Below are 72,089 nucleotides of genomic sequence, written 5' to 3' on the forward strand. Positions count from 1 at the left end.
ACCCCTCAGTTGTTAGGGTGTTACAAATAAATTTTATCATTCTGTGCCCCCTTCCAATAAAATATGAGTAAATAAAACATAATAGATTTGTTTATTCAAAATTTAAATGTTCTTCATTGGTGATTACTCTCAAGAATAGCTGAGGCTCAAATAGGTCTGTCCTGTTGTGTTTGTGACCACCTGTTTCACTCAGAACTAACCCTTTCAGTCATATTCAAAAAAGTTACCATTCTAGTTCTGTAGCTATTGTCTACCCTTTAAAGGAAACACACAAAACATTAGCATTTCCTAACTGTAAGTCTCTCTAGATGGCCTCAGGAAGGTAGAACAGAGTCATCCATCAGTGAAGATCCATCTGTCAATTTGTAGTTCTAGGGTGGTTTTGACAGTTTTGTGATTAACCAAACTCTTAACACATGAAAAGGACATTGCTTCCCCATTCTTCTTGCCACCAAATGTTGTGATGACAACAGAGTGAGAAAAACAAACAAGCATAAGCACAGTCTATAATAGGATCACAATTAAACAGGATATAGTAGTAGTTCTCTGGAGGAGGCAATGGCACCCACTCCAGTTCTCTTGCCTGGAAAATCCCACGGGCGGAGGAGCCTGGTGGGCTGCAGTCCATGGGGTCGCTAAGAGTCAGACACAACTGGGCGACTTCAGTTTCACTTTTCACTTTCCACTTTCATGCATTGGAGAAGGAAATGGCAACCCACTCCAGTGTTCTTGCCTGGAGAATCCCAGGGACGGGGGAGCCTGGTGGGCTGCCGTCTATAGGGTTGCACAGGGTCGGACACAACTGAAGCGACTTAGCAGCAGCAGCAGCAGTAGCATTTCTCCCAGAAATATCTCTAACTTCACTATAAAGTGTGTTTTGTTTCCTTCAGATAAATAACCAGAAGTGGTACTGCTGGACAGTACCACAGTTCTATACAAGTTCTATTTTTAATTTCTTGAGGAACCTCCAAACTGATTTCCATAATGACATTATCAGTTTGCAGGCCCACCAATGGTGTACAAGTATTCCTTTTAATCCACATCCTCACCAACACTTGCTATTTATTGTCTCTTTGATAATTGCCATCATAACAGGTATATGGTGATAGCTCATTGTGGTTTTGTTTTGCATTTCCCTGAGGATTAGTGATGTTGAGCATCTTTTCATGTACCTATTGGCTCTATATATCCTTTTTGGAAAAAATGTCTATTCAGTCTCTTTTTGCATTTATTAATTGTTTTGTTTTCCGTTACCAAGCTGTATGAGTTCTTTGTATATTTTGGATATTAACTCATTGTAGGATGTGCAATGCAATGTGCTCAGTCACTCAGTCATATCCACCTCTTTGTGGCCCTGTGGACTATAGCTCACCAGGCTCCTCTGTCCATGTTCCAGGCAAGAATACTGGAGTAGGTTGCAATGTCCGACTTCAGGGGATCTTCTCGACCCAGGGATCAAACCCATGTCTCTTGCATCTCCTTCAACTGGCAGATGGATTCTTTACCACTAGTGCCACCTATGTGGTTTGCCAATATTTTCTTCCATTTCACAGGTTGTCTTTTCATTTTGTTGAGACTTCCTCTGTTGAGCAGAAGCTCTTTAGTTTGATGAGCCATTATCTCAAAGAAATATCTGTATGGAATTCTCCAGGCAAGAATACTGTAGTGGATCTCCATTCCCTTCCCCAGGGGTTATTCCCTATTCAGGGATCGAACCCAGGTCTCCTGCATTGTAGGCAAATTCATTACTATCTGAGCCACCAGGGAAGCCCATGTGTATGTATACATTCAACCTTAAAAAAGAAGGAAATTCTGTCATTTGTTACAAGGTGGATGAACTTGGAAGGCATTACGCTAATTAAAATAAGCCAGGAAGAGAAAGGTAAATACTTCATGATATCATTTATATATGAAATCCAAAATAAAGAATGTATAAAACAGAGAGTAGAAAAGTGGTTGCTAAGGACTGGGGTTTGGGGGAAATAGAGGAAGTTTGGTAAAAGGTAAAGGATACAAACTTTCATCTATAAGATAATAATGGCCTGAGGATCTAAAGAAAACATGACAATAATTGATAGCACCATCATATAATTGAAATTTGCTAACAGAGTAGAACTTAATATTCTCACCAAAAAAAGGTAAATGGGTAAATATCTGAGGTGATTGATGTGTTTATAAACTCACCATGGGTTTATTTATTTCACCATATATACCTATATAAAAGCATCATATTTCATGCTTTAAATATATTACAATTTTACTTGTCAATTATATCTCAATAAAGCTGAGAAAAAGAAAACTGCTTTCAATTTGTCAAGCTTTAAAATAGAATGTTGAATGCTTTGGGCTCCATCCTTCCTTCCACCCTTCCTTCTTTTCTCTCTCCATCCTTCCCTCCCTCTCTACCTACCTTCCCTCATCCTTTCTTCTTGTCTTTCTTCTTCTTAGCTGAAGGGTCACCAAACGCTTTCACATATGTCAGTTTACTTTATCTTCACAGATATCCTAAGAGATACAACCACTGGAATGATATTTGGGTATTACAAATAAGATTAGCGATTTTTTTTCAAGATGAACCATTTTATAGTTGACACATCTGACGTTCGAACCCAAATTTCCTAACAACAAATGCGAGATCTTTTTTTCAGCATTTCTGACCACTCAATTGCTAGGTCTTTCCATGTGGCTCGGCCTTCCTTTGTGGCTCAGGTGATAAAGAATCCACCTGCAATACGGGAGACATGGGTTCAACCTCTGGGTTGGGAACATCCCCTGGAGAAGGGAATGGCTACCCACTCCAGTATTCTGGTCTGGAGAATTCCATTGTCTATATCATCCATGGGGTTGAAAAGAGTTGGACACAAATGAATCACTTTCATACATGTGTCCCTGTGGCTCAGATAGTAAAGAATCTGCCTGCAATGCGAGAGACTAGGGTTCAATCCCTGGGTCAGGAAAATACCCTGGAGAAGGGAATGGAAACCCATTCCAGTATTCTTGCCTGGAGAATTTCATGGACAGATAAGCCTGGGGGGCTACAGTCCATAAATCCCAATTGCTATTTAATTTAGATATTAAATGTCTGTCTATTAGTCGATCCAACCCTTATGGATGCATTGGGTAGAATCAGTTTAAGTGTGAAAATCTAAGCAAGCAAAAAAGGATATTGAAAACAGTTTCAAAATTCTGGGAGAACTACTAAAAATATCAACAAGAATAAGCATTTTCTAGCTTAATCTTTCATATAAATAGATGCTACTGCTGACAGTGTTTCTTCCAGAGCTGGACTTCCCACTGTCAGCAAGATGCATGCTGAGATATTTACAGTGATCATGTTTTACATCACACCATCTACATCCTCCCTGGCTTTCTCAGCATTTTCTGAGCAGGATGGGATAAAAAGCTGGTATCATGTAGCTATGACCTCAAAAGCCCCAGGCTGGGCATTGTCAATATGGCATGTTTTCCAGCATTTGGTTCTTTGAATCCGTGCCTTGACAACTATACTATGCACTGGTTTGTGTAATTTAGCACCTCTCCATATTAAACTTATAGACAAGGACAGAGGACACACGTAAAAACTGAGTTTCCAACCGTCCTCACTCTGCACAGTCAGTATTGATTATCTCCTTGCCTGTAATAAACCAAGAAGGACCACCACTATGGCTGGCCTGAATGCCCCAGTGATTTAGATTCACTGCAACACCACCAAGTTGTGAGTGTGTGCCCATCACTGCTTTCAAGTATTGGGGGAGGTTATCAATACTTGCAAAAATCTGAACTTCAAGTATATAAAAAACATTTCTTAGGAAGGAGAAACAGCGAAAAGGAAAGAGAAACAAAAGGGGCTATCAGAATGAGCAGAGATGGTTAGGTTTGCACAGAAGTTAAAAAATTAGAAAATGAGTCTTACAAAGTCTGATATCCCTCTTGGACCATTCATTTCCATTCTCCTCTCTGCCTTTGCTTCACTTAAAGTTCTTCTTCAAAGGCTCTCACCTGTTCAGTCTCTCAAAAACCTCTGCTTAGCAATAAGTTAAGTTAAGTCGCGTCCGACTCTTTGTGACCCCATGGACTGTAGCCCACCAGGCTCCTCCGTCCATGGGATTCTCCAGGTAAGAATACTGGAGTGGGTTGCCATTTCCTTCTCCAGGGGATCTTCCCAACCCAGGGATCAAACCCAGGTATCCTGTATTAGAGGCAGACGCTTTAACCTCTGAGCCACCACGGAAGCTGTACTGAAATTCACCATCAATAGTGAGTTAGCCAGGAGCCACAGGCTGCCTTTCTTATCTCCAGACTGATCACGAAGCAAATTTATCTTTGTGCTTTGCATTGAATGCAACCTCCACTCTGCAAACCTTGATGATTCTTTCTCTGCCTCCAATGCCTTGTTTGTGTTCCTTTCATAGCATTCATTTGCTCTGGATATGTTATGCAAGCTGTTGCTTACATTTCTGTCTGCCCCCCACTCTTAGTTCATAACGTTCCTAAGGCAATGACTGTGACCTTTTAGAAAATTGAGCTTGGTATATTTGGACATTAATGTAGACATAATGTATCTCTATTGCAAAGAAATAGAGGAAAACAACAGAATGGGAAAGACTAGAGATTTCTTCAAGGAAATTGGAGATATCAAGGGACTATTTCATGCAAAGATGGGCTCGATAAAGGACAGAAATGGTATGGACCTAAAAGAAGCAGAAGATATTAAGAAGAGGTGGCAAGAATACACAAAATGACTGTACAAAAAAGATTCTGAAGACCAAGAAAATCACAACGGTGTGATCATTCACCTAGAGCCAGACATCCTGGAATGTGAAGCCAAGTGGACCTTAGGAAGCATCACTATGAACAAAGCTAGTGGAGGTGATGGAATTCCAGTTGAGCTATTTCACATCCTGAAAGATGATGCTGTGGAAGTGCTGCACTCAATATGCCAGGAAATTTGGAAAACTCAGCAGTGGTCACAGGACTGGAAAAGGTCCATTTTCATTCCAATCCCAAAGAAAGGCAACGCAAAAGAATACTCAAACTACCGCACAATTGCACTCATCTCACACGCTAGTAAAGTAATACTCAAAATTCTCCAAGCCAGGCTTCAGCAATATGTGAACCATGAACTTCCAAATGTTCGAGCTGGTTTTAGAAAAGGCAGAGGAACCAGAGATCAAATTGCCAACATCCGCTGGATCATGGAAAAAGCAAGAGCATTCCAGAAAAAACATCTATTTCTGCTTTATTGACTATGCCAAAGACTTGGACTGTGTGGATCACAATAAACTGTGGAAAATTCTGAAAGAGATGGGAATACCAGACCACCTGACCTTCCTCTTGAGAAACCTATATGCAGGTCAGGAAGCAACAGTTAGAACTGGACATGGATCAACAGACTGGTTCCAGATAGGAAAAGGAGTATGTCAAGGCTGTATATTGTCACTGTGCTTATTTAACTTATATGCAGAGTACATCACGAGAAACACTGGACTGGAAGAAGCACAAGCTGGAATCAAGATTGCCGAGAGAAATATCAGTAACCTCAGATATGCAGATGACACCACCCTTATGGCAGAAAGTGAAGAGGAACTAAAGAGCCTCCTGATGAGAGTGAAAGAGGAGAGTGAAAAAGTTGGCTTAAAGCTCAAAATTCAGAAAACGAAGATCATGGCATCTGGTCCCATCACTTCATGGGAAATAGATGGGGAAACAGTGTCAGACTTTATTTTTGGGGGCTCCAAAATCACTGCAGATGGTGACTATAGCCATGAAATTAAAAGACGCTTACTCCTTGGAAGGAAAGTTATGACCTACCTAGATAGCATATTCAAAAGCAGAGACATTACTTTGCCAACAAAGGTCCGTCTAGGCAAGGCTATGGTTTTTCCAGTGGTCAGGTATGGATGTGAGAGTTAGACTGTGAAGAAAGCTGAGCACTGAGGAATTGCTGCTTTTGAAGTGTGGTGTTGGAGAAGACTCTTGAGAGTCCCTTGGACTGCAAGGAGATCCAACCAGTCCATTCTGAAGGAGATCAGCCCTGGGATTTCTTTGGAAGGAATGATGCTAAAGCTGAAACTCCAGTACTTTGGCCACCTCATGCGAAGAGTTGACTCACTGGAAAAGACTCTGATGCTGGGAGGGATTGGGGGCAGGAGGAAAAGGGGACGAGAGAGGATGAGATGGCTGGATGGCATCACCGACTCGATGGATGTGAGTTTGAGTGAACTCGGGGAGATTGTGATGGACAGGGAGGCCTGCCGTGCTGCTATTCATGGGGTTGCAAAGAGTCAGACACGGCTGAGTGAGTGAACTAAACTGAACTGAATATATCTCTGAAATCTCAAACAGGGGTTCTTAACAGGACAATTCAGTCCTCTGAGCTGCAGATAAAGATGGGGGCATTAGCCATATCTGGAAACATTTTTGGTTACCACAACTTTCAGGGGAGGAATCCTAGTAGCAACTAGATAGTAGAGGGCAGGGCTACTGTCAAATGTGCTACAATGCACCGGATAGCTCCCCACTAGAAAAAAGTATCAGGCTTGAAATATCAATAGTGCTGAGGTTGAAAACCCTCACTAACCAAGCAAACTATCATCCCCAAATAAATCTATATATGTGCCTCCAAATGGGTTGTTTTTCTTAGGTAGACCTGACCAATATATCTGTCACAAGCAGCATCTTCACCCATCCTGTAACATTTCCATCATACAATATCTTCTTTCCCCCATCTTAGTTCATTTAATCTTTATAATCAGTTGTAAAGTTTACTAGGTGGATTTTATTCTTCTGATTTTAAGGAACTTGAGACTAGTAACAGGTAATCTGTAAAGGTTTTGAATAGTGGTGTTACAGAAGATGAAGGCAATAGCACCCCACTCCAGTACTCTTGCCTGGAAAATCCCATGGACGGAGACTAGTAGGCTGCAATCCATGGCATCGCGAAGAGTCAGACACGACTGAGTGACTTCACTTTCACTTTTCACTTTCATGCATTAGAGAAGGAAATAGCAACCCACTCCAGTGTTCTTACCTGGAGAATCCCCGGGACGGGGGAGCCTGGTGGGCTGCCGTCTATGGGGTCTCACAGAGTCGGACATGACTGAAGTGACTTAGCGGTGGCAGCAGCAACAGCAGCAGATGTTCCAGAGTCCTTTGTACTGCAAGATCAAACCAGTCAATCCTAAAGGAAATCAACTGGTGAATATTCATCGGAAGGACTGATGCTGAACCTGAAGCTCCAATACTTTGGTCACCTGATGCGAAAAGCCAAGTCATTGGAAAAGACCCTGATGCTGGGAAAGTTTGAAGGCAAAAGAAAAAGGTGGGTAGCAGAGGATGAGATGGTTAGACAGCATCACCAACTCAATGAAAGTGAATTTGAGCAAACTTCAGGAGATAGTGGATGACAGAGAAACCTGGAATGCTGCTATCCATGGGGTCACAAAGAGTCAGATACGACTTAGGCACTGAGCAACAATGAAGGTTTCATAGCTAGGAAGCTGGCAGCAGAACTTGAATCTAGGACTTCTGACTCTGTAGTCATGAGAAAAAGAGTAAAGACACAAAGGCATAAAAATTCAGGGCATGTTGGGAGATCAGCCAGCAGCAAATGCTGCTAAATCCTAGGGTACAAGAAGGTGAAATCGCCCCTTAAGCTAAAGCTGAACTGGTTTGAGGTCAGATGGTTGAGGCTCCTGAATTATTCTTAGTCATTTTGAATTTAACAGAAGTGGAGGGTTGGGAATAGATAGCAGAGTTGTTGGTTAGAAATCCTCCTTGGAAGGATCTGTCTGGCAATTGATGGGCTGCTTGGAGAAGGAATTATTTAGAAGGTACAGCAGTTTTTCCAGTCCCATTTGTGACCACAATGGGTGAATGACAAGCAGCCATATACATCAACTCTTAAAAGTTGCTAGAAACTATCACAATCCACTCCAGAGAATGTCTCTATGGTTAGAGGGCAAATAACCATCTTCTGGAAGTTTTTGTACACACTGTGTCTGTGCTCCCACACACTGAACCAAAGACCCAAATCCTTGGACTTCACATTTAAGACCAATAACCTAGACATATATAACCTATAGACTTACATGTGCCAAATGGAATTAAACTGTTTTCAGAATTTGAAAGCAACCTGGAGAGACTTATTTCCACTTAAACTCCTTGAGCCTTTCTGAACAAAGTGACCCACTGCTGCCTCTGAGAGGATGAGGATTTAGAAAACATATTATAGGTGAAGGTTATCAGGGGGTTTGTTCTCAATAAATCTGAGCTTGGTTTTGAGTTTTGAGATGAAAAATATTCTAAGCAGCTAGAATTTCAGGGGGGCGTATACATGTTCTCAAAAGAATAATATACAAACATGGCTCAGGAGCCTCCCACCAGTAATACCTGGAGTGAAGTGTATTCTTCTTGAATGCATTTCTTCCTAACCTCTCACAGATGAAACAAAAGCCAGTGTCACCGGTGATCTATTTCTCATATAACTAGTGGTGACAGCTTGTTTTGCATTTTTTTTTTGCCTTCTTTTTAAACATCAGACTAATCCATCATGAACAGCAACTCCTTTCATTGTATAGGCCTTTGAATTTCAGAATGCCTAATTTGTTTATTTAAATGAAAAAAGTTTCCGAAAGAAAGCAGAAAAGCTAAGAAAAGGTTCAGCTTCTCCCTGGCAGCCAAATATTCATTTTGCCTCTGGGATCTCCATTTTGAGAGCTGTCAAGGCAGAATTATTTTGTAAAAACCTCATTTAGAGGAAGGGTCTCTATTGAATGGCCAGAGGACTTTTCTGCCGGTCACAGCCATTCTGACCTTCCAGTTCGTTGGGCATTTTTACAGCACAGCATTTCTTCCCAAATCTCTTAATATTTGAGCAAATATTTACTTCATACATCATTGCTTTGGTTTTGGCATCTAGGATAGAACTGGAAATGATTTAGACAAAAGAGATGATACTCATCAATGAGTATGTGTCTCTCTTTTGAGTTACGAAAGACCTCAATTCTTTTTTCAAGTTTATTTTTAATTGGAGGATAATTGATTTACAATGTTGTCTTGGTTACTGCTCTACAAAAGTGTGAATCAGCCATAAGTATACATATATCTCCTCCTTTGTGAACCTCCCTCCCACCCAGAGTACCAGAGGACTTGGAAGAAACTTAGATGTCCATCTACAAATGAATGGATAAAGAAGCTGTGGTATATATATACAATGGAATATTTTTCAGCCATTGAAAAAAATGAATTTGAGTCAGTTCAGTTCTAGTGAGGGTGATGAACCTAGAGTCTGTTATACAGAATGAAGTAAGTCAGAAAGAGAAAAAAAAAATGGTCCTGATAAACCTATTCGCGGGGCAGGAATAGAGACACGGATATATAGAGAACAGCCTGCAGACACAACAGGGGAAGGAGAGGGTGAGACAGACTGACAGAGGAGCACTGAGACATACACATCACCATATGCAAAACACAAGGACTCTCAATTCTTTTATACAGTATTGGCCTGGAAGGGAGAAAATTCCTGAGGTAAGACTTGTCTTTTTGGACATGTCGCAAGAATGTTCCAGAACACTGTACAGTGGAATTCCTGTCTGTGAGTACTTCCCTTTAGGAAAGCATTCTTTCTGTTTCAACACCAAACTTCAGAAAAACTTCTGTCAGGATATATCTGGTATACTGGGGAAAACCAAAACCAAACAGATCTGTGGATTATGTGTCAACAATTAAGACTTTGCTGCTGCTGCTGCTGCTAAGTAGCGTCAGTTGTGTCTGACTCTGTGTGACCCCATAGATAGCAGCCCACCAGGCTCCCCCGTCCCTGGGATTCTCCAGGCAAGAACACTGGAGTGGGTTGCCATTTCCTTCTCCAATGTATGAAAGTGAAAAGTGAAAGTGAAGTCGCTTCATCGTGTCCGACTCTTCACGACCCCATGGACTAGAGCCTACCAGGCTCTTCTGTCCATGGGATTCTCCAGGCAAGAACACTGGAGTGGGTTGCCATTGCCTTCTCTGAATTAAGACTTTACTGAGTTCCTATTAAGAACCATTCTCTGTAAAGATTATACTGAAATGTGACCTGCAGTTATCCCGTCCTTAAGAAGTTGGAGGGCAACATGCAAATTTACTCAAAAAAATTGCAGAGGGATAAACAACAGTGTCTGATTAAGGGAGAGGAGATACTTGATGTGGGGATTAAGTGTGCTTTTGTAACTTAGAGCAGAAGGCAGTAGATGAAGGTTGACAAGCTCAGAGAATACCTCCTTGAAGAGATAACACTTGAACTAGGTTTTAAGTCTTAGCATCTGAGTATATTACAGTGAGGAGATGTAATTTCAAATTTGGAGAGGAACACAAGTAAATAAAACGCTGAGAAGACACAGTAGTATTACACACTAAGAAAGTGGCAGTGTAGACAGGAAGTCTTTCTGACAAAATTCAGTTCAGTTCAGTCACTCAGTTGTGTCTGACTCTTTGAGACCCCATGGACAGCAGCATGCCAGGCTTCCATGTCCATCGCCAACACCCGGAACTTATTCAAACTCATATCCATTGAGTCGGTGGTGCCATCCAACCATCTCATCCTCTGTCGTCCCCTTCTCCTCCTGCCTTCAGTCTTTCCCAGCATCAGGGTCTTTTCAAATGAATCTGTTCTTCGCATCAGGTGGCCAAAGTATTGGAGTTTCAGCTTTAGCATCAGTCCTTCCAATGAATATTCAGGACTGATCTCCTTTAGGATGGACTGGTTGGATCTCCTCTCAGTCCAAGGGATCAAGAGTCTTCCCCAACGCCACAGTTCAAAAGCATCGATTCTTCTGCACTCAGCTTTCTCTACAGTCCAGCTCTCACATCCATCCATAACTATTGGAAAAACCATAGCCTTGACTAGATGGACCTTTGTTGGCAAAGTAATGTCTCTGCTTTTGAATATGCTATCTAGGTTGGTCATAACTTTCCTTCCAAGGAGTAAGCACCTTTTAATTTCATGGCTGCAGTCACCATCTGCAGTGATTTTGGAGCCCCCCAAAATAGTCTGTCACTGTTTCCATTGTGTCCCCATCTATTTGCCATGAAGTGATAGGACCAGATGCCATGATCTTAGTTTTCTGAATGTTGAGCCTTAAGCCAACTTTTTCACTCTCTTCTTTCATTTTCATCAAGAGGCTCTTTAGTTCATCTTCACTTTCTGCCATAGGGTGGTGTCATCTGCATATCTGAGGTTATTGATATTTATCCCGGCAGTCTTAATTCCAGTTTGTGCTTCCTCCAGCCCAGCATTTCTCATGATGTACTCTGCATATAAGTTAAATAAGCAGGGTGACAATATACAGGCTTTGCACACTTCTTTCCCAACTTGGAACCAGTCTGTTGTTCTAGTCAAGTTCTAACTGTTGCTTCCTGACCTGCAAACAGATTTCTCTGGAGGCAGGTCAGCTGTTCCCATCTACTGACGAATTTTCCACAGTTCGTTGTGATCCACACAGTCAAAGGTTTTGGTGTAGTCAATAAAGCAGAAGCAGATATTTTTCTGGAACTCTATTGATTTTTTGATGATCCAGCAGATGTTGGCAACTTGACCTCTGGTTCCTCTGCCTTTTCTAAATCTAGCTTGAACATCTGGAAGTTCACATTTCATGTACTGTTGAAGCCTGGCGGGGAGAATTTTGAGTATTATTTTGCTAGTGTGTGAGATGAGTGCAATTGTGAGGTAATTTGAGCATTCTTTGGCATTGCCTTCTTTGGGATTGGAATGAAAATTGACCTTTTCCAGTCCTGTGGCCACTGCTGAGTTTTCCAAACTAGCTGGCATATTGAGTGCAGCACTTTCACAGCATCATCTTTCAGGATTTGAAATAGCTCAACTGGAATTCTGTCACATCCACTAGCTTCATTTGTAGTGATGTTTCCTAAGGCCCACTTGACTTTGCATTCTAGGATGTCTGGCTCTAGATGACTGATCACACCATCGTGGTTATCTTAGTCATGAAGATCTTTTTTGTATATTTCTTCTATGTATTCTTGCCACCTCTTCTTAATATCTTCTGCTTTTGTTAGGTCTATACCATTTCTGTCGTTTATTATGCCCATCTTTACATGAAATGTTCCCTTGGTGTCTCTAATTTTCTTGAAGAAATCTCTAGTCTTCCCCATTCTATTGTTTTCCTCTATTTCTTTGCATTGATCACTGAGGAAGGCTTTCTTATCTCTTCTTGCTATTCTTTGGAACTCTGCATTGAAATGGGTGTATCTTTCCTTTTCGCCTTTGCTTTTTATTTCTGACAAAACCTAGGTTTTAAGTAGAGTAGAGTAGAATACAAGATTTCAGAATTTAACGGGAACAAATTGAAGCCCCTTGAAATCTTAACAGAAGAATTTGGACTTGATGTCACATGTAATTGAGTTATTGTAGACTTTTGGCAGGAAGATCCATGATGAAGGCAGCACCGGTGTACAAAGTTGATTCGTCAGGGCATCGGTTGGGAGATAGGTTAGAGAAGGGCAGATATACAGCACTTGTACAATGACTTGTGCTCACATTCATTGAAGAGGAAGAAGGAAGGCAGGGATAACCTGAGATCCCTATTGAAGCCTTGGTGACTGATTGAGGGTCAAAGGATTGAGCATCACTGAAGATAACTCCAAAACTAGAGGTGGGACTATTATAATTCACGGAAGGAGCTCTTCCACAGGTTCAGGAAAAAACTCCTGTCTCTCCCCAGAAGAGATATCCTTCAGTCTTACCCTAAAGAGAATGGGGAATGAAGAAAAAAATCAAATGCAAAAACTAGCTATGTCTCAAAACTGTTGGAAGACTAAAATGTTGTTTCTGAAGAATAAGTCCTTTCAAACAGAATACATTATTGATTTTATGGAGTACTTGATTTAGTTCGTTTTTAAAATTCTGTTATGGCAATGTCAGTATATATAATTTTTGAGAAATAAGATCAGTTTAGAGATAAAACATAGCACTTCATTCTTAATGCTTCCTATTCTTGTAATAGAGCTCTTGCCTGCATAGCAACCAAACCTCTTCCTTGGTCTATGTTGTCATAGCCTCTTTCCACCTCTTATATCCTTATAATGGGCTTCCACAGTGGCTCAGATGGTAAAGAATCCACTTGCAATGCAGGAGACCTGGGTTCAGTTCCTGGGTGGGGAAGATCCCCTTGAGAAGGAAATGGCTATCAACTCCAATACTCTTCTGGCCACAAACACCAAACCCTCTTTCACACAGTGCACGGAGAACTGAACAGGCTTCCTTTGCAACTACCCTCACAACTCTTCCTACCAAGGATCCTTACATCTACTTTCAACTGGGACAATCTACTGATGTTGTTATTCATTGCTCAGTCATGTCCGACTCTTTGCGACCCCAAGGACTATAGTCATCCAGGCTCCTCTCTCCATTGGGAATTCTCCAGGCAAGAATACCAGAGTGGGTTGTTATGCCCTCCTCCAAGGGACCTTCCCAACCCTGGATTCAAACCCAGGTCTCCTGCATTGTGGGCAGTTTCTCTACCATCTGAGCCCCTGGGGAAGCCCAAGAATACTGGAGTAGGTAGCCTATCCCTTCTCCAGGGGATCTTATGCAATCCAACTGGGGCCTCTTGCATTGCAGGTGGATTCTTTACTGGCTAAGCTACCTCAGATGCCCCAGGTGGCGCTAGCGGTAAAGAATCTGCCTGCCAGTGCAGGAGACACAAGAGACAGGTTTGATCCCTGGGTGGGGAAGATCCCCTGGAGTGGGAAATGGAGACGTTCTTCATTATTCTTGCCTGGAAAATTCCGTGGACAAAGAAGCCTGGCGGGCTACATACTTAGGGCCACAAAGAGTCAGGCACAAATAAACTGCTGAGGACACACACAATCTACTGCTAGTTAACTAGAAAGTAAGCTAACATACAATCAGTGTCTTGCTGTGCTTTGGTCTCAATTCTTTTCACTCTAATCCAAGGAGATCATCTGTATGAAGTTGTTTAGTCTCTAAATCGTATCTTTTGCAACCCCAGGAATGGGAATAAAATGCTTGGAACTGACTACTCTGGCCTCTTGGGCTACATAAGGCAGTAGAAGGTAAATTTGGATATAAATATAGCTTTATACACATAACAGGCTGCATTCAAATATTTACATGCCTCTCCTAATTGCTTATATTTATTGTGTTGCTGAAACTGCATGTCTATCCCATTGTTCAAACACCTTCACATAGGACCTTTTAATGGAATACCGTGATTGCAGTGAGTTGTAATTTATGAACTTTCAAATCAAATTAACGACTTTCCTAATAGGAGAAGAAGATGAGCCGAAGCAAATAGTATAGAGGAAGAGCCCTAGGTTTAGTGCAGAGATTGAACTCACGAGAAGCTGGAATACTCACGGTAATTCTGGTTTTACTGATGGTGTTCTCACCTGTATCTCTTGCTTTAGCAATTCTCTCTTTTCTGATTTAATCCAAGAGAAAACTGCCCTTAAATATGTGGGCAAAATCTAATCTGTAGACATTGTAGCTAAGCTTCTTCCTTGTGGAAATGCCCTTTGCCCAAATGAATCTCATTTTCAGCTGCTGAGTGCCAAAGCCTGGCTGCTATAGCAGAGAAGCTCAGAACATGATCTCAGGCCAGTTGGGAAGATTACTGAAGTCTGAATTCTGTCTTTGCTATTTGTCAGGTTTGGGATTTTAGTAAAATCACTTAATAGTTTCAATTTGATTTTTCTGTAGCATTAAGATAATAATAATTACTTGGTTGCTGTGAGAATTAAATAGGAATATATGTAAAGAATGTATACAACATCCAATAAATATTTAGCACTGAATAAAATATTACAACTTATCATTGCGCCCTGTGACCTTTCTATGAACCTGAGGAACGTCTTTATCATGATAGATGCAAATATCTTAAGTTTGTTCTGGAAAAAAGAAAACACATGTTATTTTCCAACAAAGTCCCTCTTATTACTGTATCTATGTTGACTAATAATAGAATCAATCTCCCAGCTGATTTCAGGTTAAGAATTATTGAATATTTTAATAGATTTTCTTGTTAGTCCCGACCCACCCACCAACCCCCACCCATCCTCCAACCTAGTTAATCAATTCTGTGTCACAGCCAGTTTTTCCTTAAAAAAAAAAGGGGGGGTTTATGTTTCCTTTAAGATTTTGTGAAACCATGAACCTCTCCAAAGAATGATGCATCTAAGTGTACAAAATTTCATAGGCCATTTTTAGGATTAACAGACTCCCCAGATCTCATGTAGGTACCTTCTAGATGTCTCGGGTCTCTAGGTTAGGAACCCCAGGCCCGAAATATTTTTTTTCAATCTAGATGACCCTTTCCTTTTTTCTCACCTTCACTCTAGTTTCAACCCTCAGCATCTGTTGCCTACATACAACTTGATCTCCAGACTCCTCTGTGTTATTCCTCCTAGCCAGGCACCACACTGCTTCTTGAATCTTTTGTCTCTAAAATAACATTTTGTCACTCAAATTGTTTTAAAAAATGTTTTTTTAGATTTTTGATATACAGCGGTCCTCAAAACTTTGCTATGGATAATGAACTGAAGAGATTCTGAATATAGACCTGACATGGATTCCTGTGATTTACATCAAAAAAATGCGTAGTGATTCCAACACTAGTAGTCCCAGATCACACTCTGAGAAACATGATCCAGGATGATCTCTTGGGGCTAATCTCATTCATCATTGTTTAAGCTTCCACTGTACTTTTACTAACTGAGTATGTTTAGAACTCATCCTTTGTTTTCAGACTACCAAACTTTACTTTCACAACTTTGCTGAAAACTGTTTATTCTCTATTGCTTCTCTCTTCTATGGCTTCTTTAATCATCATTTCCCCTATTAAAAATGTATTCACACCCTATCCCAATGCACCATTAGAGCACATGGTAGACTCTCCCTGAATTATTGTCAATTGTACGCAAGTTGGGCTTGGAGAATGGCATGGAGTAGAGGATATTCAAGCCCTAAGATCTAGGATTCTTTTGGATCCTCCGTTTAAAAAATGTAAGATAACACAAAAATTGCTTGCATCTCTTTGAGAAAAAAAAAAAAAAGATAATGCCTTGCCTTCTTTCCCTGGTAGCTCAGATGGTAAAGAATCTGCCTGCAATGTGGGAGACCTGGGTTCAGTCCTTGGGTAAGGAAGGTCCCCTGCAGAAGGAAATGGCAACGCACTCCAGTGCTCTTGCCTGGAAAATCCCACAGACAGAGGAAACTGGAGGGCTACAGTCCATGTGGTCGCAAAAATAGTAGGACACAACTTAGAGGCAAAATAGCATATGTGCAGAAGCCTTTTTAAAATTGTAAATTTTACCAAAAGGTGTTCCTTTTGAGCTTCTGGATTTAGTTTTGTAAAAGAAAAACCAGCTGGTAATAGAATGACAGTTCTTCATTTACTTGTACTAATCAATTTAGATTCATGAAGTCAGAGCATGTTTTAAGTGCTTCATGTACCATCCATTTCCTTCCTGCTATAACATCAACCAAGTTATGGATCTTACCTCTCCTCTCGAGATTTCCCCTTTATTTGCATAGAATTTTCCCTTTCCTTAGAAAAGTAAAGTCTAGCATAATCTACTCTTTATCACAAAATTTATTGAAATACAGACATAGTGTGTAACTACCCTCCCAACTCCCCAAACTACGAAATAAAATGGAATTGATTAGTGATTGACTTCAAAGTGAGTAATTGAGCTTTAATGGGTTTATAAAAGGGATTGAAATCAAGGCAATAAATTAAAAGCAAAATAAAAGAGTAAACAAGAAAGGATGTTTTACAACTTGGTTCCATTACAGTCCATGCTAACCAGATTAAAAAGTAATTGCCATGTCAAGAAAAATTATAGTGGCCTCTGCAAAATGAAAGAGCAGCGGGCTCTTTTTGTGCAGGGTGTAAAACAGACAGAATGGAAAGGAAAGGAGTGCAAGGCTTGGGGAGAGTGTAGACTACTTTTTCCTGATGGTCATTAATTATGCTTTCAATATCTGAAATCTCTTCATAGAAACAGATATTATCATCAGCAGATGCTAATGAGCAGATGGATTTCAACTGAACTCTTGTATGTCTTCTATTATCTTTGTATTGCCTATCAGGGTATACTTATGACTGCGTGGTTTATATTTTAAAGTCCCTAAATCAATGACATTGAAAAGACAGAATATTCTCAATAATTTATGAGGCTTCTTTTAACAGACAGTTTTTTTTAATTATTATTAAAGAGGGTTACATATTATCTGAAATAAGAAGCACTGATGATTGGAGACTCAAAAGCCACCATAAAATAGAGAGATTTCATAAGTAAATTGGATGTAGTTATGTGTCTACAAGCCTTGATGATACGTCATGGGGCACTTAGGGAATTGAATGCCCAAGACCACAGCTCATTACCTCTGAGAATTCATGGCTGGCTGGTGAGAAGCCTAAAGAGTGTCAAAGGGCAGATGTAGCAGCAATTTTTTAAAATAACTGTCAGTAAAATCTCCACAGCCTGAGAACCTGTTCTCAAATACATCTGAAAAGATATAAGCACTAAGATTCAAGATGGAGAGTATCCATTGATCAATCTGATAAGCAAAACTATGTGACTTGAAGTGTATATAGGGGATTGTGTGTGTGCAAGGTCAATGGCAAAGAATTGGAATTAGCCAAACTTCTCCACAGACACATCTATCCATTACTTGGGACTTCCAAGTTAGACTGGGAACACTTGTGTGAGATTCCTGGAAAAGTCAAGGTGCTCTAATGAAGAATCTATTATGAGATAATATGAACGCTTTCCAAGAGTGCAAAGATCAGCTCTCCAAGAGCTGGAGAATCTTGACCACTAACAAAGTCTTATGAATCACATAGAGATTGATCACGTCAGTAACAAAGGAGAACAGATCTGTTTGTATTATTATTATTTACTAAATGAGGACTAACATTAGCATGTATTGTGAATTTACTTTAAGAAGCTGTAATCTTGGCTAGATTGAGTTTAATAACATAATTAGGCAGATGTTTAGATAATGACACAGATTGATCACCCTCTGAAAGATTGGTCATTATTGACATTTAATGTCTTTTTTATAATCCTTCTTTGAGTAGATCTGCGATTAAATTTAAAAGGTCAACCGTTACTCCAATGTCATACGATAGAGATTTCTTTTTCTTGTATTTGTATTTAAATAATTTAATGTGTTTAATATATTTTCCTCTCTTCAAGCTCTATTTATAAAGCCCATGACCACAAAAGAAAAGGCATGGTTCAAATTGATTTAAAAACTTGGAAAGAATTTTATGTCAAGTTGAAGAATTGTTTATCTTCATTTCCATAATGCACTTGTTTCTAGTTTGAGTTGTTTTAATCAAATTTATTCAGTCAAAGTTAGCCCAGTTCCTTAAATTATTACAGGATTCAAAATACATACGTATGTACATTTTTAATTTTGTAGATACTACAAAACATTGATTTAGAAAAAGACCAATGATTTAATTAAAAATGAAATAATATAGGACCTAGTAGGGAAAAAAAAAATGAATGGTTCTTAAACATGTTAAGATATTCATTAAATTCACCAAAGATAAAATAAAAGCAAAATAAAACTACACTGGGTGGGATATTTTCACATATCACAGTGACAAAAAATCCAAAAGTTTTATAGCATGCTTAGTTTGAAAACTGTGGGAAAACAGAAGTATTTGGCCATATCTAGAAAAAAAGAAATCAGTGTGAAAGCTTTATGGAGTTTATACCATAGATATTTTCATGCATGAGTAATAAATATTTTGAGGGTAATTCATTGTGTAATGGTTATTATTGGCAAAAAACAGAAACAACAGTAATGTCCATCAAGAGAGTACTGATAAAATAAATCATGGTAAATTCATATAATGGACTACTATGCAACTATAAAAAAGAGATAAAAAATGAAATCAATCTCCAAGATAGATCAATAAAAATAAAATTAGCAATGTGAAGAATGGCTTATATAGGAAGATATCTTTTGTGTACAAATGAGTAGAAATAAAACTGTATCTTCATATCTGCATGTATGTACCCTAGAAACCCTGAAAGGATATACATACATTCATTGCAGATACATGGACAGGTAAAAGAAGTAAGATATGCTTGAGAGTTCTAGTACAGTGTATTTTAAATGACAGCAACAAATCATTTTGCTGTTTTGCTTATGATAATTGAAAGGCAAATAAATCTTAACTTCTTAACTTAGAAACTGTTAGGTTTTGGTACTTTGCTAATTCAAACTTAGATTCTTCACCTGTTTCAAAGTGTACTTAATTTGACTCAATGGAATATTACTCAGCCATTAAAAAGAATACATTTGAATCAGTTCTAATGAGGTAGATGAAACTGGAGCCTATTATACAGAGTGAAGTAAGCCAGAAAGAAAAATACCAATGCAGTATACTAGTGCATATATATGGAATTTTGAAAGATGGTAATGATAACCCTATATGTGAGACAGCAAAAGAGACACAGATGTATAGAACGGTCTTTTGGACTCTGTGGGAAAGGGCGAGGGTGGGATGATTTGGGAGAATGGCATTGAAACGTGTTTATATCATATGTGAAATGAATCACCAGTCCAGGTTTGATGCATGAGACAGGGTGTTCGGGGCTGGTGCACTGGGATGACTCAGAGGGATGGGATGGGGAGGGAGGTGGGGGGGGTTCAGGATGGGGAATACATGTACACCTGTGGCAGATTCATGTCAATGTATGGCAAAACCACTACAATATTGTAAAGTAATTAACCTCCAATTAAAATAAATAAATTGATATTTAAAAAAAATTTGACTAATTCATTGCTGGTCCTAAAGATTGCTCTAGGAATCTAAATTCCAGCCCTTTCTTAGTCTTTCATGAAGTCAACTTATTGTTCTTTAAAGACCCAGACATACACAATTCTATATGGTACAGTGTATGTTCAGTTGCTCAGTCATGTCCAACTCTTTGCTACCCTATAGACTGTAGCCCAGCAGGCTCCTCTGTCCATGGGATTTTCCAGGCAAGAATACAGGAATGGGTTGCCGTTTTCTCTTCCAGAGGATCTTCCCAACCCAGGGATTGAATTAATGTCTCCAGTGTCTCTTGAATTGTCAGGTGGATTCTTTACTCAGTGAGCCACCAAGGAAGCCCATATATAGTAGACACCTACTTTTTTGTGAGGGTATGTTCAGGAGGCCATATTGAATCCCCATCTTCGCAAGTGTAGAACAGTCTGCCTTGTTCTGGGACTTTCTCCTGCATCACATTTCCACTAAGTATCTCCTGCATTCTACATATATCCCTACTCCACAAAATAATTATCTTTACAATTTCTGATAAACATTCATCTCTCCCATGATGATCACTTCTTAGTTTAAACTAGTCCCTGAGGTATAACCTCCCAGTACCCTCTACTTTTCCTTTCTAATATTTGCACTTCCCAAGTTATTTCTGTGGTTATATCTTTAATGCTAATCCTTGGCCCCCAAATGTAAATTCTATGAGGGCAGAGAATATCTCTGTTTTGTCTCTTCAGCAACCTCTAGGCTTAGCACAAAGTCATTCAATCAATATGTGTCAAATTAGTGAAACCGTTTTAAATGCACCCAACTGAAATTTTTATTATAAATAAAGTTATTATTTTTATTATTAGCTAATACATAACAATGCATGGAAGGCAACAAAATGTAGTATGAGGTTGCACTTCAGGCAGATCTGAGTTACTTCAAGTTAGCGTTGACATTAGTACTTAATTCTTAGGCAATTCGAATTTCCTAATCCTCAGTTGTTTTTTCTATAAAATAAAAAAGAAAAGCAGTGATAGTAGCCATAGAGTTATTTTGAGGATTGAATGAAATCAAGAATGCAAAAAACAGCACAATGTCTGTCCCAAGGCAAGAATTTGATTATATGATCCATTATGGTTATTATTATTGTTCTTGAGCTTAAGAGTTTGGCAACTAATGCTCTGTTGTTTATTAAATATTTATTAAATTCCCAGGGATATTTATTAAATTCATATGATTTAAATTTATGGCACAGAAAACTGAAAAAAAAAATTTGGGGGCCTTTGACTCCCTTCCCGAACAAACAAAACCGAGAGTTGCTGTTGTTGTTTAGTCACTAAGTCATGTCTGATTTTTTTGTGATCCCATGGACTATAGCCCACCAGGCTCCTCTGTCTATGATATTTACTGGAGTGAACTGCCAGTTAAAGATCTTCCCAACCCAGGGATCTAAACTGCATCTTCTACACCGGAAGACAGATTCTTTGGTGCTGAGTCACCAGGGAAACCCCTAAAACAAGAGTATTAAGTCTATATATCAAGTGCATACATATAAAGGATTGGGCTTTCCTGGTGCTTAGAGGTTAAAGTGTCTGCCTGGAATGCAGGAGACCCTGGTTCAATCCCTGGGTCAGGAAGATCCCCTGGAGAAGGAAATGGCAACCCACTCCAGTACTCTTGCCAGGAGAATCCCATGGAGGGAGGAGCCTGGTAGGCTACACTCCATGGGGTCACAAAGAGTCGGACACGACTGAGCGACTCCACTTTCTTTCTTTCTTTCTTTCTATAAAGGATCGACTGTAACTCACTGATATTCCCTGAATTATCTAGCAATTAATTGATGATTATATGTGATTCCAAATGAATGTTTTCAACATCTAGGGTGAAAATTTTCTATAGTGAAAAAGTTATTCCTCTATAAGGGATTAATTCCACATATTTCCTTTATTAAAGGTAAAGTATAATATTTCAGAAATAAGTATTCAATAGAGTTTTCCAATAGAGTAAATTAAAGTGAACTGTAATTTTACTATTAATATTTGCATTGACCCTTTCCAGGAAATCATAAACACTATGTTAAGAAAAGAAAGAGAACTCAGCCCCAAATTTTTGTCTTCCCAGGTGATACAGTGGTAAAGAATCTGCCTGCCAGGGCAGGATGTGCAAGAGACATGGGTTCATTCTTGCAGCTCAGTTCAGTTAATTTCAGTCACTCAGTCATGTCCGACTCTTTGCAACCCCATGGATCGCAGCACACCAGGCCTCTCTGTCCATCACCAACTCCCGTAGTATACTCAAACTCATTCCCATTGAGTCGGTGATAATATCCAACCATTTCATCCTCTGTCGTCCCCTTCTCCTCCCACCTTCAATCTTTCCCAGCATTAAGGTCTTTTCAAATGAGTCAGCTCTTTGCATCAGGTGGCCAAAGTATTGGAGTTTCATCTTCAACATCAGTCCTTCCAATGAATTTTCAGGACTGATTTCCTTTAGGATGAACTGGTTGGATCTCCTTGCAATCCAAGGGACTCTCAACAGTCTTCTCCAACACCACAGTTCAAAAGCATCAATTATTCGGTGCTCAGCCTTCTTTATGGTCCAATTCTCACATCCATACATGACCACCAGAAAAACAGTAGCGTTGACTAGATGGATCTTTGTTGACAAAGTAATGTCTCTGCTTTTTAATATGTTATCTAGGTTGGTCATAACTTTTCTTCCAAGGAGTAAGCATCTTTTAATTTCATGGCTGCAATCACCATCTGCAGTGATTTTGGAGCCCTCCAAAATAAAGTCTGCCACGGTTTCTCCATCTATCTGCCATGAAGTGATGGGACCAGATGCCAAGAGCTTTGTTTTCTGAATGTTGAGCTTCAAGCCAACTTTTTCACTCTCCTCTTTCACTTTCATCAAGAGGCTCTTTAGTTCTTCACTTTCTGCCATAAGGCTGATGTCATCTGTGTATCTGAGGTTATTGATATTTATCCCAGCAATCTTGATTCCAGTTTGTGCTTCATCCAGCCCAGTGTTTCTCAGGATGTACTCTGAATATAAGTTAAATAGGCAGGATGACAATATATAGTCTTGAGGTACTTCTTTTCCTATTTGGAACCAGTCTGTTGTTCCATGCCCAGTTCTAACTGTTGCTTCTTGACCTGCATACAGATTTCTCAAGAGGCAGGTCAGGTGGTCTGGTATTCCCATCTCTTTCAGAATTTTCCACAGTTTATTGTGATACACACAGTCAAAAGCTTTGGCATAGTCAATAAAGCAGAAGTAGATGTTTTACTGGAACTCTCTTGCCTTTTTGATGATCCAGTGGATGATGGCAATTTGATCTCTGGTTCATCTGCCTTTTCTAAATCCAGCTTGAACATCTGGAAGTTCACAGTTCATGTACTGTTGAGGCCTGGCTTGGAGAATTTTGAGCAATATTTTACTAGCATGTGAGATGAGTGCAACTGCATGGTAATTTGAGCATTCTTTGGCATTGCCTTTCTTTGGGATTGGAATGAAAACTGACCTTTTCCAGTCCTGTGGCCACTGCTGAGTTTTCCAAATTTGCTGGCATATTGAGTGCAGCACTTTCACAGCATCATCTTTTAAGATTTAAAATAACTCAACTAGAATTCCATCACCTCCACTAGCTTTGTTCATAATGATGCTTCCTAAGACCCACTTGACTTCACATTCCATGATGTATGGCTCTAGGTGAGTGATCACACCATTGTGATTATCTTGGTCATGAAGATCTTTTTTGTACAGTCATTCTGTGTATACTTGCCACTCTTCTTAATATCTTCTGCTTCTGTTAGGTCCAGACCATTTCTGTCCTTTATTGTGCCCATCTTTGCATGTAATGTTCCCTTGGTATCTCTAATTTTCTTGAAGAGGTCTCTAGTCTTTCCCATTCTGTTGTTTTCCTCTATTTCTTTGCATTGATCACTAAGGAAAGCTTTCTTATCTTTCTTTGCTATTCTTTGGAACTCTGCATTCAAATGGGTATATCCCATTTGAATATTTCCTTTACTCCTTTGTTTTTTGCTTCTCTTCTCGGGTCAGGAAAATACCCTGGAGAGGAAATGGTAATCCACTCCAATATTTTTGCCTGGCGAATTCCACAGACAGTGGAGCCTGGCAGACTACAGTCCATAGGGTTGCAAAGAGTCGGACATGACTGATCACAGTGATTACATTTTTTTTGTGAGTCTGTGAATTTTCTTTTGTATGTATTCTTCCTCAAAAGCAAAACCTAACCACAACTGCAAATGTGTTAAGAGAAGATGTGAAGTAGTGGTTAAAATCAGAAGCTGAATTCAGGACATTTAATCCCAGCTCTACCCACCACTTTCTAACTGTGTGGCCTTGAGCAAGTTTTTTTAAAACCACACTGCCCTTCAGTCTCTTTGCCTGCAACATGGAGTTAAACGAAGATCTTTGGACTGCTGATTATATGAGGCAAAGCACCTAAAAGACTACCTGATAAAGAAATGCTAAGTGCAGGCTCTTATTTCCATGTGAGAAGTCTTATTACTTCCTTATTTCTGTAGATTAGACTTCAAAGCCACATTTATACATCCAGGAATTACAGTCGAGACCTGAACACAGTTCTTTTTAATTTTTTAAAGTAATTTAATCTATTTTTTAATGGTTGCATTGGGTGTTTGTTGCTGCATGGGCTTTTCTCTAGCTGCAACAAGCAGGAGCTACTTCCTAGTGCTCAGGCCTCTCATTGTGATGGCTTCCCTTGTCGCAGAGCACGGACTCTAGGGCGCAAGGACTTCAGTAGCTGAGGCACACAGGCTCTGTAGTTGTGGCTTCCAAGCTCTAGAGCTCAGGCTCAACAGTTGTGGCACAGGGGCTTAGCTGCTCAGCATGTGGGATCTTCCCAAATCACAGTAAGAAATGGAACCTGTGTCTTCTGCATTAGCGAGTGGATTCTTTACCACTGAGCCACCAGGGAAGCCCAAACAATTCTTTCATCTCTAAGATTCACATTTGTATTTTGTTCATTTTTTTACACCAATTGTTCCTTAGTCTAACCGATGTATTCTCATCCTGGGCGATACTGCATTAAAGTTGCAAAATTTGAGTCTTTGGAAGGAACCAAAAATTAGTAGCTATTAAAATGGTTTGTGACCTTTGGAAGAGTCATTGTATCATCAGCAGATAACAGTATATCAGAGCTACAGATATACAGTATTAAAATTTCATGTTGTTGTGCTTAGTCATTCAGTTGTGTCTGGCCCTTTGTGACCCAATGGACTGTAGCCTGCCAGGCTCCTCTGTCCATGGGGATTCTCCAGGCAAGAACACTGGAGTGGGTAGCCCATCCCTTCTGCAGAGGATTTTCTGGACCCAGAGATGGAACCAGGGAATCTCCTGCATTGCAGGAGGATTCTTTACCAGCTGAGCTACCAGGGAAGTCTTAAAATTTCATGGATGGGAGCAATTGAAGGAAAAATGTCTAAAAAAGCTGTTTAGGGGGATGATAATGAAGACAAGCTGAGAAATACTACTCTAAGGGTAGAATGGGGTCACCTATTTCAGAATTTCATGCCATGCCTGATGAAAGGTACATGCCTGTCTCTGCTATCCGCATCTCCTCACCTTAGAAAGTCTAGGGTGAGGCCGCGGAAGTCTGCATGAACACCAAGCTCAGCTTGAGGACTCCTCCCACCCCCAGTCTGTTCCAGGTCTTCTGAACTCCACCAGCTCCCACACAGCCCTGGATCGTGCCTGCCCTTCTTCCTGTCTGCTGTTTGGTGCTCTCCTCTCTCAGTGGATGTTCCAATGAAGGCAGCATCACCTGGAAGTGCTGTGATAGGACCACATGCTCTAGTGTCACCGTTCAGTATTACGTGGGTTTCATTATTTTTAAAACGGTGACAGATAGGATTTCCAGGCATGTACCCTGGAAAGGAAGTCACCCTCGGAAGATCAGACGAACGATGTAAAACAACTGCTTCTGCTGGTTCCCTTTTTGTTCCCCCTCAAGGGTGAACTAAAATCATTTTTTATAACCAGCTTTTCAAACTATTCAGTTGAAAATATTTAAGAAAGTTACATCTGTGAAAAAGAATGTGGGGCCTATTTAAAGAAGAGCACCAACATTGCAGGGAGGGCCAGGGGGTCAAATCTGCAGGGAATATACAAGCCGTGACAAAGGTTCTTTCTGGGGACAAATCTGAGGCTGGGTCCCAGGAGACTGGGTTTAAGTCATGGATTGGCTGCCAGCAGCTGAGAACCTTGGGCAAGGTCCCTTAACCTCAGGTGGCCTCAATTTCCTCCTCTGTGAAATGAGGGAATTGGAGTAGAAGGTTTCTGAAGTCCCAAGTAGATCTAAATTCTCTTTTCATTCAAATTAATCATCATAGGCCACCAGGCAGGTAAATTCCTGGCGGGAAAGGGAGAGCTGAGCAATTAACCAGAAAGGGAGAAGATATTCTTGGTAGCAAACTACAAAATTAATAGCAGGTTTTTTTCTTCTTTTGAGTTTTCACAGAATGGGAGAATGCAAGAACAGAGAATTGCAGGAAGCATTGGGATAAGGGGAAGAAAAGGCTACCCCTGAACCTAGTTGGGGACCCACGTGGGTAGCGGGGAGGCTGAGACACATATTTGGGCCAGAGGGCTGGAAGAGGCCAAACTCAACTGTACTTCATAGCAATGGATAGTCTGTATGCAAGTTTGGAAGTTTTTTTCTTTCCTCTATCTACCCTTGTTGGAGAGCTCAAAATGTTTCTCCGCTGTGGTTAGAGCAGCTCTCAAGCATCCCTGAAGCCAAATCCCATGTTTAAAAATTAAAGAATAAATTAATTTAAAATATCATGTATGTATGCACACATATACACATTCATATTTCTATAGTTATATCCATGAATATACCTATGTAAGGAGGGCATGTCAACCCACTCCAGTATTCTTGCCTGAAGAATCCCCAGGGACAGAGGAGCCTAGCTGGCTACAGTCCATGGGGTCACAAAGAGTTGGACACAACTGAGTGACTAAGCACAGCATATAGCCATGTGTTAGGAAAGACTATGCTTTCCTTAGAGACCAGATATACGTTTCCCTTGTGAAATGCAAAACTGATCATTCTTGCTTCTGGGCTTTATCAACAGAAAACGGGAACCAGTATTCATATCTCACCTTCAACAGTGTGGTTCTCTAGGCCCTGCACATCTACATTCTGATTCCACCCGCTCCTCCCCGCACCACCCCATCTTCCCTTCCCTAATCCTAGCCCTCTTCTGGGGCTCTAACCCCGTCCCAGCACAGTTGCCCTTCCATCTGCCACCTGTAGGGAGCATGTTAAAAGCTATTCACCTATTCCCTTTGGGGATATTTGTTTATGACATTGTTTAGTAACATAACCCATTTTCTGTAATTGCTTCTCCTGCCACTTCTAGCAGAACTGTCTACTCAATTCCACTTCATGCCTTCCTATTTGTATTTCTCCTCTGTTCATGGAATTTCCCAGAGAAGAATACTGGAGTGGGTTGCCATTTCCTTCTTTCTCTAGGGGATCGTCCTGACCCCAGGATTGAACCTGTGTCTCTTATATCTCCTGCATTGGCAGGCTGGTTCTTTACCATTTGTGCCACCTGAGAAGGACCCAAGTCATTCGTATTTAGCAATCCATGATTTTTATCCACTTATATTTTCCCATTTTATAGCAAAAGATCCTTATTAGACATCAAAAATCACTGGTGAAATAAGGTAGAGAATCGATAGTCAAAATTGAAAAACATATTTTAACTTTTTAAGAAGAAAATTTCAGATATAAATAAAAATAGAATTCCCATGTACCCAATCTCATATTCCTCAATTAGGAATTCATGTCCAATCTTGCCTTGTCTATAGACAACCATTACAGAATGTTGCCCCACTGCACTGTTTTGAAGCAAATCTCATTTGTCATACCATTTCATTTGTAAATGGCTTGGTAAAAATCTCTAAAAGAGAAGGATTTTCTAAAAAATAAAATTTTAAACAGGAAGTATAAACTGGCTATGGAGAGGACAGACAAATCAGGAGTTTGGGATTAACATATATGCACTACTATATGCAAAAGAAATAAACAAAGATCTACTATATAGCCCAGGAAATATATTCAGTATCTTGCAATTACTTATAGTGGAAAAGAAAAAGACTATATATACATGCATATGCATATATATATAACTGAATCACTTTGCCATACATCTGAAACTAACACAAAATTATAAATTAACTATGTATACTTTATTTATTGAATGCTTCCTATATGCCATGCCTTAAATATTAATTTATCTAATAAATTTAATGTCACATAAAAAGAACAGGGACTATTATTGGATGGGGCTTTTGGCTCATAACTAGTGATTTCAGAGCCATGAACAAAAACACCAATAAACTCACGATAAAAAGAAAACTTCCAGTAAATTACTTGCTTATGAAACTGGGGAATAATAAGATTATGCTAAGCAATGATTAATAACACTTGAAATTTGGTTTGTAACAGGTAGAGAAAATTTGACTACCTTAATAGCATCAAAACTTGTCCTCAAACCACAGTGCCACACAATAGGGCTTCCCATATGGCACAGTGGTAAAGAATCCAATCACCCTGCTAGTGCAGGAAATGCAGGAGACTCGGGTTCCATCCCTGGGTCAGGAAGATCCCCTGGAGTAGGAAATGGCAACCCACTCTAGTATTCTTGCCCGGAAAATTCCATGGACAAAGGAGCCTGGCTGGCTATAGTCCATGGGGTCACAAAGCATCAGACACAACTGAGCACACACACATATATACACAACTGTATACACACTAGAAGACCGAGGTTAAAAAGACTGACAATGTAAAATGCTGGTGAATAAGAAACAGTCCTTCCTTAGATTGCTGGTATGAAGGTAAAATGGTAAAAGCATCTTGAAAACCTGCTTGGTGGGGTCCTATAAAGTTAAACATAACACCTACCCCACAGCCCAACAGTTGCACTCTTAGGTATTTACTCAAGAGAAGTAAAATCATGTCTATGATGAGAATTGTTCAAGAATGCTCAGATAAGACTTTTCGAAATAAAAGAAACCTGGAAACACCTCAAAGGCCCATCAATTGCAGGATGTATAACATATCCATACCATGGAATTCTACTTAATAATAAAAAGGGAAAACCACTGATACATGTTGAATAACAAAGGGATAGTTACTCAGATAGCCATCAGATAAATTTGTCAAAATTCATCAAGCTATATACTTAAGATTTATGCATTTTAAAAACTATAAACCATACTATAAATGACAATAAAAAATAACTTCAAGAGAAAACTAGCTTATTTGGAAGAATACATTGATTTAGGGCACAAGGTAGAAAATGAACACTTATTTTCCTTTCACTCTATCTTTTACTTCCTGTCCCATGGGAGGCATTGGTGTCAGTGCACCCTGACTTTAGAAAAAAGAGGAAAATTGCTCCACAAAATGAAATGAGCATTTAGGAGGGAGAAAACAAGAGAGGAAAGAGAAGAGGAGAGATGGAGCCCAAAGCCAGGTTTATGGGCTGAAAATACACCTTCTTGGCACCGCTTGATGTTTAATAAAATTTACTGAACAGGAAGATCTTTGGAAGTGACTTTATTATTGTTCTAGAGACCAATAGTGAGTCTAGATTTCACTTTGAAGAAGAAATAATGAGGAAGAAAAACAGCTCAAGAGGAAAGCAGAGTCCTAGAGGCAGAGGAGACAGGAGCATATACATAAAGAACAAGTACAGGGTTTCAGGCTGCCTGGGCTGTGCAACTGATCAAAGCAATTTGAGCTATAACTCAGGTGATGTGGAGGCCTCCCAGAGGAGATGTGGGTTAATGCATGACGCCTAATTGTACCTAGCTTTTCTTACGTCTTTGAATTATGCTTTTTTTGTGGTCTTCAATTATGTTCTTCAAGGGTTTCAATTATTTTAATAGAGTTACTTTTTAAGAAGAAGCTATGCTTGATAAGGATTACATATATGTCAGATTCTCTAAATAATTCCCTATCATAGCATCAAACATCATAATCAAAGCTGAAATTCCCCAAAGCATAAAGTTTCCACTAACTAAAAGCTAAATGCCTAGAAAAAAAAAAAAAAGATATCTTTGTATTGGTGTCATTAAATCCAAATCAATAAAGTCTCAGTATACAAACTGTACAACATACTGTTTTTAGATTCTATGGATTATCTGACTTGAATAAGCTTGAGTAGAGATGCTCACTGGAGTAAGATCAAAAGCAATAATGAGAAAAGGGGCCTCAAGAAAATCACATTGGCCAAACCAATATGTATTTACTATGGCTCTTGTCTTTGAGCACAGAAGAGAATTGAGAGTTTTTTCAACTTTGTTAAATTGTGTATACTCAGTATGCAAAAAGTTGTACCTATTTAATACATTTTGAGGTGCTTAGATATATGCATAGACTTGTAATACCATCACTGGAAAGAAGGTAAAAGACATGCCTATCTCCTCCAAAAGATTTCTTGTGTTCCCTTTCATTGTATGTGTGTGTGTGTGTGTATGTGTGCATGTAAGAACACTTGGTGGGAGATCTACCAAAGTAACAAGTTTTTATTTAAAAAAATTTTTGGCAATAAGTTTATTTTTAATTTGAAATTAAACATAAGAACTATTTAAAAACAGAAGTCATGTCTTTTTTCCTTTCTGTCCTGCATGTTATGCGTGTGTGCTAAGTCACTTCAGTCATGCTAAACTCCTTGTGATCCTATGCGCTATAGCCCACCACACTTCTCTGTCCGTGGGATTCTCCAGGCAAGAATACTGGAGACGGTTGCCATTTCCTCCTTCAGAGGATCTTCCACACTCAGGGATGGAACCCACATCTCTTACATCTCCTGCAATGTCAGGCAAGTTCTTTACCACCAGCACCATCTAGGGAGCCCTTTCTGTCTTAACAATCAAATAAAGAGGTGATGGAATTCCAGTGGAGCTAGTTCAAATCCTAAAAGATGACGCTGTGAAAGTGCTGCACTCAATATGCCAGCAAATTTGGAAAACTCAGCAGTGGCCACAGGACTGGAAAAGGGCAGTTTTCATTCCAATTCCAAAGAAAGGCAATGCAAAAGAATACTCAAACTACCGCACAATTGCACTCATCTCACACGCTAGTAAAGTAATGCTCAAAATTCTCCAAACCAGGCTTCAGCAATATGTGAACCGTGAACTCCCTGATGTTCAAGCTGGTTTTAGAAAAGGCAGAGGAACCAGAGATCGAATTGCTAACATCCGCTGGATCACGGAAAAAGCAAGAGAGTTCCAGAAAAACATCTATTTCTGCTTTATTGACTATGCCAAAGCCTTTGACTGTGTGGAGCACAATAAACTGTGGAAAATTCTGAAAGAGATGGGAATACCAGACCACCTGATCTGCCTCTTGAGAAACCTATATGCAGGTCAGGAAGCAACAGTTAGAACTGGACATGGAACAACAGACTGGTTCCAAACAGGAAAAGGTGTACGTCAAGGCTGTATATTGTCACCCTGCTTATTTAACTTGTATGCAGAGTACATCATGAGAAACGCTGGGCTGGAGGAAGCACAAGCTGGAATCAAGATTGCCAGGAGACATATCAATCACCTCAGATATGCAGATGACACCAAACTTACGGCAGAAAGTGAAGAGGAACTAAAAAGCCTCTTGATGAAAGTGAAAGAGGAGAGTGAAAAAGTTGGCTTAAAGCTCAACATTCAGAAAACTAAGATCATGGCATCTGGTCCCATCACTTCATGGCAAATAGATGGCGAAACAGTGGAAACAGTGGCTGACTTTATTTTTTTGGGCTCAAAATCACTGCAGATGGTGATTGCAGCCATGAAATTAAAAGATGCTTACTCCTTGGAAAGAAAGTTATGACCAACCTAGATAGCATATTCAAAAGCAGAGACATTACTTTGCCAACTAAGGTCCGTCTAGTCAAGGCTATGGTTTTTCCAGTAGTCATGTATGGATGTGAGAGTTGGACTGTGAAGAAAGCCGAGCACCGAAGAATTGATGCTTTTGAACTGTGGTGTTGGAGAAGACTCTTGAGAGTCCCTTGGACTGCAAGGAGATCCCACCAGTCCATTCTGAAGGGGATCAGTCCTGGGTGTTCTTTAGAAGGAATGATGCTAAAGCTGAAACTCCAGTACTTTGGCCAGCTCATGCGAAGAGCTGACTCACTGGAAAAGACTCTGATGCTGGGAGGGATTGGGGGCAGGAGGAAAAGGGGACAACAGAGGATGAGACGGCTGGATGGCATCACTGACTCGATGGACATGAGTTTTAGTGAGCTCCAGGAGTTGGTGATGGATAGAGAGGCCTCAGTTCAGTTCAGTTCAGTTCAGTCACTCAGTCGTGTTCGACTCTTTGTGACCCCATGAATTGCAGCATGCCAGGCCTCCTTCCTGTCCATCACCATCTCCCGGAGTTCACTCAGACTCATGTCCATCGAGTCCATGATGCCATCCAGCCATCTTATCCTCAGTCGTCCCCTTCTCCTCCTTCCCCGAATCCCTCCCAGCATCAGAGTCTTTTCCAATGAGTCAACTCTTCGCATGAGGTGGCCAAAGTACTGGAGTTTCAGCTTTAGCATCATTCCTTCCAAAGAAATCCCAGGGTTGATCTTCTTGAGGATGGACTGGTTGGATCTCCTTGCAGTCCAAGGGACTCTCAAGAGTCTTCTCCAACACCACAGTTCAAAAGGCCTCGAGCGCTGCAATTCATGGGGTCACAAAGAGTCAGACACAACTGAGCAACTGAACTGAACTGATTGACTGGAAAACATAATATTTGCACCTCACTGGGGTTTTAACCACCGGCTCTAGAGCAGCTTTCTAGAACTTACTCATGTTGCATAATTCCAACTTTGTACCCTTTGGACAATTCTATTTCCCTCTCACCCCATCTCCTGACAATCATTCTTGTACTCTCTGCTTCTATGAGTTTGGTGATTTTAAAATATCGCATATAAGCAGAATCATCTTCATGTTTCTTGAATTGTTGGCTTTATATTTCTTCTCCTGGACTCGTTTCATTTTTTAGCTTCCTATAGACTGATACCATGAGACAGCCTGGTTTAGTTCTGAATCTCTCATTGAAAGCATTTGCACTCATCTAATTAACTGACCTAGTGAGTGCTACCCACACAGCAGGACAACTCTCACTTTTCTCTTAGATAATTGCACAGTGCCACCATGACACTGTTGAGTTTATCATTCACAAGATTATGGATTAAGGGGTGGAAATTCTCAATAAAAGATGATTTATACACTCAGAAGCCACCTTTATTTATAGCACTTGAAAACACAAAGAAATGCAAAAAAAATTTTTTTTCATGTTCACTGTTGCCATTCACTGACCTGCTGATTAGATCCTCCTATAAAGGAACCATTTATGAAGGAGAGACCAGGAGCCCATGGGAGTTTTATGTCAGAAGGAGCCTCATAAGCCTTTTATACTTATACTGAAGGGCATGTTAACAACAGTAAATCTTGGCCTCAATGACTTCATGGCATCACAATAAAATAGTGTAAAAGATTTTTTAAGAAGGCAAATAATACTGATCAGAGACCATTAAAGGCAGCCTCCACCACCACGTTTTTATTGTTTTAATCTCTTTTCTTGGCATGTCAACCATTAATGAAATGAACGCATTTCAAATATTAGACAATTCTATTTGCACCAAAGAGTCCCCTCTTACATAAAACTGAAATTGAGATCATCTTATGTTTAATAGAAACAGACATGTATTTAAAATGAGAAGTGCTGGAAGTGGAAAACCTATAAAAATGGATTTTATTTTTATAGGAAATAGAAGTAGTAGAAAGTCATTTTAAAAGAAATTACCTAATTGATGGGATTCTGGGTTATTTTATTCACTTCTTTACACTTACATGAATTGTCCAATTTTCCTCCAATAAATATTTTACTTTCACAATAAGAAAAGAGAAATGTCAAGAATGGGCAAATTATGATACATTTATTTAATTAATATGTGGAGTTGAAGCGATGGGGTTTACTGCATGCATCAGATCTGTCTTCTCCTCTGGTTGGGAGGAAGCCTAACAAAACACCCCTAAAAGATAAAGACTAGTTTGCTCTGGAACCTGTTTGAGCCTCAGTTTCCTCATACATAAAATGGGGGAAATGAGAGTACCAGTGTGGTAGGACTGTCAGGATTGAATGATGACCTATGAAAAGCATTTAGCATGAGACTTGACACAAAGCAAACAGCCATCATAGCTCAGTTCTTATGAGTAGTTCTACCAATAAGGCTAAGCACTTCCCTGGTGGCTCAGATGGTAAAGACTCTGCCTGCAATGCAGGAGACCTGAGTTGGATCCCTGGGTTGGGAAGATCCCCCAGAGAAAGGAATGGCAACCCACTCCAGTATCTTTGCCTGGAGAATTCCATGGGCAGAGGAGCCTGGCGGGCTTTAGTCCAGGGGGTCACAGAAGGTTGGACACCACTAAGTGACTAACACTTTCAAGATTTGTTTTTTCTTCCTGTTTTAGTTTAGAGCACTTTTTTTTTCTTCTGTTTTTAGGTGTGTTTTTGTTTTTTTTTTTTTCACTTTTTACTTTATATTGGAGTATAGCTAATCACCAATGATATGATAGTTTCAGGTGAACAGCAGAGGGACTCAGCCATACATATACATGGACCCATTGTCCCCCAAACTCCCTTTCCATCCAGGATACCACATAACATTGAGCAGAGTTCCCTGTGCTGTACGGTAGATCCTTGTTGGTTATCCATTCTAAAAATAGCAGTGTGTACATGTCTAAACTCCTTAACTATCCCTTTTCCCCATCCTTCCCCGCTGGGAACCATAAGTTCATAGAACAGATTTTGAATGTTTGTCAATATCTAATTTCATTGCAACTTTTTTGTAGGATATGAAATTCTTTGCTTAATAGAGTTTTATTGGGCTTCCTTGGTGGCTAAATTGGTAAAGAATCCACCTGCAATGTGGGAGACCTAGGTTTGATCCCTGGGTTCAATACAAGAATTGTATTGAATACAAGAAAACACACACATACACACAAATATACACCCAGCACACAATTCTGTGTAAAAGTTCAGTGATTTCATTTGGGAAGTCCAAGTCTGGAAGGAGGTGGTTGAGAGATCAAAGACAATTGACTAAACAACAACCACCAAGGGGGCTGATCAAGGACTGTATGAATGGCACCTTCCTATACCTTGGGTGGGGTGCCTCAGGTCAGGGCAGGTCAGCAGGACAGACAATAAGTGCATGTGCATGAAGCAGAGGAAAGTGGGGAGAAATAGGGACCCACATATTTAACCCCAGTGATGTGGATGACTACAGAAGATGCTCAAGATCTTGCCTGGGGAGCTGCACACAAATCTGGTCCAGGCCTGGAGAAGATGAAGGAGGAGATTCAGGAGGAAGCACAGTTGTGAACATTAGTGTTGGTCTTTGCCAACAAGGTAGACCAACAACAGGTCACAATATCCAAGGACTTTAACAGCACCTCATAGCTTACATTGACCTCTAAGAGCCATGGTTACTGCTTCACATCCATCTTCCCAACCTTAAGCACATTTTTCTTGAGGCCTGTCCTAACCCAGATACTCTGGGAATGGGGTTCTTGGACACAAGGTTCTAGTTAGCTAAGCTGGCAGCATAAAAAACCACCCCAGGTGGCCTTCTTTGTAGATGTAGATCCTTGTAGATCCAATGTTAATTTTGATCCAAGCTCAGTTGATTTCTAAAACCATTGGCTCTAGATTTAATTGACAAGATAGAAGGATGATTTTCTTTGTTTTTTTGCAGTGATAATCTCAGACCCAATGAAATCGAAAACATCTCTAAACCTCAGCAAAGAGAATTTCAGTGCAGGTATGACTGAAGGACAGTCAGTCACTCATGCCCCCACAGCTGTTCAGTTCAGTTCAGTCACTCAGTCATGTCCGACTCTTTGCGACCCCATTGACTGCAGCACACCAGGCCTCCCTGACCATCACCAACTCCTGGAGTCCACTCAAACTCGTGTCCATTGAGTCGGTGATGCCATCCTCAATCTCATCCTCTGTCGCGCCCTTCTCCTCCTGCCCTCAATCTTTCCCAGCATTAGGGTCTTTCCAAATGAGTCAGCTCTTCGCATCTGGTGGCCAGAGTATTGGAGTTTCAGCTTCAGCATCAGTCCTTCCAATGAATATTCAGGACTGATCTTCTTTAGGATGGACTGGTTGGATCTCCTTTTTGTCCAAGGGACTCTCAAGAGTCTTCCCCAACACCACAGTTCAAAAGCATCAATTCTTTGGTGCTCAGCTTTCTTTATAGTCCAACTCTCACATCCATCCATCCATGACTACTGGAAAAACCATAGCCTTGACTAGATGGACCTTTGTTGGCAAAGTAAGGTCTCTGCTTTTGAATATGCTATCTAGGTTGGTCATAACTTTTCTTCCAAGGAGTAAGCATCTTTTAATTTCATGGCTGCAGTCACAATCTGCAGTGATTTTGGAGCCCCCAGAAATAAAGTTAGCCATGGTTTCCACTGTTTCCCCATCTATTTGCCATGAAGTGATGGGACCAGATGCCATAATCTAGTTTTCTGAATGTTGAGCTTTAAGCAAACTTTTTTACTCTCCTCTTTCACTTTCATCAAGAGGGTCTTTATCCACACTGATTTTCAAACAAATCACCAGAGGTGATCACCGGTCCCACAACAGTTTCTCAGCTCTATGTCTAAGGAAGGCATCAAGACTGTACATTTACACCAAGTCCCAGGTGATGCTGATGCTAATACTGATGCTAATACTGATGCTGATCCAGGAACCCCATCTGAAAAACCACCACTCCCAGTGATAGTTCAGAACCAAGTTCTGCTTCTTTAGGGAAATTCCCAAAATTCAGATAATTGTGCCCACTCCACATCACTGAGTCAAGTACCTCCATTAGGAGAAGTGGGCACGTATTTTCTTTTTTGAAAAAGTTTTACAAATGACTGTGATATGCACATTTATTTTAAAATTAAAATTTTGGAATTTTTTTAGAGTTTATTTTCAACATGTTAATAGCTGTTCTCGGAAAGAAAGGAAGCTTCTGTAACCAGATATGGTGTGAAACATAGAATTCAAAAATGTTAAGCTGTTTTCTATGCAGAACAAATATATAGCTGCTACTTACATAGCAGTTGGTGATATCAGGCACTCTGCATTAACTAACTGAAACAGCAACCTCATGTAGAAAGTACAGTTATTTTTATTCCCATTTTGCAGATGAGGACACTGAGGTGTGAAGAGGTTAATAACATGCCCTAGGTAATAGCTAATAAGTAGGTAAGCCAGGATAAAATTCAGGATAAAACTCAGAGTGAAATGTTGACACCATGCTACAAAAATTTACCCAAGCTCTTAGACACAAAAAGTACCTTGGGAATCTCCATGAATAATAGCTAGTCTTTTCCAAACTTGTTTAATTGTAGATCATTTCCCCGTGCCCTTTTTGTTCTGGAGAAGTTTTCAGAACCAGTGCGCCTGGAAAGCATTCTAGGAAGCATTGCTTTACCAATTTTAATATTTATTCTTGGATTAAACTAGATTATTTAAGTGTTAGTCATTCAGGCAAAAACACTTCAGTGTTGAATAAAACTTATCTACCTAATAACTAGGCTCTGGTGAGGAGCCATTAGCTAATATTATGAGCTACAATGAAAGCATCAGCCTATGAAAATCATGAAGTTTTTTGCATTTCACTGCATCTTGGTTATGTGGTTCCAGGCTTGGTCCCAGAAATAAATGTGCCTTTTCAAAGCTGAGCATCTGACTTGTTTTTATCTCAAGGACATTATGAATCATATAACTCCTTGTGATTTGCCCCTAGATTTTGCTACTGAAAGATAGCTTCCACTCTTACAAGCATGTAAGGCACTTATTATTAGCAATAATTAATACTAAAACAAAGACCTTTTAAATCAGAGACCAAAATTTTCTAGTAAATGACCTTGGTAATTGAGCAGGGAATGGGGATGGGAGAGTGGTGGGAAGACAGGGTTGGTAGAAATTTTATCTCAAAAACCAAAATTAAAATTATAAAAGTTTATGCTGTCTAAATTTAACATACTTAGACACTATGCACTGATTTATTAAACAAAACCCAAAGGTTATGCTGATTATCTACTTGGCGTTTTATTCTGATAACATTATATGATAGCTTAGTAAGACATCTTTCACATTTGACTTTCATAGTAAGATGTAGAAGGTCATTTCTGCAGAAATATTCAAGAGCTTCATCGATTTTCCCAAGGGCCTTTCTTAATCCTTTGATATTCAAATCTTTCGCTTTTGAAGTGTACACCAGTGATGTCTTCCTCATCCACTTCCCCTTATTTAGTTGTTAACTAACCTAACTCTGCCAGACTCTCATTTGCCACTGGCTTGTAATTCGAGAGGTTATCTATTCTGACTTTCACCTACTTCCTGAAGTCCTGCATCTTTTTTCAAGATTTCTAAGTTCACTACACAAAGCACTCTGTTTTCATTGAACAATTGCAATCATCAGGAAGAGATGAGGATTCACCTGGTGAGGGTAGATGCTAGGGGTAAACAAGGAGACCCTTTTTCAGAGTGGGCACTCATTAGTGAATATCTTCAGGCATAATTTGCTTTCCTTATGCAACTCTTTGTTAATGAAAGGGGACTTCGTGAATGAATGTAGATCATAACAACCCCTTGCATGTAAAATTTCATCATATGTATGTTTGTGTTTTGACTTCATCCATGTCTTCATTTATGACCTGACTCTTGTATTCCTTTTATATTTCTCAATCCATTCTAATTTATGTTATTTTGTTCTGCTTTTTTTGTGTGTCTTTGTAAGCAAAAGCATGGCACTTTTCAGAAGAGGTGAAAGTGGAATAAGAGGACTAAGTAAGTAAATATTACACATTTTATATCATCTCTTCCTTCACACTGTTATTTAGAGCCACATTTCCAAGGGTTTTGACTGACACCCTTCACATCGTGATGCCTTTGAACTGTGGCATAGTAACCAGGCACCATTCAAGTTTTATATATCCAGTTAAGCTTCGTGACACTTGGTTTAAGAGCCTGAACTCTCATCCTTCTGCTTCTGTTTTCCAAATATTTACATAGATCTTTATATTATTTAAATGCGAGCTAGGTCCAGCTGTCAGCAGTTGGGACAGCCATATCTAGAGGAAATGAAGTATAAAATGATTCATTCTGGCTCTTTCTCCAAAAGGCAAGTGAGAAACATTTGAACAAATACATGTAATCCTCACAGCTAATTATGATTTTTCGCATTGCAATTTTAATTATTTTTTTAAAACCACACTTTCTTTCATCCCTCGTGGCAGTTTCATTGTCATTAAAAGTACTGCTCTATTGTGTGTATTCTCTATTCATATTCATGAGGTTAAGACCATTCAACCCACAATAATTGAGCGGTCTGATTGGCTGAATGTCCCACAGTGGTTGAGAGTGATACTGATTAACAAAAGGCACCAACGCCCCTGCCATGATAGGAAGTATAATTATGTGGGACCCTAAATGGGGACTCCAATCATTTGACAATGCCCATCGGACTCACATAATATTAGTACATTATCTATCATCTTACTAAGATTGAGTAGTATTTAATTATTCTCTTTTAATGGGGATTATCCCCAATAAATATGTCTCATACCCATAAATCCATCTTTTCTGGGTTTTCTAGAAAGTGTGTTTTTTATTGAGTATAGAAATCAGACATTAGTATACCTAAAATGGCTATTATCAAAATTGGTAAAATATTTTCAGGAACATCACAGTATATATGACAGTGCTGAATTTCATATAGACTGTTTTACTGCAGGCTGGTGACTATGACTGTCTTTTTTTCTCATGGTTTCTTGCTTTGAGCTCCAAGGGAGATTCCTTCTTCTTCTTTTGATACCTTGGAGGCATGCAATCTTTGGTACTACATTTAACTTCTCTGGATTTCTGATTCCTTATCTGTAAAATGGGAAAGTTTGGTGAAAATGGTTCTGAAGACTTTTTCCAGCTTTAGAACCCTGTGATTTCATATACATGAATGGCTATTATACTTCACGAATGGGATTTTGTCAGGATATCACAGCCTGCATGGTAACTGACACAGTAGACTTCAAAGTGGAATCTGAGGACATCAGAGGCATACAAAACCATCTCCTTGAGTGTGAGAAAAACTCTTTAGAACATTATTTATTTGCATCTAAAAAAATTATCTTTAAATATTTTCTATTATGTATTTATGTTATATATACACTGAGATTAATGAGAACAATATATTTCAAACACTGTACTAAGTGCTTTAAAATTATTAATTTTATGTAATCCTGAGAGGATTCCATGAGGTGGACACTGTTACCATTCTGATTTTACTTATGAGGAAATTGAGACACAAAGATTGTGAAAATTGCTCAAGATTATACAGAGTTGAAATATTAGAACTGAAATGCGAACTCAGGTATGAGTTAACCTCCTACCCAGCTACCATGCAGTATTAGTTATAAAATACAAAATAAACACACAAATAACTCAATTCTTCTACTATAGGAGGTGTGAGACTCTAAGATGACTGCACACACACACACACACACCCCACTATTATCCCTGATTGTTCTATTCTCAGGTTGCATAATCCTCTCTCCCTGAGAGTAAGACCTGTGACTTAATTTTAAGGAACAGAAAAGGCCAAAGGTGAGGATTTGCCAACTTCTAAGATTTCATTGGCGGCCAGGAGGAGACATCCCACATACGAGGTCAGGGGCAGCCTGGAGAAGCGACCTCGTGCCCGAGGCCAGGGGCAGTGACCCTGAGGAGCCACCCCGAGCCCGAGGCCAGGGGCAGCAGCTGGGAGGAGCCACCCATGCCCGAGGCCAGGGCCTGTGGCCGGGAGGAGCACCCGAGGAGCAGTGGCTGAGCAGGCACAGGAGGGCCAAGAGGAGCTATCCCACATTGAAGGTCAGGAATGGCGGTGGTAAAGAGATACCCCTCATCCAAGATAAGGAGCAGCGGCTGTGCTTTGCTGGAGCAGCCATGAAGAGATACCCCACGCCCAAGGTAAGAGAAACCTAAGTAAGATGGTAGGTGTTGCAAGAGGGCATCAGAGGGCAGACACACTGAAACCATACTCACAGAAAACAAGTCAATCCAATCACACTAGGACCACAGCCTTGTCTAACTCAATGAAACCAAGCCATGCCTGTGGGGCAACCCAAGAGGAGTGGGTCATGATGGAGAGGCCTGACAGAATGTGGTCCACTGGAGAAGGGAATGGCAAGCCAGTTCAGTATTCTGGCCTTGAGAACCCCATAACAGTATGAAAAGGCAAAATGATAGGATACCAAAACAGGAGCTCCCCAGGTCATTATGTGCCCAATATGCTACTGGAGATCAGTGGAGAAATAACTCCAGAAACAATGAAGGGATGGAGCCAAAGCAAAAACAATACCCAGTTGTGGATGTGACTGGTGATAGAAGCAAGATCCGATGCTGTAAAGAGCAATATTTCATAGGAACCTGGAATGTCAGGTCCATGAATCAAGGCAAACTGGAAGTGGTCAAACAAGAGATGGCAAGAGTGAACGTCGACATTCTAGGAATCAGCAAACTAAAATGGACTGGAATGGGTGAGTTTAACTCAGATGACCATTACATCTACTACTGCAGGCAGGAATCCCTCAGAAGAAATGGAGTACCATCATGGGCAACAAGGTTCCGAAATGCAGTACCTGGATGCAATCTCAAAAACGACAGAATGATCTCTGTTCATCTCCAAGGCAAACCATTCAGTATCACAGTTATCCAAGCCTATGCTCCAACCAGTAATGCTGAAGAAGCTGAAGTTGAATGGTTTTATGAAGACCTACAAGACCTTTTAGAACTAACACCCAAAAAAGATGTCCTTTTCATTATAGGGGACTGGAATGCGAAAGTAGGAAGTCAAGAAACACCTGGAGAAATAGGCACATTTGGCCTTGGAAAGTGGAATGAAGCAGGGCAAAGACTAATAGAGTTTTGCCAAGAAAATGCACTGGTCATAGCAAACACCCTCTTCCAACAACACAAGAGAACACTCTACACGTGGACATCACCAGATGGTCAACACCAAAATCAGATTGATTCTATTCGTTGCAGCCAAAGATGGAGAAGCTCTATACAGTCAACAAAAACAAGACCAGGAGCTGACTGTGGCTCAGATCATTTACTCCTTATTACCAAATTCAGACTCAAATTGAAAATAGGGAAAACCACTAGACCATTCAGGTATGACCTCAATCAAATCCCTTATGATTATATAGTGGAAGTGAGAAATAGATTTAAGGGCCTAGATCTGATAGATAGAGTGCCTGATGTACTATGGAATGAGGTTCGTGACACTGTACAAGAGACAGGGATCAAGACCATCCCCATGGAAAAGAAATGCAAAAAAGCAAAATGGCTGTCTGGGGAGGCCTTACAAATAGCTGTGAAAAGAACAGAGGTGAAAAGCAAAGGAGAAAAGGAAAGATATAAGCATCTGAATGCAGAGTTCCAGAGAATAGCAAGAAGAGATAAGAACGCCTTCTTCAGCGATCAATGCAAATAAATAGAGGAAAACAACCGAATGGGAAAGACTAGAGATCTCTTCAAGAAAATTAGAGATACCAAGGGAACATTTCATGCAAAGATGGGCTCGATAAAGGACAGAAATGTTCTGGACCTAACAGAAGCAGAAGATATTAAGAAGAGGTGGCAAGAATACACAGAAGAACTGTACAAAAATGATCTTCATGACCCAGATAATCATGATGATGTGATCACTAATCTAGAGCCAGACATCTTGGAATGTGAAGTCAAGTGGGCCTTAGAAAGCATCACTAAGAACAAAGCTAGTGGAGGTGATAGAATTCCAGTTGAGCTGTTTCAAATCCTGAAAGATGATGCTGTGAAAGTGCTGCATTCAATATGCCAGCAAATTTGGAAAACTCAGGAGTGGCCACAGGACTGGAAAAGGTCAGTTTCCATTGCAATTCCAAAGAAAGGCAATGCCAAAGGATGCTCAAACTACTGCACAATTGCATTCATCTCACATGCTAGTAAATTAATGCTCAAAATTCTGCAAGCCAGGCTTCAGCAATACGTGAACTGTGAACTCCCTGATGTTCAAGCTGGCTTTAGAAAAGGCAGAGGAACCAGAGATCAAACTGCTAACATCTGCTGGATCATGGAAAAAGCAAGAGAGTTCCAGAAAAACATCTATTTCTGCTTTATTGACTATGCCAAAGCCTTTGACTGTGTGGATCACAATAAACTGTGGAAAATTCTGAAAGAGATGGGAATACCAGAGCACCTAACCTGCCTCTTGAGAAATTTGTATGCAGGTCAGGAAGCAACAGTTAGAACTGGACATGGAACAATAGACTGGTTCCAAATAGGAAAAGGAGTACGTCAAGGCTGTATATTATCACCCTGCTTATTTAACTTATATGCAGAGTACATCATGAGAAACACTGGACTGGAAGAAGCACATGCTGGAATCAAGATTGCTGGGAGAAATATCAATCACCTCAGATATGCAGATGACACCACCCTTATGGCAGAAAGTGAAGAGGAACGAAAAAGCCTCTTGATGAAAGTGAAAGAGGAGAGTGAAAAAGTTGGCTTAAAGCTCAACATTCAGAAAATGAAGATCGTGGCATCTGGTCCAGTCACTTCATGGGAAATAGATGGGGAAACAGTGGAAACAGTGGCAGACTTTATTTTGGGGGGCTCCAAAATCACTGCAGATGGTTACTGCAGTCATGAAATTAAAAGACACTTACTCCTTGGAAGAAAAGTTATGACCAACCTAGATAGTATATTCAAAAGCAGAGACATTACTTTGCCAACAAAGGTCCATCTAGTCAAGGCTATGGTTTTTCCTGTAGTCATGTATGGATGTGAGAGTTGGACTGTGAAGACGGCTGAGTGCCGAAGAATTGATGCTTTTGAACTGTGGTGTTGGAGAAGACTCTTGAGGGTCCCTTAGACTGCAAGGAGATCCAACCAGTCCATTCTAAAGGAGATCAACCCTGGGATTTCTTTGGAAGGAATGATGCTAAAGCTGAAACTCCAGTACTTTGGCCACCTCATGTGAAGAGTGGACTCCTTGGAAAAGACTCTGATGCTGGGAGGGATTGGGGGCAGGAGGAGAAGGGGACGACAGAGGATGAGATGGCTGGATGGCATCACCGACTTGATAGATGTGAGCCTGAGTGAACTCCAGGAGATGGTGATGGACAGGAAGGAGGCCTGGCATGCTGCGATTCATGGGGTCGCAAAGAGTTGGACACGACTGAGTGACTGAACTGAACTGAACTGAAGATTTCATTTGCCAACAGATTTTCTCTAACAGATTCTCCCCTTTGTGGCTCTGAAGAAGCAGACTGCCATGCAGTGAGCTGCCTATGGAGAGGGTCACATGTCAGGGAACCAGAGGTGGGGGTGGAGGGTTCTAGGAGCTGAGAGTGACGTCCAGCCAATAGTTAGAAACAAAGTGAAACTCTCCTTCCTACAACCACAAGAAATCAAATGCCTCCAATAAAATCACACGAGTGAGGAAGTGGATTCTTCCCCACACTAGTCTTGAATGAGACCACAGCCCCAGCTGAGACTTCAGTTGCTGCCTTGCACAGGACCCAGACTCCTGATTCACAGAAACTGAGATAATAAATGTATATTTTTTTAAATGTTTAAGTGTGTGCCAATTTGTTACACAGCAATAGAAACCTTTTTCAGGAAGAACCTGCTCATGTTTTTAGCCTAAAATTTTCCTGAACTAAAGAACTGAGTTTGCAATATTAAAGGATTTTCCAAGCAAGATTCATAAGATACTTTCATAGACATATTCTTATAAAATGACTGAATCTCGGGGATAAAGAGATAGTTTTACACTTTTTATGGAGAGAGAACAAATTACTTTAAGAAAATAAAGGCTTATCACAGACCATACAACAGGTTCCCATAGTGTATATACATCAATGCTATTCTCTCAATACGTCCCACGCTTTCCTTCCACCTCTGTGTTGACAAGTCTGTTCTCTTTGTCTGTGTCTCTATTCCTGCCTTGCAAATGGATGAGGGGCTGGGGCTGGAAGGCTCAAGAGGGAGAGGATACATGTATGCATATAGCTGATTCACATTGCTGTACAGGAGAGACTAACATTGTAAAGCAATTATACTTCAATTAAAAATAATAATAATACAGGCTTTACCTGGCACCACACTCTAAAGGCCACACTACCATCTAGCTCACTCAGGTACACTATTCCCAGCCAATATCTGAGTATTGGCATCAGTAATACAGAATATCAGAGAGAGCTGTGAGGGCTTTCTTCCCTATATGCTGAGCTGTCTCATCATGAGGAAAAAGGCTCAGGCATTTATTTATTAAAAGATGTATTTAGAGAAATAATTTTTTAATAAACGGTGCCGGCACACTGTTTATCTATGTAGAAGCAAATTAAATTATACCCCAATCAGACACTGTAAAATAGTACATCCTAGACATTTGTATGACTGAGAAAGACATATTGAGCTATACACCATGATGGTTACTTGTAACTTTAAAGAAGCAGGCATAGAGAAGGCGGAATAGAATAGATTGCCTTTGTATGTCTTTAAATGGCATGAAATAACTCATTAACATAAGTATATTTCAATTTAGTTTGAAATATATTTAGTAAAAGTTTAAAATAAAAAAGAACAAGGTTTATTTTGCTTCCTTGCTTAAAAAAACCGATACACGTTTCTCCTTTCATTTTGTGCGTGCTGTTTTTATTCACTTCATTAGAATTTGCAGATTGCAAAAGGATTTCCTGGTTATGGAAACAAGTCAGTCTATACAAAGATGTTCTCTTCTTTTTCTCAGTCTGCTTACTGAAATTCTCCTTGTTTCATTGTCATTGGAAACTCTTCAGCATATATTTTTCTAACTTTATATCCACACGATCATAGAGCATAGTGGGGGAAAAATATTTGGAAAGTAAGGCGTAGGAACTTAATGTGCTCATTACTGCTGGATATCCCTGCTTCTTAATCCTTTCAGTGGATGGAGCTAAGAATTAAGAGTTGTAAATTACAAATTCATATTGATACTTTCAGATGAAGTGCTATAAGATCCTTTCTTATCTCTTCATCCACATGTATATCTCCTTCTGCAGTTAGAATGCTGACTTCTAATAACATCAATGCATTTATTTATTTGCTTTGTTCTATAACACATGCAAAATTGTTTCATATTTACAACACCAACACTATTATCAAAACAAACCTTCTACCTAAAGTTCAAGGTTTCTTTGCAATTCTTTTTAACCTTAGACTATAACCTATTAAGGGTATACAATTAGATTATTGTGTGTAAACATCTATTTGGATTATTTTATCTGTGTGATTATATTATCAGTTTGAAATATAGCTAGCTTCATTTATTTCTGCAAACATTCAATTTTAGAGTCGGCCCTTTTATCTTTTTTATTTACTGTGATTTTTGAGCATGTAAAACATTTGCACATTTTGAAGGTCAAAACTATATTAAAAACATATGCTGAAGATATCTCACTGCAATCCCTGGTCAATCTTCCATGTGACTACTTACTCCCATAGATGAAACCATTTTTAGTCAGAATCTGAATTATCCATCCTACGTTTCCTTTAGCAAAAATAAAAGCCCACATGTACACATACAAAATCATTGATTTTTTTTTCTGTTTTTTTCTTGTATAAAACATAGCATAATATGTGTTTTATTTTGTACCTTGTTCCTTTATTTGACAGTTTGTTCTGGAAATCATTCCATATCAGTTCACAATGGCTTTCCTCATTTTCACAACATCATGATGATGCACCATAGATAATAGATGTTCATATAGTGATAAATTTTATCTGAAGTCAAACAGAGATAAATTTTAAAGTCCTAGCTGGAAAGAGAGAGAAAATGAAATATCAGAATAGTTAGCAAGTATAGTTATACTGCCGGTGCACAAGGAATGAATATACTAGTGGGAACCACAGGATTTGTGACCTAGAGGCATGAGTTTTTATGCCTACAGTTCTTAGGTCTGTTTGAGGCAGAGAGTTGAAACTTAGCATCCCCTCCTCATATAATAAGGTCAAGATCCTCATAGAACTGTACTCTTTATAAAAGGATAGACCAGAGAAAAGTTACTCATTGGCTTAGATGGACCACCAGAAACTTTGTGTTTGCCTAGACATTATACACTCTCGTTCTTTGATAAGCCTTAAATGAAGAATTTAACTTAAAAATTGATACTTGGACAGTAATAGCCAAGGTAGATCCTAGAAGAAGTAATATAAAACTCATTCTTAAGATATAATTCCCCAAAAAGGTCACAAAGGATATTCCCAGAGGAAGGTTATGCTATGATAAAAGTAATTACAAAACCTGCTCAATAAATAGCAGGACTAGAGTCTAATGAACTTCAGATAATAGAACAAAAATTGAAAGGGAGTATCAAATAAGGATATTTAAAATGACTGAAGGCAGAAAAGAGTCAAGAGTCTAAAAATGTATGAGTATCATAAACAAAATACCAGTAGAAAAAGAGCCAAATAATACTTTTAGAAATAAAAATCTGAAGTCCTTGAAATGAAAAATTTAGTAAATAGGTTGAACATAATGATACAAAGAGTGAAAACTGGAAAATAAATATAATTACACAGAATGAAGTTCAGAGAAATAAAGAAATAAAAATTATAAAAAAGAAGTTAAGATATATGTAGGATCCATTAGTGGCATTTCTGAAAAAAGAGAGTAAAGATAATTAAAAAAAAAGGTAATTTTCAAAGATAAGAATGAAACATTTCCAAAACTGACCCAATAAATTAATTCTTAAATTAAGGAAACAAAATAATTTGCTCGAAGGACAAATAAATAGTAATCCATACCTTGACTTCTAGTAACACTCCAAAATACCAAAGGTAAAGGTCAATCTTAGAAGCAATGATAAAGAACGTGTGTGTGTGTGTGTGTGTGCGTGTGTGTCAGTTGGTCAGTTATGTCCAACTCTTCACAAGCCCATGGACTGTAGCCCACCAGGCTCCTCTGTCCATGGAATTCCCCAGGTGAGAATACTGCACTGGGTGCCATTCCCTTCTCCAGCGGATCTTCCCCACCCAGGGATCAAACCCAGATCTCTTGCAATGCAGTCAGATTTGATACTGTCTGAGCCACCAGGGAAACCCATAAAGAAGATAGATTACCTTCAAATAATAACTTAAGAATGACTTTAAAGAAAAAGCATTATCAATTTTAAAAGCATTTTAAGAGATGCAGAAAAGCAATACATCATGCTAAAAAATATTATAAGAAAATTCCAAACTGATATGCCTCTGATAACACAGGCTCAAAAAAGTAAAGCAAAAATTGAGAGAGTCATGAGAGGAGACTGACAAATCCACACTCACAATGGGAGATTTTAACATAACTATTTTAGTAATGCTGCTGCTGCTGCTAAGTCACTTCAGTCATGTCCGATGCTGTGCAACCCCATAGATGGCAGCCCACCAGGCTCCCCCATCCCTGGGATTCTCCAGGCAAGAACACTGGAGTGGGTTGCCATTTCTTTCTCCAATGCATGAAAGTGAAAAGTCGTTCAGTCGTGCCAGGCTCTCAGTGACCCCACCAGGCTCCTCCGTCCATGGGATTTTCCAGGCAAAAGAGTACTGGAGTGGGGTGCCATTTCTTTATCCAATGCATGAAAATGAAAAGTGAGAGTGAAGTCGTTCAGTCGTGCCAGACTCTTAGCGACCCCACCAGGCTCCTCCGTCCATGGGATTTTCCAGGCAAAAGATCAGACATGACTGAAGCTCCTTAGCAGCAGCAAAGGTAAATTAAATATTGGTATTATTTAATAACACAATCTGTAAGCCTGTCAATAAATATTTATGAATACTGCTCCTAAAAATTAGAGAACATGTATTTTTAAAGCACATTTGGAACATATCAAAAAATTGAACACACATTATACCACAAAGGAAATCTAAAAAAATATTGAAGAATTCATACCTTAGAGACTACCATGCTCTCTCGAAAGCAGTAAAAAATAAATGAGAGAGAAAGAGAGAGAGCGATCCTTGAATAGAAGTTTACCAAGATAGAGAAGAGGTAGGGAAGACTTGGAGAGCAAAACTATTCGAGGCCTAAAGAAAAGCTTAGTGGATCTCCTTAAAGTGACAGGGAGACCAGTGCAGCTGGAATTCACTAGTGAAGGAGGAAAGGCAGAGTATCGCATCGCTGAAAAGATCATTAGAAAAGAAACTAAACACCTGCTTGCAAATCTTTTTTTCTAATGAAGCAAAATTTGGGGTTTTATCTGAAAAGGCACTAAGAGATTTTAGAAAGGAGGCAGACATGACCTGATTTGGATGAGGAAAACTTGTTTTTTTATGCTGCAGGGAAATTGGATGAAATCAGCTAAGAATGGAGGTCAGAGATCAGTTAGGACCCAAAGTCATATTTCAGGCAAGAGATGATGGGGCTTTGGACTAGGATGGGAGCAAGACGGAGTGAAAATACAAAGGAATAGATTAATGTGAGAGATATTTAGGAGATATTTACAGGATTCAGCCTTCCATATTCATAGTAGGAGAAAGGGCCAGAAGTGTCCAATTTGTTGAAATGAATACCAAAAAAGAAGACCGCCAGATGTAGTGTTCCACAAACAGGGTGAAATTTTTCTTGCTTCTGGGCCCTTTGTTTGGAACACTGAACTTCTTGCTTTTCTTTTAAATATACCACTCATCTCCTGCAAGACCCAGAGGATGTCTGATTTCTTCCATTAATAGTAATTTATATTCCTACAGCATAATCTGTCCTTTACAGTTTCTCTTAATTGTTGCAGGAATAGACTCAAGACTGAAGGTCTACTAATGAGACAAGATGCTTAGCAATGTGAACCTGGGAAGCTGAGTGTTGATTCACAGTAAGCACTAAGACATTTACCAAACATACCAGAGCTGTTCTGTTACTTGAGTCTAGCAACAAGGCGCACATATACCCACAGTCTCCAGAAACACTGAGAAGGGACCAGAGACTATAAAACCCCTATTAAAATGACAAAGAGCTTCTCAAAGGACCTATGGGTTTCTTTCCCTAAGTGGTAGTAGCAGCAGCTTCTGGGCACCTTCAATTGAAAGCTGCCCTCTCACTTGCTCTGTACAGCAGCCATCTGTGCATACTTAATTAATTTGTTTACCCATATTAAAAGAGCTCATATTCTTTTTGTGTCTTTTGACATTTTAAGGCTTCAGCTGGTGTGAAAAGAACTGCTGAGGGATTTATTCATGTGCAATCAAATCCTTGGAACTGCCTGCAACTTTAAACCATTTGGGTCTCTACCTATTTATCTAACTGATTTGTGATTCTTCTTTCTCCTTCCATGTCTATTAAGTTTGATAGTCTCTCTCTCTCTCTTTTTTCCTTTTTTTGTTGTTGATTATAGTTACCTTTATGTTGCTTCTTTTTTGTGATAACAGGGAGTGATTCATTAATTGGAAAGCATCATGCCTGGGCTCAAATCTCTCCCAGTGGTTTTCCATCATACTTAGAATGATAATGATAGGTTACAAGACCCTGGGTTTCCCTGGTGGCTCAGTGGTAAAGAACACACCTGCCAGTGTAGGAGATGTGTTTTTGATCTCCGGGTCAGGAAGATTCCCTGGAAAAGGAAATGGCAACCCACTCAAGTATTCTTGCCTGGGAAATACCATGGACAGAGGAGTCGGGCGGGGTGCAGTCCATGGAGTTGCAAAAGAGTCAGACATGACTTAGTAACTAAAACAACAACATAAGACGCTACCTAATCTGACCTTTGACCATGTCGTGAAGCTCATTTTCCTCTTAACTTACCATACTCTAGCCAGGTTGCTTACCTTCCTGGAACACAACAAACACATACACCCCCTCAGGCCTTTGTAATTTCTGTCCCCTTTTCTTGGAGACTCCTCTTCCAGTATTGACATGGATGACTATAGTGAATATCCCAGATGTCCACTAATCTCTGGTTCTCTTTTACTTCCAGATACACAAAGAGTTACTTTGATGATAGACCCATGACTTGTGAACAGAAGAGGCATGTTACGTTTAAGTAAAGGCTTTGGTTGAATTTAGTTGTGCTGCTTGACTCTCCAGCCTTCTGCCCTCTCGTCATGGTCAGAAAGGCCACCTATTCTAGGTGGCGCTGCTACAAGATGGCAGAGCCCATCAGCCAGGATGACTGCATGATGGCTACAGAATCTTCAACAACCCAAGCTGGACATCACTGTGGGTGAGAGACAAATTCTCCTTTGTTGTTTTAAACCACTGAACAAGTCCTTTGCTGTTTTAAACCACCACTCAAGTTCTGTGTTGGTTGGCTACTCCAACATAACCAAAACTTCCCTCATTGGTAGATCTCATTTAAGTCTTTGCTTAAATATCATCTGGTCAAAAGATCTTTTTATCCAAAATACTGGACTTCTCTCTGTTTCTGTGTATCAACTCAGCTTTATTTTTCTTCACTAGATCTATTTTCCTCTAGAAAATAGAATGCAAGGTCTGTGAAGGTAGGGAATTTGATTTGCTCATTGATGTATTTGCTCATTGATGTATTTGTATTTGCTCATTGATTAACATTAAGAATAGTCCCAGGAACATAGTAGATAATCGATAGTTATTTGTTGAATACATGAATATTTATTGTAAAAAGTAAACTATTACAGATAAGTTGAATTTAGAAAGTAAACATGTAATTCCTTCTCCCAGAAATAATTACTATTTTTTATAGTTTTTTTTTTCTAAATCATGTTCCATTTGTATACTAACTCATGTCTAACTGCATGGAATATACTGTTTATTTTTTAAATTAAAATAGAATATGCCTTTCTACATAAATTATTCTGAAACTTGTTTTCCCATATAACAATTACTCATGGATGGTTTAAGACAATGTTTAAAGATTTCTCACTCTTCTAAACTACTCAACAGAATTCACCTTCTTAATAACTATTAGTTTCCCAAGTTTCTGAAGCCTATTATTCATCTATTTCAAATAAAATCTGTTGCACTCCTACCTTTGCAGGATATGGATATTCAGCTATAAGTAAGAAGACAAGATTCTTACATTCAAGGAGCTTATGTTAAAGTTGTAAGAGACAGAAAATAAGCACAAGTAAGTCAAAATATGAATACTTCAGGTGGTTTAAGCCCATCCAGGGACATAAAAATAAATATGGGAATGTGGTGGAGAGTGACTGAGGACAAAGATGGTCACAACAGTTTTCTGGAGGGACTTTTAAGCTCAGTTCAAAGGTGAATGGGAGCTAGCTCTATATATATTCAGGGAAGAGAGTTAGTTCCAAGCAAAAGGCACTTCCAGGTAGACTTGCCATGTCTGAGGAACAGAAAGGCCAGTCCAGCTAAAGTGTGGTTTGTGAGCAGAAGCATCACAGGGAGCAAGGTCAACAAAGAAAGCAGTGATAATGTGGTACTCATAGTGGAAAAAAGTGAACGTGTTTGTCGTTCAGGTGTGTTCGGCTCTTTGTGATCCCATGGACTATAGCCCGTCAGGCTCCTCTGTCCATGGGATTCTCCAGGCAAGACTACTGGAGCGGGTAGCCATTCCCTTCTCCAGGGGATCCTGTGTTGCAGGCAGATTCTTTGCCCTCTGAGCCACCAGGGAAGCCCAAAGCTTAGTTGATCAGTTGTGTCTGACTCTTTTGTGGCCCCCACAGACTGCAGCCTGACAGCCTCCTCTGTCTATGGGATTTCTCAGGCAAGAATCCTGTAGTGGTACATATAGTAGGTGGTGGTAAAAAATATAACTGACATTCTTAGTTAACAGCAATACATACAATTTCAAGGTAAAATCCTACTAAATATTCAGAATGGGAAAAATTTCCCATTTGAGTCTCTACTTATAGCATGCCACAAGATATATTGAATCCAAAGTCTGAACAGAACCTTAGAAGGTTCCAGCTCTTTTATAAGGCACTGTTAAGGTGGCCATAAAATGTTTAGCCCTTAAAAATATTTTCTACAGCTCAGCAGTATGTCTGAGATAACTTTAAATGTTAATGAAATGTTTCATAAGTCCACTGTTTTTTAAGGCTGTTAGGGGTTTAAGGAACTTCTTAAATATCATCTCATTAAAAAAAAAAAAAAACCTAACAAGATTAACTTACATGGAGAAACTACATCACAGCAGACCTAGTATATGACTCAAATTCAATCATTATTTTCTTCTGAAAAGGAGACAGGATTGATTCTATTCTGGCCTTAAGTGGGTACTTGAAAAGGTCTATTTTTTTTTTTTTCAAATAAAAACATATCAGTGGGAATAAAATTCTTTATAGCCTATAATTCAGGAGTGAACTTTTATGAAACTCTTTGGCATTGTGGATATATGTCCAATGGAATCACATATAACTGAAGAATCTAGGTTGTTTAGTTCCTGGTGATCCATTAGGGTAAAATTTGGGGCAGTGGAAACCCTATTGCTTGACACATCCTTCTATTCAACTTCAAGCAGGGAAAGGGAAAGAAAAGCAGCACTTTCTCATAGATACATTTTTTATTTGTTATTGTTAATTATGTATTTAATGTGCTTTTTAATTTCCTGTGATGACAATGTTCTGAAGTAACACTAACCAACTAAGGGAGGAGTTATAGAAGTTTAACCCAGAACACTGAAGCAGAGTAGCTGCTTCAGGAAAGTCAAATACACTTACCTGGAATTGCAGGAGAACCGGATTCGATTCCTGGATCGGGAAGATCTCCTGGAGAAGGGAATGGTAACGCATTCCAATGTTCTTGCCTGGAGAATCCCGTGGACAGAGGAGTCTGGCAGGCCAGAATCAATGGGGTCGCAAAGAATCTGATACAACTGAGCAACTAAGCACACACGCAAATTCATAAAATCTTTCATTTCTCTGGGAGAAGTTTATGTGGATTTGCCTTGTTTAATTAACTTCCTTTAGTACACATTACCCCTTTCACACTGGGAGATGTATGTGAGTTAAATCAGGGCAGCATGACAGTAGTTTCTTCAAAGCTGAAAAAGCAAATTGCTCCATTCAATTACCCAATTCCTTTCTTGCTAGGCCAATACACACAATCAAGTTAAAACTTACAGGAGACATAAATGTCATTCCTTCTTCCCCAAAGGATATTCTGACTAAGAACTCTTATTTCCCTTTTGGTTTGGTTTGGTTTTGCTGCTCACATTGAAGTAATGAAGGCGACATTCATCGTCCCTTGCCATTTAATAGAGGTAATAATTGCTAGCCAGCATGGACTGTGATGCTGAAACCAAGAAAAAGCCTTTTCAATCATGGCCCCTGCATTTCAATCCAAGCCCCCGCTGTAGAACACTGGAGAACAAGGTGTAAATCAGTTTAAAAACATAGTTCTGCATTCAAAGCATTGTGGTTTACAGCTCTCAAATGACCTCCATCTATCTTCCTTAGCTGTAGAGGTGTATAATTGAACTAAAGAGAGCCTTGAGTAATGAGGTTGAGAGTGGCAGCTCCATTGCTGTGGCTTAATAGTGTAACTGCCGCATGGTTTTTTATCTCCTAAAATGTAACAAAATAGTCCAGGAGGCCTGATTCTTCAGGGTGACACTTGCCGAGAGTCTATATTTTAAAATAAAAATAGGTTTTTTATAAGCCCCAAACTATAAATCTCTCTGTACAAGAGAGTTCCCCAAATACAATTATGTAAAGCCATTCTCTGCTGGAGCAGAGACTGATATGAATACATGCAATAAGCTATACTTCCTTTTGTGGGGAAATCATCTTTAAGCTTTTATTTTTCTTATGCAACAAATGGCTCCTTTTTGGGGGGTTGGAGAATGATAACATTCTCATGTTATGTACTGCTGGGAGCTATAGCCAGAAGACACATGTTATTTCAAGTCTTCTTTTTAAGAAAATTGTATTTGGTTTAATCAGAGAAACTCAGGAGATATTGCTCTTAGAGAATCATTTTTTCCAAGGAACAGTTCACTTGCAAATGTATATATATTTTCTTTTCAGTATATATATTTTACATGCATTTATCAGGACCCAACCATACACAAATTACTGTGTGAGTGGTTTAACAGAGCCTAAAAACTGAACAAAGACATAACTACCTCCTCATGGACTCCTCTGGGAGTATATTATTGACTGAACATTAAGAATGAGCTTATTAACATAGTCATTTCATATGCATCCATGGATACCATGGATGACTTCTGGGGTTCTGAAATGTCTGTTGTCCCCACAAACTAGACCCTAAAAACTGAAAGAAAAAAAAAACCAACAACAAAACTGTTTGCTGACTATGCTTGAAATTCTATCAGTTGGATATTCAATCCAATTGTCCAAGATATTCCTGGCTAACATGCAAACTTCACTAGCAGGAGTAAATCATTAAATAATAGTAACAGCAACAACTAATATTTGCTGGTAGCTTACAATGTTCTGCAGAGTTCTAAGCATGGTATATCATGAACTCTTTTAGTCCTCAAAACAACCTATTACTTATCATCATTTTGCAAATGCAAAGAAACTGAAACAAGATCAGAGAAGTTAATTTGCCCAAGGTTGTAATTAATGTAAGGCAGAGCCAAGATGGTCTGACTTTAGCATCCTTGGTTCTAATCAGTCTATTGGTGTGGACAAAATGATCAGTTATATTAGTGGGAAGAGACAAGGAGAACTGGGAGCGTTGAGAGCGATGATGCTGGCACTCTACAGAGACTTCCTTCAGCACTTAAAACTCAGTCTGGAACTGGGAGTAGGGCAGTCTGTGTTGCACACCTGGTAATATCACCAAATTTTCCTTGAAACTAATACCATGTCATTTACACCATTGTATACTTTGTTGCTCAGTCATGTCCAACTCTTTGCGACCCCATCGACTATAGCCCACCATGCTCCACCATGTGCTCCTCTAAGGGATCTTCCCAACCCAGGAATCTAACCCAGGTCTCCCGCATCATAGACAGATACTTTACCTTTTGAGCCACCAGTGTGTCACAGAAAGCTGTTGAGGTCAAAATTATTTTTATAATGATACATGTTATTTACATTTTCACTTTGTTGATATTTCAGTGATGATACAAAAGCAAATGGTGGGTCAAATGGCTGACAACTCACCATGAATGAAGGCAATGGAACCAAACATTGAATTCTTCTCCAACACACACTTGCAATAAAAATGCGCCAGTTTCACTATGGACTGACCTTAGTGAAGCAGTGAAAATTATTACTATTATTTTTAATATTGACCATAAGTCCATGTACTTTTAAAATAGTTTCTGTAATAAATGGGGAATATGCATAAAACACTTCTGCTGAGTAACCAAAGTTCTATGGTTGCCTTAAGGAGAAACACTCACATGATTGTGTAAGTTACAAGTGAAACTAGCCATTTTTTTTCATGGAATACTTTTTCACTTGAAAGAACGACAAACACATCAACTTGGATACCGTAGATATGTTATCTAAAATGAACACCAAAGAAAGTAACTGACAAGATTTGATGCCAATGACAACATTTGAGATTTTAAGTGAAAATTAAAACGCTGGAAAAACTTGTGTTGGCCTTTGGGAGCTTCTCAGTTTCCTAAGAGTTGAAGACTTTTCTGGGGAGCTCAGTGGTGGGATCAACAAATGTGACTTCTTAGTATTGCAAAATAGAACATGTCAACAAATAGAAGATGTGCTTACATATGTATCCCAATGTTCATGGCACACTGTTTCCAATATCTAGAACATGGAAGCAACCTAGATATCCATCAGCAGATAAATGGATAAAGAAGTTGTAGCAACTATACACAATGAAACACTCAGTTCAGTTCAGTTGCTCAGTCGTGTCCGACTCTTTGTGACCCCATGAATCGTAGCACGCCAGGCCTCCCTGTCCATCACCAACTCCCAGAGTTCACTCAAACTTATGACCATCGAGTCAGTGATGCCATCCAACCATCTCATCCTCTGTCATCCCCTTCTTCTCCTGCCCTCAATCTTTCCCAGCATCAGAGTCTTTTCAAATGAGTCAGCTCTTCCCGTCAGGTGGCCGAAGTATTGGAGTATCAGCTTCAACACCAGTCCTTCCAATGAACACCCAGGACTGATCTCCTTTAGGATAGACTGGTGGGATCTCCTTGCAGTCCAAGGAACTCTCAAGAGTCTTCTCCAACACCACAGTTCAAAAGCATCAATTCTTCAGTGCTCAGCTTTCTTCACAGTCCAACTCTCACATCCATACATGACTACAGGAAAAACCATAGCCTTGACTAGACAGACCTTTGTTGACCTAATGTCTCTGCTTTTGAATGTGCTATCTAGGTTGGTCATAACATTCCTTCCAAGGAGTAAGCGTCTTTTATTTTTATGGCTGCAGTCACCATCTGCAGTGATTTTGGAGCCCCCCAAAATAAAATCTGATATTGTTTCCACTGTTTCCCCATCTATTTCCCATGAAGTGATGGGACAAGATGCCATGATCTTCGTTTCTGAATGTTGAGCTTTAAGCCAACTTTTTCACTCTCCTCTTTCACTTTCATCAAGAGGGTTTTAGTTCCTCTTCACTTTCTGCCATAAGGGTGGTGTCATCTGCATATCTGAGGTGACTGATATTTCTCCCGGCAATCTTGATTCCAGCTTGATTCCAGCCCAGCGTTTCTCATGATGTACTCTGCATATAAGTTAAATAAGCATGGTGACAATTTACAGCCTTGACATACTCCTTTTCCTGTTTGGAACCAGTCTGTTGTTCCATGTCCAGTTCTAACTGTTGCTTCCTGACCTGCATATAGGTTTCTCCAAAGGCAGATCAGGTGGTCTGGTATTCCCATCTCTTTCAGAATTTTCCACAGTTTATTGTGATCCACACAGTAACAGCAGAGGAGGCAATGGCACCCCACTCCAGTACTCTTGCCTGGAAAATCCCTTGGATGGAGGAACCTGAAAGGCTGCAGTCCATGGGGTCGCTGAGGGTCAGACACGACTGAGCGACTTCACTTTCACTTTTCACTTTCATGCGTTGGAGAAGGAAATGGCAACCCACTCCAGTGTTCTTGCCTGGAGAATCCCAGGGATGGGGGAGCCTGGTGGGCTGCCGTCTATGCGGTCGCACAGAATCGGACATGACTGAAGTGACTTAGCAGCAGTAGCACACAGTCAAAGGCTTTGGCATAGTCAATAAAACAGAAATAGATGTTTTTCTGGAACTCTCTTGCTTTTTTGATGATCCCGTGGATAGAAACATTACTCAGCCATAAAAACAAATGCATTTGAGTCAGTTCTAACGAGGTGGATGAACCTAGAGTCTATTATACAGAATGAAGTAGGTCAGAAAGAGAAAGACAAGTACCATATGCTAATGCATATATAGGGAATCTAGAAAGATGGTACTGATGAACCCATCTGCAAGGCAGCAATGGGGACACAGATCTAGAGAACAGACTTATGGATACAGTAGGGGAAGGAGAGAGTTGAGACAGTAGCACTGAAACACATGCATTACCACGTATAAAAGTACTAGGTTGGTGCAAAAATAATTTTGGTTTTGCATTGTTGAACTTTGCCTTTTGATTTTGGAACACATTCTTAAATAAGTTTGGTTATATTATTTAAAAAAGATATCCTTAACTCATTGGTTCATTTTTTCTAGGTTATCAGTGCATAATGTTATATTAATGATGTTACAAAGCCATGCACAATAAGCATGAGTCAGACAGAATCATACAATGTATGACATTAAAGAATCATTCATGGGTGAGAGATCCATGAATGGTAGGTCTCTGATGTAACAGAGTATGAATAGCGCATGGATATGATTTCAAATTCCACACTGAAACTAATCTTGAAGAAACTATCATCTGTTGAGTTTGACTAATGTGTAAAAAAAGAAATTCACAAGTATTTGAAAAATCCATTAAAATGCTTCTCCCTTTTCCAACTACATATCAACATGAGGCTAAATTTTCTTCATATGCCTCAATCAAAACAACATATTGCAACACATTACAGAAGCATATATAAAAATCCAGCTATCTTCTCTCTAGTCAGACTTCTAAGAGGTTTTCAAAAATGTACAACAACGCTGTTATTTTTCAGTTGAGGGGAACATAGTTATAGATGTCATATCTATATAGTTGCAGATTGAACCATGAACTTCCAAATGTTCAAGCTGGTTTTAGAAAAGGCAGAGGAACCAGAGATCAAATTGACAACATCCGCTGGATCATGGAAAAAGCAAGAGAGTTCCAGAAAAACATCTATTTCTGTTTTATTGACTATGCCAAAGACTTTGACTGTGTGGATCACAATAAACTGTGGAAAATTCTGAAAGAGATGGGAGTACAAGACTACTTGTTCTGCTTCTTGAGAAACCTATATGCAGGTCAGGAAGCAACAGTTAGAACTGGACATGGAACAATAGACTGGTTCCAAATAGGAAAAGGAGTACGTCAAGGCTGTATATTGTCACCCTGCTTATTTAACTTCTATGAAGTGTACATCATGAGAATCGCTGGGCTGGAGGAAGCACAAGCTGGAATCAAGATTGCTGGAGAAATATCAATAACCTCAGATATGCGGATGATACCACCCTTATGGCAGAAAGTGAAGAGGAACTAAAAAGCCTCTTGATGAAGGTGAAAGTGGAGAGTGAAATAGTTGACTTAAAGCTCAACATTCAGAAAACGAAGATCATGGCATCTTGTCCCATCACTTCATGGGAAATAGATGGGGAAACAGTGGAAACAATGTCAGACTTTATTTTGAGGGGCTCCAAAATCACTACAGATGATGACTGCAGCCATGAAATTAAAAGACGCTTGCTCCTTGGAAGAAAAGTTATGACCAACCTAGGTAGCATATTCAAAAGCAGAGACATTACTTTGCCAGCAAAGGTCTGTCTAGTCAAGGCTATGGTTTTTCCAGCAATCATATATGGATGTGAGAGTTAGACTGTGAAGAAAGCTGAGCACTGAAGAATTGATGCTTTTGAACTGTGGTGTTGGAGAAGACTCTTGAGAGTCTTTTGGACTGCAAGGAGATCCAACCAGTCCGTTCTAGAGGAGATCAGTCCTGGGTGTTCTTTGGAAGGAATGATGCTAAAGCTGAAACTCCAGTACTTTGGCCACCTCATGTGAAGAGTGGACTCATTGAAAAAGACTCTGATGCTAGGAGGGATTGGGGACAGAAGGAAAAGGGGACGACAAAGGATGAGATGGTTGGATGGCATCACCAACTTGATGAACGTGAGTCTGAGTGAACTCTGGGAGTTGGTGATGGACAGGGAGGCCTGGGGTGCTGCGATTCATGGGGTTGCAAAGAGTCGGACATGACTGAGCGACTGAACTGAACTGAATGAGTTTATTGTTACTTTTAAGTGAATTATTAGTAAGTAAATAAATCTTGTTTTCTGTTTTAATTTTGAAGACAGTAAATATCAATAGATGTAATCTACATAAAAGTCCTTTGAAAATAGCAATATTTTTTAAGAATATAAAGGAATCCAGAGACCAAAAAGTTTTAGAACCACCAGAGCATCTTTTAGGATGGATTTGGCTTCTGACAATAGAATGTCCATCTGACAGCAGCTCAATGGATAGAAAATATTCTCTTTGAAGAGTTTGAGCCAACTGTGAGAGTTAGAGGGAACAGACCTACACACAAGCCTGTCCCCTCAACTTCTGATATCCACTGCAGGTTTGAAGGGTTCCTAAAACCACCCTTAGTTTCAATAATTTACTAGAAGAACTCACAAAACAGACTAAAGTATAATATTCACAGTTTATAATAAAAGAAAGCATACAGGTGAAAATCAGCCAAGGCAGGTCCAGAAAGTGGAGATTTCAGACATCCTCTCCCCATGGAGTCAAGGACAGTGATAACTTCTCCTGGCCACTGTGTGAAAACACCTACATATTACTACTAATTAGGTGAAGCTCACCCAAGGCTCAGTGTGCAGAGTTTTTAACAGGACTCAATCATTCACTGCCCATGTGGCTGCTTTTCACTTTCCAACCATTCCAGAGATCAGGTTGATACATTTCCTCTCTGGTCCTCCCAGAGGAAGAGCTGATACCACGATCTTCACCTAAAACCCCCATTGTAAACCACATTACTATACAGCTAAAAATCAAAGCCCCCAGACAAACAGAGATACTTAAAGCAAGCATGGCAGGACTGGTTCAGCATGTTAGTGATTGTCTCAAGGACCCAGGGTCTGATGTTTACTCTACCATTATCAATGTGTTGGCTTTTTCTCATTCTTGTCACTTGGCTGGTACATAGTAGCCCCAATCAGGGGATTTTGTCCTCTCACAGCACTTAAAGGGATCCAGGAATGTGCGTGGGAGGTGCGAGAAGAGGAAAAACATCCCCAGAAGCCTCCCAGTAGTGGTGAGAATGATGGCCTCGGAGCTTCAGAGTGCACCTGAGAAATGCTTCCAATGCTTCTGATGTCATTTCCTGGGGAAGCAGGGGAGTGATGGTTGACCTGGGATGATCATGACTCATCTCCCACTGAATTCATTGCACTCACAGCAAAATCAGTAATTCAAAGCGGGAAGGAGAATTGCTGTTGTGCAGAAGAGAGTTTTCTTGAAGGTTGTTAATATGCATACAAATCTCCTCAGGGACTTTGTTAAAATGCAGATTCTGATCCAATAGGTTTGGGATGGAGCCTAAGCTTCTACATTTCTTAAAAGCTTCCCCATAATTCTAATGCCAGTCTCTGGACTGCTCTTTTGATAGCAGAGAATTAGGATACAGTGCTTGCTACAGAGAGGCTCATGCAAGGATACAGTGTGGCTCCCATATGAACAGATTTGTCCCTTGAACCACTACTCCATGGATTAAACTAGACCATAGAGTTATAGATGATAGAATTTCATATCTATCTATAATAGTCACTATAAAGAAGACTGAGCACCAAAGAATCGATGTTCCCGAATTCTAGTGCTGGAGGACTCTTGAGAGTCCCTTGGACAGCAAGATCAAACCAGTCAATCTTAAAGGGAATCAATCCTGAATATTCATTGGAAGGACTGTTGCTGAAGCTGAGGCTCCAATACTTTGGCCACCTGGTGAAGAGTCAACTCATTGGAAAAGAACCTGATGCTGAGAAAGATTGAAGGCAAGGGAAGAGGGAGACAGGATGAGATGGTTAGATAGCATCATGGGCTCAATGGATATGAATTTGAGTAGACTCCAGGGGATAATTAAGGACAGAGGACCCTGGTGTGCTACAGTCCACAAGGTCACAGAGAGTCAGACATGAATCAGCAACTCAACAACAACATGAATATTATAGATAGAATTTAGAGGTATTTATGTACCGGGATTTTACACTTGCTCATTTAATCTTCCTAACAATTACATGAAGCAGATATTCTTTTGATCCCTACTATCTATCTGAAGAAATAAGCATTGAAAACGTTTTGGTAAATAATTCTCAGTAAGGCTTGAAATAAGGCTTGAAACCAAATCTTTTGGCATCCAAATCCTAAATGCTATAACACTAGAATATCGGCAGTCACTCTTATCGAACAGGTTTAAAAACAAGTGGACATACCTGAGATTTCATAGTTAGTGACAGAGATGATCCTTGATCTCTACCCTACTCCCATGGTCCTCCTTCGGTCCCCCCACAATCCCTATCTTTCATGCAGTTTATCAGCCTAACTCCTACTATAACACACAAAAGGATTCTAGTATCAGTTCAGTTCAGTTCAGTCACTCAGTCATGTCTGACTCTTTGTGACCCCATGAACCGCAGCACATCAGGCCTCTCTGTCCATCACCAACTCCCAGAGTCCACCCAAACCCATGTCCATCGAGTTGGTGATGCCATCCAACAATCTCAACCTCTGTCGTTCCCTTCTCCTCCTGCCCTCAATCTTTCCCAGCATCAGGGTCTTTTCAAATAAGTCAGCTCTTTGCATCAGATGCCCAAAGCACTGGAGTTTCAACTTCAACATAAGTCCTTCCAATGAACACCCAGGACTGATCTTTAGGATGTACTGGTTGGATATCCTTGCAGTCCAAGGGACTCTCAAGAGTCTTCTCCAACACCACGGTCAAAAGCATCAATTCTTCGGTGCTCAGCTTTCTTTATAGTCCAACTCTCACATCCATACATGACCACTGGAAATACCATAGCCTTGATTAGATGGACCTTTGTTGGCAAAGTAATGTCTCTGCTTTTTAATATGCTGTCTAGGTTGGTCATACCTTTCCTTCCAAAGAGTAATCATCTTTTAATTTCATGGCTGTAATCACCATCTGCAGTGATTTTGAAGCCCAGAAAAATAAAGTCAGCCACTGTTTCCACTGTTTCTCCATCTATTTGCCATGAAGTGATGGTATCGGATGCCATGATCTTCGTTTTCTGAATGTTGAGCTTTAAGCCAACTTTTTCACTCTCCTCTTTCACTTTCATCAAGAGGCTTTTTGGTTCCTCTTCGCTTTCTGCCATAAGGGTGGTGTCATCTGGATATCTGAGGTGATTGATATTTCTCCTGGCAATCTTGATTCCAGCTTGTGCTTTCTCCAGCCCAGCATTTCTCATGATATCTACCTTCTATTTGAAATCAAACATATTTTTTTCTAAACTGCATAGCCCATATATTTATCTTTTAAATATAATTTGACTTCTTTCTATACCTTCCCATCATGTTTCTGAACCTGACAGAAATTGCAATTCCTTTAAGGAATATGTGTTCTAAGAAATTGAACACGAATAAGTGCCCATGGCATGGGCTTTGGGTTTTTCAGTTGATTTGTCTGCACTTGTTCCCTTTTATTCATTTGCTCATTCCTTCTTTCCACAAGTATATGCTGAATAGCCTTTGTGTGCCAAACATCATTCTAGATGTAGACAATATGGATACATCTTAAAACAGTTTTTAAAATCAGTAGAATAAAAAAAATATTTTATTGAAAAATTTGTCACTGTATTGAGGATGGTTCCCCACCCTTTTAGACGTAATCACTTTTTTCATAGACTTCAACCAAGGAATAACCTACAGGGAGGGCTACATCAACTATACCTTCAACAATCTTTCCTTAGACACTGATTCGTACAAAAACTAGGCAAAATGGACAATGAAAGAAAGGGTGTGATCTTTCTCAAGGACACAACTATGTATGAAGCTGCTTAGTGCAGCATCCTTCTCTAAAAGCAACATATGCAAAAAATGACTAGTAGCTTATATGTCTAATGATAGCGAAATGCTTAAGTAAATGATGGCATATCACCTTGATTGGCTTTCATATTATAAAACAATTACAAAGAATAATGATGAAATCTAACAGCATTATGAAAAATATTTAAGACATGAAAAGTATGGCAGGTGGTTAAGATTTATAATACTAGGTGGTGAGCATTATATTATTTTCTATATTGTTGCATATTGTTTGATGTAGTTCAAAACAAAAATGGAGAAAAATTAACTAATGAACTGAAAAGCAGATATGGTTTGCTAAAGCTCTATTGTCTAGAGAATTCATCCTACCATCCCCATCCCCACTAAGACTGTCTTAATTCCAGCCTTACTACATCTTACCTAGGTTATTGTAACAGTTCCTTTACTCATCCATGTGTTCAATTAAAAAAAAAAATTGACTAGGCTCTGGAGCTACAGAAATGGAAGACTTGTACCTACCCCAAATTATGTAGATTAGGTTTTAGACACTGTTGCTTAATCTCCCAGCCTCTGACTTCTATCCTGCCTCTAGGAATGATCTTCCTAAAATACCACTTTGATCATGTTTAGAATCCCTTACAGATTGGCCATTGCCTGTGCATAAAGTCCAAAGTCCTCTGTGTAATGTATACCACCCTTGTCATATGACTGCTCTTTGCTTTAGTTAAATCTGTTGCTTCTGTTCTCCATCCCAACCTAAGTACCACGTCCACTAAACGTCATGCCATTCAATGAGTGCAAAGGACTACCATCTGCTCACTCACACTTGCACTGCTCTTCATTTTCACTCAGAAGACTTCAGAGCCCTTACTCACCAGGTCAGCTATAATTCAGCTCCAGAATTCACCCCAACCTGAGTCTTCTAGGATGCCTCCCTCCCTCCAGACTGGGTCAGCTGTTCCTCTCCCCCAGTATTTTTCTCATTAGTAAACCAATACCAACCAATATCATTGTGATTATTATTCTGTACTTCATTTATCTACTAATTAATGCTCATCTTTGGGACAGGGACAGTATGCCTCATTTCAGACAGTGTAATGACTACACAGGGATTTTGGAATCATAAAGCTTAGGTTTGTATCCCAACAATCTGGTTACTCTAAAATAACTGAGTTACTGTGTGTGATTAAATAAGATAATATAGGTACAACATATAGGGTTCACTCAACACATTTAGGCTATTATTATTTCTATTGCTTTTTAATCCTTCTTCTGTCTCCATGGTAAATAACAAATACTCAATGAACAATTGATGAATGAAAGCATGAATGAAGTAAATAGTTACATCCTAATTTGGGGATGATTGCTTTTGATCTGGACATTTTGACTGCTGCCTTTGTCCTTTGAAAAATACCTGGAAAGGGCATCCCAAAGAGAAGGAGCCTTTGAAAAGGAAAAGATTATAAGAGAGGAGAATGATCAAGGGAAAGAGATACTGGGTGGAGATTCACAAGTTGGGGCAAGAAGGAAAAGACGAAAAAATGGAAGAGGATAATTGGAAGGTAATTTAGACTTCTGAAGCTCGCTAATTATAGTGTTGTCATTTCCTATTTGCAGTAGAAATTTGTGGAATTATCTGTACAGCACTGCCCTCTCTGCCCCTTTCTTCTTCCAGGAAATGTCTGTCTCTAATCTCTGACCAAACTGGTTTGAGATGGGTTCCTGACCCAGGCTGAGTCAATGAGCCCAGAGTTGTAGCATATAAAATCCATGACTATATGGGTCAGTGTATTCATGCAGACTGGAGACACATAGGCTGCCATTCTGGGAGGACAGAGAGAAGAATCAGATAACCCTGACATTCAAGGAATTGTTTCTCATTGTTCAGATACACATGTTCCCATGAACCCTGTCACTCAGGCAGTCTATGAAATAAGCAAGCCTGAATCCTTCCACTGACTTCTTTTTGGTTATACTGGTTGAGTTTCGATTTCTGTCACATGCACTCAAAAAACTAATAACTAAATTTTGTCTATTTGGGTTCATTTATGCCTCCATATATCTTCTGTTCTACTCACTCTAAACTATTCTGCATACCCTTAGAAAAATAGCTCATGCATTTTCATGTGCCTTTGCCCTCTTCTAAACTGCTATTTCAGTTCAGAATTATTTTTCTATGAAGATCCTTTCTTTCCCCAAGGCTGAAGTCCAATACCACCTACTGAACTAAGCCTTCCTTATCACACTTCTCATAGCACACACCCCTCTGTGCTGCAGGCAAAGGATTCCATTCTTGCCCAAAGAGGAACAGATACAGCAGTGGGGTTGGCCAGGTGTCATGTGATGCACATACTTAAGCAGAACAAAAAAGTATACACCAAGTCCAAAACAGAAAAAAAAAAAAAAAAATCCCAAAGACCTTTGCCCAGCACAGGCTCACAGGCAGCAAGAACTCTGTATCTCTGTAAGGGAATGATCCAGTTCAGTTCAGTTCAGTCGCTCAGTCATGTTCGACTCTTTGCGACCCCATGAATTGCAGCACACCAGGCCTCCCTGTCCATCATCAACTCCCAGAGTTCACTCAGATTCACGTCCATCGAGTCCGTGATGCCATCCAGCCATCTCATCCTCTGTCGTCCCCTTCTCCTCCTGCCCCCAATCCCTCCCAGCATCAGAGTATTTTCCAAGGAGTCCACTCTTCACATGAGGTGGCCAAAGTACTGGAGTTTCAGCTTTAGCATCATACCTTCCAAAGAAATCCCAGGGCTGATCTTCAGACGGATTGGTTGGATCTCCTTGCAGTCCAAGGGACTCTCAAGAGTCTTCTCCAACACCACAGTTCAAAAGCATCAATACTTCAGCACTCAGCCTTCTTCTCAGTCCAACTCTCACATCCATGCATGACCACTGGAAAAACCATAGCCTGGACTAGATGGACCTTAGTCGGCAAAGTAATATCTCTGCTTTTGAATATACTATCTAGGTTGGTCATAACTTTTCTTCCAATGAGTAAGCATCTTTTAATTTTATGGCTGCAGTCACCATCTGCAGTGATTTTGGAGCCCCCCAAAAATAAAGTCTAACACTGTTTCCACTGTTTCCCCATCTATTTCCCATGAAGTGATGGGACCGGATGCCATGATCTTCATTTTCTGAATATCGAGCTTTAGGCCAACTATTTCACTCTCCACTTTCACTTTCATCAAAAGGCTTTTTAGTTCCTCTTCACTTTGTGCCATAAAGGTGGTGTCATCCGCATATCTGAGGTTATTGATATTTCTCCAGCAATCTTGATTCCAGTTTGTGTTTCTTCCAGTCCATCATTTCTCATGATGTACTCTTCATAGAAGTTAAATAAGCAGGGTGACAATATACAGCCTTGACATACTCCTTTTCCTATTTGGAACCAGTCTGTTGTTCCATGCCCAGTTGCAACCCGAGGAGTGGTGGCTGCGCGGGCATAGGAGGGCCTAGAGGAGCTGTCCCACATTGAAAGTCAGGAAGGGAGGCAGTAAGGAGATACCCCTCGTCCAAGGTAAGGAGCAGCAGCTGTGCTTTGCTGGAGCAGCCGTGAAGAGATACCCCACACCCAAGGTAAGACAAACCCAAGTAAGATGGAAGGTGTTGCAAGAGGGTATCAGAGGGCAGACACACTGAAACCATACTCACAGAAAATTAGTCAATCTAATCACACTAGGACCACAGCCTTGTCTAACTTGATGAAACCAGGCCATGCCAGTGGGGCAACCCAAGACGGGCGGGTCATGGTCGAGAGGTCTGACAGAATGTGGTCCACCGGAGAAGGGAATGGCAAACCACTTCAGTATTCTTGCCTTGAGAACCCCATGAACAGTATGAAATGGCAAAATGGTAGGATACTGAAAGAGGAACTCCTCAGGTCAGTAGGTGCCCAATATGCTACTGGAGATCAGTGGAGAAATAACTCCAGAAAGAATGAAGAGATGAAGCCAAAGCAAAAAACAATACCCAGCTGTGGATGTGACTGGTGATAGAAGCAAGGTCCGATGCTGTAAAGAGCAATATTGCATAGGAACCTGGAATGTCAGGTCCATGAATCAAGCAAATTGGAAGTGGTCAAACAAGAGATGGCAAGAGTGAATGTCCACATTCTAGGAATCAGCAAACTAAAATGGACTGGAATGGGTGACTTTAACTCAGATGACCATTATGTCTACTACTGCAGGCGGGAATCCCTCAGAAGAAATTGAGTAGCCATCATGGTCAACAGGACTCCAAAATGCAGTACCTGGATGCAATCTCAAAAATGACAGAATGATCTCTGTTAATCTCCAAGGCAAACCATTCAATATCACAGTTATCCAAGGCTATGCCCCAACCAGTAATGCTGAAGAAGCTGAAGTTGAACGGTTCTATGAAGACCTACAAGACCTTTTAGAACTAACACCCAAAAAAGATGTTCTTTTCTTTATAGGGGACTGGAATGCAAAAGTAAGAAGTCAAGAAACACCTGGAGAAACAGGCACATTTGGCCTTGGAAAGTGGAATGAAGCAGGGCAAAGACTAATAGAGTTTTGCCAAGAAAATGCACTGGTCATAGCAAACACCCTCTTCCAACAACACAAGAGAACACTCTACACATGGACATCACCAGATGGTCAACACCAAAATCAGATTGATTCTATTCTTTGCAGCCAAAGATGGAGAAGCTCTATACAGTCAACAAAAACAAGACCAGGAGCTGACTGTGGCTCAGATCATTTACTCCTTATTACCAAATTCAGACTCAAATTGAAGAAAGTAAGGAAAACCACTAGACCATTCAGGTATGACCTCAATCAAATCCCTTATGATTATACAGTGGAAGTGAGAAACAGATTTAAGGGCCTAGATCTGATAGATAGAGTGCCTGATGTACTATGGAATGAGGTTCATGACATTGTACAGGAGACAGGGATCAAGATCATCCCCATGGAAAAGAAATGCAAAAAAGCAAAATGGCTGTCTGGGGAGGCCTTACAAATAGCTGTGAAAAGAAGAGAAGCAAAAAGCAAAGGAGGAAAGGAAAGATATAAGCATCTGAATGCAGAGTTCCAGAGAATAGCAAGAAAAGATAAGAAAGCCTTCTTCAGCGATCAATGCAAAGAAATAGAGGAAAAGAACAGAATGGGAAAGACGAGAGATCTCTTCAAGAAAATTAGAGATACCAAGGGAACATTTCATGCAAAGATGGGCTCGATAAAGGACAGAAATGGTCTGGACCCAACAGAAGCAGAAGATATTAAGAAGAGGTGGCAAGTATACACAGAAGAACTGTACAAAAAGATCTTCATGACCCAGATAATCATGATGGTGTGATCACTAATCTAAAGGCAGACATCTTGGAATGTGAAGTCAAATGGGCCTTGGAAAGCATTGCTAAGAACAAAGCTAGTGGAGGTGATGGAATTCCAGTTGAGCTGTTTCAAATCCTGAAAGCTGTGAAAGTGCTGCACTCAATATGCCAGCAAATTTGGAAAACTCAGCAGTGGCCACAGGACTGGAAAAGGTCAGTTTTCATTGCAATTCCAAAGAAAGGCAATGCCAAAGAATGCTCAAACTACCGCACAATTGCACTCATCTCACATGCTAATAATGTAATGCTCAAAATTCTGCAAGCCAGGCTTCAGCAATACGTGAACCGTGAACTCCCTGATGTTCAAGCTGGTTTTAGAAAAGGCAGAGGATCCAGAGATCAAATTGCCAACATCCGCTGGATCATGGAAAAAGCAAAAGAGTTCCAGAAAAATACCTATTTCTGCTTTATTGACTATGCCAAAGCCTTTGACCGTGTGGATCACAATAAACTGTGGAAAATTCTGAAATGATCTGGAGTCAAGGCATATTCTCCTGTAACCATTGTTGTTGCTGTTCAGTCACTCAGTTGTGTCGAACTCTTTGTGACTCCATGGACTGCAGCATTCCAGGCTTCCCCATCTTTTTTGCTCCAATCCAACCATCTCATCCTCTGTTCCCCACCCTCCTTCTCCTCCTGCCCTCAATCTGTGACCACGCAGGATCTGATAAGACTGCATGTCTGCACCTGCCTTTTCCAACACGGATTCTATGGCTTAAGACATGATATTCATAGGGAGCAATCCCACAGCAGCCATGAAATGCAGCCAGCCTCTGGGCTGTACATTCTAAGTGAAACTTTTTGTACAGGACAGTAGAGGCTTTTAATTTTTTTTTTTTCAAAAGCACCTACCTTTATGGACTTCTACTCTTTTTCTAATTACCTCTCTTTTCCTGGCAAACCTTGGTAATCTAATATAGCAGTCCTCAGAAGAGCCACAAAATTTATCATTAAAATTGATTAACAGCAGTCATTTCCCACGTCACAGGGAAAATTGTTTATAGATATCATCTTTTCCATTTTGAGTATTCCTCCACAAATTGGCCTAGAACCTTTGGTACCTGGTCTCATTGGTCCCTACTAGAGTGTAGTTTACTGTGATGTCTGATTTAGTGCAGACATATTTATTTTGTAATATAAACTTGATTACCTCATGGAGTTCTTTAAAAATCCCATTACTTTGGGTGGCTGTGCCAACTGAAATTGTTCGAAACACAATATTGGTGGAGGCTATTTTAGCTGTTGTTCATTTCATTTAGCTTTCTAAATATTTGTATGTTTTACAGGAATTGCCCCAGTGCTAAGGGAGAATCAAAGTAGTGGAAAAATTATAATCTGAAAGATTTTTCTTCTCCAATACTTTGACCACCTGATGCTAAGAGCCGACTCATTGGAAAAGACTCTGATGCTGGGAAAGATTGAAGGTAAAAAGAGAAGGGGGCAGCAGAGGGATGAGGTAGTTAGATAGCATCAGCAACTCAATGGACATGAGTTTTAGCAAACCCCGAGAGATAGTGGAGGACAGAGGAGCCTGGTGGGCTACAGTCCACGAGGTCACAAAGATTCGGATACAACTTAAGCACTGAAAAACAACAGATTTCTCTGCAAGTCTTCTGACTTTAAATCCTCTTCTGTTTCCTCCAGCTGCCTCTAGCAGGAGCTTGAGAAAAGGATCTAGAAAGGAACTGGCCTTCTTCCAAAGCAACTCCATCACCTTCCACAGTCAAATCTCTGCTCCTTATTGGGATGGCCTTATTCACAACCAGGTAATCATTGGATGTGGTGATGTCATACAGTGCAAACTGAAGGGAGTGATTCTGCAGAAACAACTTACTCTAAGAGAAGAACAGATTTTTTTTTTCGAGAAGGTAAGAAGCTTTGTATCTTAAGAAGCCACATCAGGTCACGTAGGAAAGACACACTTCAGGACCAGAAAAGTCAGAGGAGTATGCAAGGCAGGCATTGTCCCACTGAATGAGCTGAATGAACTAGGTATTCCAATATCTTGAAAGAGAGCAAGACCACCGTTGGTGTATCTAGGGAATTGGGGGCACAAACAAGGAAACAAGTGGACTCTCGTTAGCAAATGTTGTAAATGCTTCAGTAATTTGAGCTCTGAAAGTGTCCTTCAAACTTTCCACTATAGCCAGAGCCCTTTCTTCAAGTCAAATCCTAGGGAATGATCCAACCAGAGCTATTTTACGTGAATCAAGAGGTGATGACTTAAAGTTTCTCTTTTGGTTTATTTTATGTTGTCAGCATGACTAGTGTGTCAACCTTACCACAGAGTGCCCAGATATTTCATTAAATATTATTTCTGCATGTGTCTGAAATGGTATTTCTGGATGAGGTTAGCAATTGTGTCAGTAGACTGAGTAAAGCAAATTGTTCTCCCCATATGGGTGTACTTCATCCACTGAAGCCCTGAATAGAACAAAAAAGGTGAGGTAAGAGAGGATTCTTTCTCTTTCTGCCTGACGATCTTTAAGCTGAGATATAGGTCTTCTCCTGTCTTCATACTGAGACTCAGACTGGAACTTAGACCATCAGATCTCTTGGTTATCAAATGTTTAGTCTCAGACTGGATGTATACTCCAGATTGCTGACTGAATATTTTGGAATCTCTCGGCCTCCATCATCATGTGAGCTGATTCCTTATAATCAATCACTTATCACTTGGTTCTGTTTCCCTAGAGAATCCAGACTAATATATC

Source organism: Ovis canadensis, chromosome 2 (assembly GCF_042477335.2).
Source record: "Ovis canadensis isolate MfBH-ARS-UI-01 breed Bighorn chromosome 2, ARS-UI_OviCan_v2, whole genome shotgun sequence".
Taxonomy (NCBI): Eukaryota; Metazoa; Chordata; class Mammalia; order Artiodactyla; family Bovidae; genus Ovis; species Ovis canadensis.